General features: G+C 37.0%; 1 protein-coding gene across 1 annotated transcript; it reads left to right on the top strand.

The window, feature by feature from the left end:
- Positions 1-45,996: 45,996 nt before the first annotated feature.
- Positions 45,997-46,959, top strand: LOC149226901 (uncharacterized). The gene has a single exon (XM_089380344.1). The coding sequence runs from the start codon at positions 45,997-45,999 to the stop codon at positions 46,957-46,959; it is 963 nt and encodes a 320-aa protein (XP_089236470.1).
- The last annotated feature ends 25,130 nt before the right edge of the window (positions 46,960-72,089 follow it).

The raw sequence follows: 72,089 nt of genomic DNA, 5'->3' as shown, positions 1-72,089 counted from the left end.
AACACAAAATACACACACACACACACACACACACACACGCATAATGAAGTGTATATAGGAGTTAGAAAAGGGAATTCCATGTATGGTACATTGGTATACCCAAGGAGGCGGACTAGGTATACTTAAAATAAATTTTGTTAATAGTGAATAGAGATACAAAACATTTATAAGTACAAGACAATGTATAAATAGGAGCCAACTAAGGTTATATTGAGTGATTGGTAGAAATGGTTAGAATCATTTTTACCCATTAAGAATTGGTAAGTAAAATAAGAGATATTGACAGTGTTAGCAATACACATTGTAGGGATTACAAAACATGGTACTCATATGGTAACAATAGAAAATCTTATATAGAACCAAAAAAAATTAACTGTATGTCCATAGTATAATTAAGGTATAAAAAAGACCAACCTAGTAATATCCAACCAGTGCGAGTAAGATTGGAAATCAAGGTTGTTGGGAAAGTGTAAAATAATGAACCTATTTCCCTGAAAGTCTTTTCGTTAAAGAAGTCATCAAAAACAGGGTACAACAATAGAATAATTGGTGCAAACCATCAACATGGAGGTTTTCAAAAGGAAAATAATTGAGAATTATTTATTATTTAAAATAGGCTAAATGAAGGCAAGTTGTGGTAAGTTATCATAGTAACTTGTGTAGGGATAGAAGATTAGTCTTAGAATAATAAAGTGAGCATTATACCTGAAATTACCTCAAGGTACTAAATAAACATAGAAGCGACTCAAAATAGTGTTGCTAATACTTAGAAATATATCAACTTTATACCAAAATATAAAAAAGTATAAGTAAGCAATATTAGTGTCATTTTCAAGAATATGGGAATCATTTAGGAAAGGAGTTTAGATAGATTTCTAATTTCTTGCACCTGCTAGGTGTAGAGGGCTCAAGATTATTGTGAGTTACAGACTTATGATACCAAATTGTGGATGATTTTCTAATTGGTCTAATTTATAACTACCTCACTACTATAAATGTCAAATATGATCAAAGTCAAGATGACAAAAGAATAATGATTAACAAACTGTTAGTTATATTTTTGATAATTAGAGATTTGATCTGAGTTGGTATAATAGAATAAATCGAAATAGATGCAGGCTAGATTCCATGAAAAATCTAGCAAATATATATATATATAAGGAAAGAAATTTTAAGACCAAGTAATACAGTGGTAAGTTATGAATTTAAAAAAAATAAATCTTAATTTGGTGTTACGGAAGTTTTGAAGGATAACATCTGCTGGAAAAGGAAACATAGGAAATATGTTGGATATTATACACATGACAATGAATGTGAATATTAAATACTTTAAGTAATCTATCGTACTAATGGGAATTGAAGTAATGACGATGGTTGTATGTAAAAAAAATGATTACAAATAGGAAGATAACCGAGTAAGCTAACTAAGGAAACGTGGCGTGTAATTAAAAAAATAAAACTAAAACTATGGTTAAAATAATGTTTGAAGCATGTTGGCATAAGCTTTACTTATGCTTGTTGACGTGTGAAGTGCTAGCATGGAAATTGCAGTATACCACCAGACAAGGGTACCCTAGCTAAGTACTTTAAAGAACTTCAAAATGACTTTTATATACACAAATGTAATTTTGTTAAAAAAAATAATTAGAATGAGAAAATGCTTACATAGTCAATATGTTAAGATTACCAAAACTGACATGATGTGCTGAGGTAGCTAATAGGCACGAGAGTTACAAAGAGGAAATGACCCCATGAAATCTCTAGAAAGCTTAATTGATAAGTTGCATAAATAGAAAAGAATGTAACCCTTATAAGAGAGTTGAAAGAAACTCATGGGTGAGGTGTATCAGAGAAATATGTTGTAAGGTGGGTGGAGTATACTTTTCTTGTTACCTTTTATTGATTTTAAACATGCCTGTGTTATTCTTCAACATGTCCTTGTATTGTCAAGGTAGTTTCTTTAGAATTACATTGTGATTTTAAGCCTTGATGGTCTATTGGAGAAGAACAGAAGGAAGGGGATTATTGAGTGGATCGTACATTAGAGATATGGGCTATTCTCATGTTGGGCTAAAATTATTGTTATTAAGAAACACATGACCTTACAAGTCAGATGTATTAAGTAACCTATTGTTGAAAGAATAAATAACATGTTATGAGCCATATATAGAAAGGAACCATCCTATAGTAACATAACGAGTTGAGACAGTCAATACACCTGCAAGTGCGAAAGGGAGATATTTTGTGACTATGTGCAGAAGCTAAATTACATATAACTTTAATCAATGACCTGTAAGTAGGATGACAAGGGCCAGATTTGAGAGGATGCTGCTAAGTGGGCTCTTGTTTTGGCGCTAAATGAAAATAACCCAAAATGGGCCTAACTAAGCTTACCTGGATAACAATGTACTCGCCCTAAAACAAGACAGGAAAAAGGAAGTTATCTTAAACTTACACTTGACTAATGCACATGTAACTTTTCAAATTAAAATGGAAGCATAATCATGCTACGAAGTATGGCAATACACTAGTGGAAATCTATCATAAAAGGCAAGAACAATAAATGGTTTTGAATTATTACTACCTTTATGTAAATAGTGCAAATGGAAGTGGTACTTCCATGGTCTGGAATTTACAACAAAACCACATGGTGGGACTTGTGTCAAATAGTATACGCATAGGGTAAGTAAAAATTATTCACTGTTATTAATGGTAAATTTACAATAATACTACTAACTTTCATGGAGTGTAGGTTACTAACCCTTGTTGGGTTGTGATGCACGTTAATGACCCTAGCTAGGTACATAAACAACAACTGATGGTGCTCGTAATAAAGTGTGACATGACTATGTATATGCTTCTTAGATAATGATTGATGGATAAATAATGAGAGCATTTTGAAATTGTGAATGTAGGTCAAACCTCTATGCAATCTCGATCAGAGGAAAGTAATGTTATGGAAGCAAGTTATCATCCAAGTTGAGGTGTATTGGAAGCACTTTTAGCCAGAAGAGGCTACCTATGAGCACGAACATTTTATTTTGAAAGCATATCTTAGCCAGTTCGATAGGCTAGAACACACCAAGGATGGTGTTTCAATCAAGGTGGGGTGGGAGATGTAACACCCCTTGGTAAGCAGATAAATAATTGAATTACTTTGTTGAGTTACTTGGATCATGAAAAAGGGTCTAATTTTATTAATTAGTCAAACATAAAGTTACGGGGAAATAATGTTATAGTAAGTTTGATATTCCAAAATAATTGAAGATAGTTACGGGAAGAGGCAGTTTCCGGCCCAAACTCCTCTCCCTAGAGATAAAATATCTTAGATGGAAAAAGGAAGCCAAGAGGGAGAAGGAAATTACTTGAGGCAACCTTGCAGAGTGAGAATATAAGACTAAATCCTCTAGAGGGACACTGCAGAGGGAGGCAGGACACTTCCAAGATACAAATTTCTAGAGCTGGTTGGCTAGTCGAACTCCATCTAAAGCCTAAGTTCTTAGATTCAAGACCCTAGACTATAGTTGGTTGGGACCAGGTGGTCTTGGGTGAACCTGTGAGGGTTCTTGACCTGAAACTATTTTGGATACGAAACTGGCTAGGGGGGACAGTAGAAGTATTGATTCTCATAGGTTGGGTGGAGCATTTTACGCCCTATGGGTTTATGGTTGACAAGAGAAAGAAACATATAAGTATTGAGTAAATTTTATTTCTACTTATTATTATTTATAGAAATGAAAATATATTGTTTTTCTTTTTGTCTTTAAAGGATTGAAAATGCAGCTATATTGTTCAAATATTAGAACTATGATTATTCTGTTAAAGAATGAAATCAAGTTTATGCTAAGAAGCATGATTGAACCACTGTGATTACATTACGAATTACAAGTTCTCGGATTGAAATTGTAAAGTATGACTCAAAAGGTCAAAAATACTAAGAGAAAGAGGTTAAATAGAAAAGGAACTTCATCTTCTGAGGAATTTTGGGTTAGTTCCTCGGCTAAGCCAAGGCTATCAACAACCTAGGAACAATCCCTCATTCCTACTTATAATTTAATTAGAATTAAAAAAAAAATGAAAATAGATTATAAGAAGTGTGACAACAACTATTAACTTTCAATGTCAAATAGTTACGTCCCTATAATACTAGTGATTCCCCCATTACTATTCTCATTTTAATCCTTATTGTTATTGTTGTGCCCTTATTATCCCGATATTGTTATTATTGTGCCCCATAGAAGCCCACTATTGTTATTTTTGTGCCCTTATATTATCACTGTTATGTCAGATTGATTATATTGTGACCCCTTAGACTCCTATATATAGAAAGGAGGCTTTGTCATTTGTATCATCCAAGAATTGTTCATTTGTGTAATGTAAAGGAGGTTGCCCCCTCGAAGAGGCTGATTTCTAAGTCGTTGATCTATCTTTTCTTCTATTTTGAGAGTTGGTTGCATAACACAAATAACCATCATACTCCAAACAAAAGAAGAAATTTATGCATGTAAACCCTTGTAAGATTTCTGAACGAATATTACCAGTTATGAATATATACAAGAATACAAATAGTTTGAGAATCTATTGATTCCAGTAAAAGAATATTGTTATCAGTTACAAAAAAAGAGATCCTGAATAAACCATTTAAAACCACATTCTGTGGGAAAACAATAATCAACACAATATAATCGGAAAAGCTACATAAAAATTTTAAACAACATCTAGTAATTGCCAGTGGAAAGCATACAAAACCACAAAAGAATCTCAAAGAAGATTCTTTCAAGCAATAAGTTATGATTTCATTAAAAACTATATATGTATATAAACCTCGTTCCATTCAAAATGGATTTAGACTAGTACAACGATCTAGTGCTAGAAATATAAACTCTCTTTCACCTATAGTGAACCTTCAACACCTATACAACAACCTTACAACTATAGTAATGTCAAAATCCTGACAAGAGTATTGATTGTAGGCCATTCATATTGGAATACAAATGAAATCGCATGAGATTTCAATGACCCTGCCTGACTATGACAAGGAGTCAGTTATTCTAGTCCATTGTTGGAGGCAAAATTTCATTCATAAATTCTAAGATATCAGAAGAAATTTCAAATCCTAGTAGAGTAACCCTAGTTGAGTGAAATCATTATGACACCTGGAGAAAAATAAAGGAAATAATGTTAGAATGGAACCTAATTATGAGACCATTGAACCCACCTCAAATTAATTATGGAAAAACCCACAATGTTGAATCTCACCTACAAGCGGATAGAGACAAGAAAAACACGAAAGAGCACTAGGGTAAATATTTTTGAAATACATTCAGATAATCAATAGAGAAATCGAGAATCACACTTGACTTGAGTAGAGGACAGGAAGTGCTTCACCAGAGACTCTTGTCTAGGAGAATAGAAATTAGAAATAATATTTGAGATAAATCAGATGGAAATCGAATCAAAATGACTAGGAATAACAATAACTCCTCACCTTGGTGTTGGCTGATAACAGGTGTGCTTTAAAACCCCTAATTACCTCACATTAATCATCAACCCGGGAAAGTCCTTTTATTCCAAGAGTGTACACAATATGTGCATACTACAAATCCAGAGAGTAATATTTCTTTAAATGAAGTATAGACCTTTGATACAAGAGTAAATAAATGCATCTAATAAACTCAAATTGCAATCATTAAAGGAAATATGACATCTAGGCTTCAAGATTCAATCCTCTATTGAAATCATAATCAAATCTCACAGAAGCAATTCAATTAACAATAGCATTAGCCGAGAGCACAGTAGCAATAACTTATCCCTTCTTAGCTGATTCAATCTAAATCATACTAAATCTCTATGAAGCAATCCAAATGGAAATGATATCAATCTAAGAATTCAGTAACAATAACCAAACTCTTAAAGTTGATTAAATCAATACGATTCACTATCTAAATAATTTAATCTGAAATAAGTGTAAATCGAATCAAATGATAGTGTTGTAAAACATGTAAATAAAATGCACTACCTCAATACAGGAAAGTGATAAATAGCGAATAATATAAACTCACAGAAAACAAGAAAATTATCAAACCAATCAAACTTGCGAGAATTAGAAATATATAATAGAAGGAAGCAATTTAATCCACCAGAGGCCAGGCCCTTAGCCACTAGCGAACATTGCTGAGTTACTTCAGAGAATACGAATGAACAACAATTTCAATTATATATTAATCATTGAACTTAAATAGCATTACAATATGGTCGCATTCTCCAATAGCATGAGTCTATAAATTAAAATTACAATTTGAAATAACAGAGATCGATCCCTTTTCTTGCTACAGTCATTTGTTTTATATTCAAAAAGAGGTAAAAGATAAATGTGATCCCTCAGGATCGGGGTAAAAGATAAATGTGATTCCTCAGGATCTCCCGATCCTGAGTGATTCACAACTGATTGCTATCTTCAGACACCTTTCCTATTTCTCATTGATCCTCCTGATTCGTCCTCTGCCCTATCTGCAATCGATGTGTTCCATCCTTCATTTGTTGGTTTATGCTGTTCCATTGTTAGGGAACAACAACTGTTCCTTTCGTCGTTTTTCTACATAAAGAGGAGTAAGAGTTAGTTACAATGGTTAAATATTAACTGCGAGTATTTCATCTATTTCTTATCATGATCCATCAATATATTAGCATATTAAGATATGAAAAAGATAAGAAAAGAGGAAAAAGATGATGAAATTAAGAGTAAATACATACCCATTTCGTAACTCAACATACTCCCCTGCTTACCCTGTTTCATGTCCTCATAAAAAGTAAGTAATTCTTATGCAGTGCAGTTAAAGAGTAGGTTGGAGAAGGAGTGTCAAAAATTGGTCTAAACCATGATGTTGAGCCAGGAGCACAAAGGTGGGCCCTTCCTTTCCTTCAGGCAATTCGTAGACAACCCAATAACCTTCAGGAGGATACCAAATGATGGGGCTACGAAACCAACATCCTAACCAATAAGGTCCTTCTCTCAAAATAAGGTTGCTATAGGTGACAAAATGGCCTGTAGCTACTTTAAAATTTCTGTAATTAAATGGCTCCCTATCATGCACAATACTAGTGGAGACCATCCACCTAAGCTTGGATGTAGCCAGAGAGATTTCTTGAATGGAGAGGAAATATGATACTCCATTTTGTACAATCTCCTTATGAATGGGCCCCAAAATTTTAACCACCCCTTCCCTTGTCTTCAGACTCTTATGGTTGGCAAGCATTTGTAAAGGGTGTTTGGGTTCACTTCTTACCCAAAGATCCAATCCATGTCCCTGTTTTTGGAATGTGTTATGAGATTTAAACCATTTAAGTTAGTTACCTGCAAATGCAATAAAGGCCTAGAATTGAACATCTCCCAAAAAAGGGTTAGGCTTCTTTTCCACCTCGTTCTCTAATACAAAATTGTGTAGGTAAAATTCACAAAGAAGCCTTTGAACCTTTACACCATGTTGTGTGCAGTAATTTATAAAATCTTCAATTATTCTTAATTCAATTGGTTTTCCAGCTCTCACAGCTTTAATTTTCAACAACAAGTATCGTTCTAACAAAAACAAGGCATAATTGGTGGTGGGAGACCTGCATGCCAAGACATCTGTATATAGTGAGCAGATGGTGTCTATCTAACCTATGACCCTATCTAGTTTGAGCTTGATTTTCTCTATTTTCTCTTCTACCTTTCTGCATTTGTCGAAAGTCTTGCTCTCAGTTGCATTCATTTCCTGAAGTTGTCTCTGCAGCTCTTGATATTTCTGCTGGGAAACGGTTTCTTGTTCAAGCCATTCTAATGCGAGCCGAGCTTGTGCCAATTCTTCCTAAAGATTTAGTATAATGGGGTCATCGTGTGTCATGATTTCCTCAGCTTGTATGCCTGTCTGAGTGCTTATGTTATGGGAAAGGATGTTTTCTATCTAAATTTATTTATTATGGGAGGTCCAAACCTCTGTCTGAGTATCCATGCTATAAGAGGGTGCATCCTCTATCTGGGTAGCTACGCTACTAAAACTACATGTTTTTCCTCTTGAGTGATGACTGGTTGAGTAGGTATGGGCTTAGTTTGAGTTCCTGTAGCCCTACCTTCATATAACTATGTTTGTATGGCTGCATTTACTATCTCCAGGGTATTGTTTGGAACCTTTCCGGCTTTGATTTATTTTATTTTTCTTCTGAGCCTTTTGACCATTTTGCGAAGCTTCTACTGTTCTTTTCTTAGCTTCTTCAATTTAACTCTATACCTTTTCGGAGGAGTAACTGTTCTGCTGACAGTCGTTAATAGCTTATGCTTCTAAAGAGCCTGGTTGTTCACCCTGGCTCTGTTCTAATAAGACCGTGTCTCCAGATTGATTATCAGCTTCTCAAATAATCTATGTCTCTACTTCTTCTTCTTGGCCTATGTTTTATGTGTTTAGGCCTAGCTGGCTGTTTTCCACTGGGAGGATGTCACCAGATTGGTTCTCTACTTCCTGAATGGCCTCTGCATATGTTTTTGCTTTGCGGCTTGCATCTTTTGAGGGATATAGAATTCTAGTATAGCCAGAATTCCCAGGAGATTGCGTTTCTCCTCAGTTAATATTGAGCAATCCTTCAGGTTGCATGTATACATTCATGTTGGCCAGGACTTGGGCCATCTCGAAATCATGCAACATATCGCCTTGGGGACTCATATTTAGTTTTAAAGGAAGTCCCAATTCATTTCTTTGTTCATCTCCAGAATGCGCTGTTCCTTCCTCAGGTTCTGATTCAAGGTTATCTTGCCCTTCTGACTCTAGCTGCAAGTATTGTTCACTTACTGGGTTGGATAATTCTATGGGTTGGCTAGTGTTGCGTTGAGGATTTTTAGACATTCCCTATTTTGACCTCAACCTTGTGGGTCGTCTGTGTTTGTGAGGTATGCTTCTTGAAAGGGCAGTCCTCTTTCTTTTTGGAACAAGGTTAGGTGCTAGCAGGGATACACCTCCTTCGAGGGCCAATATTAGATCATCCCAGGTTGATTGTTGGCAAGGTTATAACTAACTATTAACCTAAGCAGGCAATGGTGGCTAACTACTATTTCTATGTGTTGGGACCATCTCAGCCTCTCGGCAGTGTCATGCAGTAATGAATTCAAAAGTGTAGGTAAATTAACAGAGAATTTTTGTTTTAAAACTGCTAAAAGTTTGAGTTGTCATGGCCTTACCACATCTTTACACCCGTCGCTGGTAATATAGTTCTAGATGATTTGTGCCAATTCTCCCCATGGCCCCTCAAGAGAAGATGGCCGAATGCCTTTTCCCTTCTTGATTAGCTCCTGTCCTTCATCCCTAAAAGCCTCTATAGCATCATGCATCTTTAATTGCTTGCCAACCCATACTGTTCCTTCTGCTAGCAATCTAGACACTTCTGCTATCACCACATCTGATACAGTGATTTGTCTACCTCTTACCACAAATTTTCCATTCTGTAGATCTGTGAAAATGCGATGGTGATTTTCTCATTATGGGGTTGAAATCTCGTAAAATATGCTATCCATCTTACGCAAGCTAGAATTTCCCTGGCTTCATCAGAGATAGCCAGTGTTAAAGGTTCTCGACGCACTATTCTTCCTCCCATGTGTTACCAGGAATAGTGTTTATGCAGAACTACTAATCCCACTAAGGCTGGTAGCTACCTTAGAAACAAACAAAGTAAAACTACTTTCGTTTTCCTTTATGAAAGATAGATGAGAGAAGAATAAAAGAGGCAAACCTATGTCTTGCGCTTAGTTCTTTGTTCGATTCCTCTCTCTTTTGGTAGTCCTTTGCTACTTGCTTTCTTGTATACCCAAGTTCACAGAGTACCTATAGAATCAAAGCAGCATAACACTATACGAGAACATATATCTATTATCATAAACAATTCAGGATCAGATGTAAATTGACCATACAAATGCATAAAACATAAATCACACAAGAGTATGGAGGAAAACTTGAATAGCTTTATTGATAATCAAGAAAGAGCCAAGAGAGTTACAACCAATTGTTCTGACCCAACATCATCCTCTCAGCAAGTAAGCCCTTCTTCACCTCATGAAAAGCTTAGATCACCCAACATTATGATGTTGCCTCAAGAAACCAACAGCAATTCCTTACAAGATGCAAAATTCCAGCCTCCGGATCTCTGGTATGAGGGATCCATATATAGATGTCTACAAGGGAGATGAGTCAGCTTGTGATTTGATTAGTGTCTTCCCTCTGATAGTTCTTGATTCCACTTGGAGATTGATGATCTCTTACTCATCCCTGGTCGAATTCAGAGAGGCAAGTGTCAAAGGAGAAGTTTCTGGAAGATTCCATGCTTCTCCACCTTGCGGATTGACCCTGCCATTTGTCCCTTCTCGCCCATCGCACCCCATAGAAGGGCTTTTTGAAATGCAACGCACCTACTATGTGTATTTAGGTGGGATGCAACGCACTTTGCCTATGGAGCAGGTGAAATGGTCCAGTTCTGAGTAGTTTTTCATGGAGAACTTCTGGGAGATGCTGTAATTAGTTGACCTTGTTCTTTTAGGGGTTGGAACAACACCTTTAGGGATTTAGGAGCCCTTGGTTTATGGACATTTTATGCTTGGGGTTGCAGTGCCCAAAAATGTCTATAACAGTGAATAGTGTCTATGCAGAACTGCTAATCCCACTAAGGCTGGTAGCTACCTTAGAAACAAACAAAGTAAAACTACTTTCGTTTTCCTTTATGAAAGATAGATGAGAGAAGAATAAAAGAGACCAACCTCTGTCTTGCGCTTAGTTCTTTGTTCGATTCCTCTCTCTTCTGATAGTCCTTTGCTACTTGCTTTCTCATATACCCAGCTTCACAGAGTATCTGTAGAATCAAAGCAGCATAACTATACGAGAACATAGATCTATTATCATAAACAATTTAGGATCAGATGTAAATTGACCATACAAATGCATAAAACATAAATCACACAAGAGTATGGAGGAAAACTTGAATAGCTTTATTGATAATCAATAAAGAGCCAAGAGAGTTACAACCAATTGTTCTGACCTAGAATCATCCTCTCAGCAAGTAAGCCCTTCTTCACCTCATGAAAAGCTTAGATCACCCAACACTATGATGTTGCCTCAAGAAACCAACAACAATTCCTTACAAGATGCAAAATTCCAGCCTCTAGATCTCTGGTATGAGGGATCCATATATAGATGTCTGCAAGGGAGATGAGTCAGCTTGTGATTTGATTAGTGTCTTCCCTCTGATAGTTCTTGATTCCACTTGGATATTGACGATCTCTTACTCATCCCTGGTCTAATTCAGAGAGGCAAGTGTCAGAGGAGAAGTTTCTGGAAGATTCCATGCTTCTCCACCTTGCGGATTGACCCTACCATTTGTCCCTTCTCGCCCATCGCACCCCATAGAAGGGATTTTTGAAATGCAACACACCTACTGTGTGTATTTAGGTGGGATGCAACGCACTTTGCCTATGGAGCAGGTGAAATGGTCCAGTTTTGACCAGTTCTGAGTAGTTTTTCATGGAGAACTTCTGGGAGATGCTGTAATCAGTTGACCTTGTTCTTTTAGGGGTTGGAACAACACCTTTAGGGACTTAGGAGCCCTTGGTTTATGGACATTTTATGCTTGGGGTTGCAGTGCCCAAAAATGTCTATAACAGTTGCCCCCTAAAGCATGAGGTCGTTAATCTTTTGATGTCGGGTGAAATGCTTTATCATGAGGATCCGAAGTTCTTTCAAGCTGGAAGGAGACCTGTAATAAGATACAATACAATACATTATCTTCATAATTTTTTCATGATCTAGCTGAGGTGGGCATTCCCATGCTCAGCTTTATAAATTCATTTTCCATGTACATGAGACAGACAATCGTCTGAGTGTAGACTGATGATTCTGGTAGAGCCATCATTCCTTAGATTTGATGATTATCTGTTCAGAAATGATTTACATTTGATGTCTTTATTTTCCTCAATATATATTGCAGCCCGGATGGATGAAACTAGATCCGGGGTCTGCAATCTCATTCAATCTTCACTCAAAGTACAAGTCGATCCATGTGAGAGATGTTCTGGAGTCGAACATGGAAAGACATCGCCTAATTACCAGCCAATGATGTAAGCTGTTAACAGGTGCGAGAGGAATCATCGATAATGATAATGACCCTCAAGGTACTGTAGTACAATTCACGTGGTGTGAATAAGGGACTTGGCGTCGAACACCACGTAAAATCTTTCGGTCGAAGGCCATTGATGTAAACCTGTCACCGGAAGTGAGAAACTTGCCATTGAGGCATGCAAGCTTCAAAGTACTGAAAGGGGTGTTCCTAGATCGACTTCTTGGATAATGAGCTGATGTCGACAATAAGCGATCCATCATAGGAGGGCCTTAATGAATCCCACATCAATGACATGAAACAGAGAAAATGATTTTAATGGAGGTGAAAACGATCTGGTGATATAAGGTTCAGGGTGGCAGTCATGAAAGAATGAAGCGTAAATGTATTGTAGTGGGTGAGACACAAGTGAATTCTCCGAGTGACTTATCTTGAACATACCGGCGACACTGACATGATGGATCGGTAGCATTAACCCCAAATGTGGATGGTGTGATGGGACCATGGTGATGTGACCAGTGAATGAAACAACCCAACCCGACTTGTATGCGGAGTGAAAGTGTCATGTTCAAGAGCGACTTGCTACCAACAAAGTTCTTTCAAGTTTTCTTCCCAATTTTTCCCCAGTCATTGCTGACCAGTACCTCTTTATTTTTGTTAATCTTGAGGAGGATAACATATGCTTGTTCTATAATTTTCCCTTCGGGCAAACCCATTGCTATGTTTTAACAAGCCTAGCGATAGTGAAACTCGTTCTTGTCTGTTATGGACCAGTTTGTCGCTATTAGGTTTTAACGAGTTTAACGAAAAAGATAACTCGGCCCTTTTCAATTTTAGAGAGTCTGAAAAGGGACGTAAAGGAAACTCCAAAAATCCTTTTTCGTCATCTAATCCCTTAGGTCCGAAAAAGTATAAAACAATACAGAAGGGATGAATTTTCGGTACTTTTAATGAGCCGAACAAAACAAGCGCTCCATCTTTTTGTGTAATAATCCCTCAGGTCCAAAAAAGATTAAAATCTAAGGGAGGGATAGCACTTCCGGTCACTTTAATGAGCTGGAGAGGCCAATGGCTCAGCAATCTTTTCATATTTTACGAGTCAGTTGAAAAGAGCTTAAAGGAGACTCATCTTTGAGGAACGAGTGATAAATTCGGGTAGCAGCTGATTCCAGGTAAGGTTTGGAATTTTCCAATCATGGCAGTGTCACAAGGATGGCTAACAAGATCACTCTTCACAGCTGTTCCTCAAAAGGGGTAAACAATCAAGTGGAGGTGAATGATCGGCCAATACAAAGTGGAGGTGATGATGAGAACATGACCAAGGCTTCAAAGGCTGAAGTACTACATTCACGGTGGTTATTTACCAGAAATTGGTTCATTTTTTAATGAGCTTAAATGCTGGGGGAAACATTTTCTCATTGCTTATGTTTATTTTTTAACGAGCATGAAGTCCACATTAAAACTGCTCGATCCAGTCGTATAATAAGAATGCCTCATTTTAAAACGGCATTTTCTCAAAGCTTTGCCCCACATCCTTTCTTTATGCAAGTTAGGAAACAACCAATACTACGAGTTTAAAGGGTTAGAGGACCTACAAATTTAAAAAATAAATGGTCGCTCTTCACTTGCATGCCAAAAGATTTGCATGCCCCCAGGTATAGAGACATAGAGTTTCAAGGTTACCCCGCAATTTCGCAGACAAAACATTTGTTTTGCCATAAAAGGCTTACCTCTTTCAGGTTACCAAAGGTTGTTCTATTTGTACCACAAACAAAACACTTCTTCAGCGATGTCTACCGAAATAGACAAAGGCGAGCGGCACAGATGCCTCCACTCACATAACTTTGACGAGGGAATCTTATTCCAGTCTAACCCCCTTTTCCAATTATGGATGGGAGTGTCAGACTAGTCATATATCTCTCGCGGAAACCTACCCTATACCTGAAGTTTTCCTGCCGAAGCAGACCAGGGTGCATGCCCCCTGGGTTTCAGTCATGTCCCCAAATCACTCACGCTCATCAAGAGGATGGACTAGGGATTGATGAGACATTCTTTGCGTGAAAAGACCATTCAGGGCTGGTGTATGACTATTTTCTATGTGTGAACTGGGAAATGAAAGCTGGTCTATGAGCTTGACCACTCTTCCTTCGTGCGGAAAACACATTACTCTAAACAGTGATGAGACAATGGCTCCCATGCAATAAATATAGTCTCGTCCAAGGAGTAGATTATAATCTAGGGGTCCTTGGACTACCATTACGTTCATGTGAACGATTTTCCCTCTCAATGTTATGGGCACATTGGGAAGGATCCCTAACGGTCGACTTGTTCCTTTGTCAAAGCCTGTTAGATTTCTCATCTCAGGCAAAAGCGATGGCGAACCAAGCGCTTTCCAAGCGTTTGAGGAAAGGATACTCACAAAAGCCCCTTCATCTATGATGGTACCGGCCATTACCATTCTATATATTTGAGTAATGATTCGAAATGGTACACTAGCTGGTAAACGGGGTCTGCCTAGTTGATTCCAGTCGAAGGAAACAACTAGGTTGCTTGGAGGTGGGACCGAATAGACGGCCGGATATGACTCTGATGAACTTCCTTCCTGCGGTAAAGGAACGGGTAGACTGCCCCCATGTTCTTCGGAGTCTGTGCTTACGAAAAGAATTTGGACGGTGTCATCCTTGTTCTCTTCGATGAGTGTATCATCTGAAGATGGAACCTCTGAAGGTAAGACCGGGTCAACTGCTGCCTCGACCTTTTGACTTTCGTCTGGCGTGGATTCAGATGGTTTTTCTTCAATGATAGATACTTCGGCCGACCACAAGGGCATGTCAGCCAGATTTTCAACTAGTGATGGACTCGACAAGAGTTTTTTATATCCAAGAGGAAGCCGTAACGGTGAAACCGGACGATCGTCCAAAACTATTTTAGCCTCGTCTAAGAAGGGACAACGGTGGACGGCATGATCGCCTTCACACAGTTTACAAGGAAATTTACATTTTCCTTTTTGTCCAGGGGCTTCACTTTCACTAGTTGACGGTGTACTTTCCACATGATCATCAGAGGTTGACGACACCGGATTGTGAAAATGAGGAGACGAGTCCCTTAAGATCCGAGGGATGTAAGGACAATCTCGATGAAAGTGGTCTCCCTTGCAAATGACACATGGCGATTTAGGCCTTGTCGGTGTAGTGTGTGGATTTTCGCTAGACGATGATTGGTTGCCCCTTTTCGCCTTTGGCTCCTTCTTCTTCTTTTCTTTCTTCTTCTTTTCCTTCTTCTTCTCAGGTACTTGATTTTTGGCTTTACCAGCTTCATCAAGCGAAGAGGAAGGAGGAGAGGAAGAATTGGATGAAGTAGAGGGTTGGGGGGTAACTCTGGAATCATTTAGTTGCTGACTCGATTGTTCAAGAATCACGATGTTCTGAACGACAGAGGTTGAGAAAAGCCATACGAGCAAGCCTATTGTCAATCCTGGAAGCGACAATGTGGCCATATGGGGCGCACCAACATCTCCCCAAGAGGAGAAGGGACTAGGATTTCCTCCAAGTGGAACTCCTTGGTTGGTGGACTCCATTTTCTCAACCTAAGACCAACGTAGGAAAGGTGATAATTATTCCGTTTAAAATAAATTTTAGACGCTTTGACACAACTTGTTTTTTCAATTTTTAAGAGTCGAGAAAAAACAAAAGATGACTTTAGTCACCTTCGATTTTTAATGAGCCTGAAGTGACAAGTGCTCAGATGGACCTTTTCCATTAAGGAGTCTGAAAAGGAACGAAAGGGACTGCTATGGAAATCTAGGCAGAGGGATTACCAAACCAATCGCAAAACTGCAGAATACTTTTTACGGTACGACAGTCAATCTTCCCGAATGTTGTGTTCAGTGCATTGCGATCGATAGGGCGGCAGACACGGCTTGCTATGGATAAAGGATAAAGCCTATTGTGGTCTCCCAAAATATACTCGAAGGTACGTGGGAGCACAAGTCTGTACTGGCACTTATCATCTCAAAGTGGAGGAATCACCCAACCAACAGTGAAAACAACAGTTACCAGGCTTTACGACACCGGAATACGTCTCTAGCCTAGATTTCTAGATGTTGTGCGTTAGGTTCCAAAGCGTTGTTAGATTCAAAATTTATTTTATAGTTGATCTTGCTTAAGAAATTTGCCTTTTAGGTTCACCGCATGATGTAGAGGTACAATTCCTAAAATGCAATCTAAGATGATAAACAGTCATTTTATCTTCTTTGTGCAATGAAAATCCTAGCTACTAAGGAAAGAGAGACAATATTCTTTCAACAAAGAGCAAAGAGCACACACTATATGCACTGTCCTAAATCAAACCAATCAAACAGTCTAAATGCAAATTCATATGCATGTATTTGTTTTCAGCCTTCTTAATATGTGAATGATAAAAAGAAAGCTAATGCGCAAATCTGAATTATTTTTCAAAGTGACTATTGCTAACAAGTTTCTTTTCAAAACAAAATGAGGACAATGACAACACTTTGCGATTTGGAATTGAAAACTTGCTTTCGACACTAGAAAAACTACAAATTCAGATCAAATACAATAGTAACAGGGTAATCGACTATCAAGAGCAATCAGACTCTCTTCTATGACTGAAAACGACACTTGCGACACTCTCAAATCAAGAAACGACAGTACAATTACGTTACTTCTTTGTAAAGGAGAACTGAAAATGACTCAAAAAATACATAAAAACATTTACAGTTCTTTGCACAATGGAGGCAAAATAAAAGCAAGGAAAGGGGTTTCAAACAGAGGTGTACTAACTACAGGCAACAAAACTCTTGAATAGATCTGAAAAGAGCGAACACAGAAACCAAAATTTAGGAACAATTCCTAGTCTGATAAGCGCACCTATAACATAGTGAAACTGAAATGCAACGCACCTACTACACTCGGGAAGTGCGCTGAATTTGAGATTCACAAAACAGACAGTGCACTGGACCAGGGACGAGACTTTGATTGGGTTCCAGGTCACAGTTTGCAGTTCAGTTCAGGGATTTTGGCCGAGCAAGTGGTAATCAGTAAATCAATCACAGGGGTAGATCTAAGCAAGTTACTAGAGCCACCACAAGGGAAATTAGAGAGTTTGTAAATCAGTTGTTTAAATCATAAAAAAAACCCGAAGATTGACTGAAGCAGCGTTGATCTACTTTTCACTTGCATAGCAAATGCAGTTCGAAGGCTAGCTGGCTTGACTTTAGGCTCCGTCTGTAAGTTTATAAAGTAAACAAATGTAGATGAACAAACAATCTACTCGCTCCCCAGTGGAGTCGCCATTTTTTTACCGGGAATAGTGTCTATGTAGAACTGCTAATCCCACTAAGGCTGGTAGCTACCTTAGAAACAAACAAAGTAAAACTACTTTCATTTTCCTTTATGAAATATAGATGAGAGAAGAATAAAAGAGACCAACCTCTGTCTTGCGCTTAGTTCTTTGTTCGATTCCTCTCTCCTCTGATAGTCCTTTGCTACTTGCTTTCTCATATACCCAGCTTCACAGAGTACCTATAGAATCAAAGCAGCATAACACTATACGAGAACATAGATCTATTATCATAAACAATTTAGGATCAGATGTAAATTGACCATACAAATGCATAAAACATAAATGACACAAGAGTATGGAGGAAAACTTGAATAGCTTTATTGATAATCAAGAAAGAGCCAAGAGAGTTACAACCAATTGTTCTGACCCAGCATCATCCTCTCAGCAAGTAAGCCCTTCTTCACCTCATGAAAAGCTTACATCACCCAACACTATGATGTTGCCTCAAGAAACCAACAACAATTCCTTACAAGATGCAAAATTCCAGCCTCCGGATCTCTGGTATGAGGGATCCATATATAGATGTTTACAAGGGAGATGAGTCAGCTTGTGATTTGATTAGTGTCTTCCCTCTGATAGTTCTTGATTCCACTTGGAGATTGATGATCTCTTACTCATCCCTGGTCGAATTCAGAGAGGCAAGTGTCACAGGAGAAGTTTCTGGAAGATTCCATGCTTCTCCACCTTGCGGATTGACCCTACCATTTGTCCCTTCTCGCCCATCGCACCCCATAGAAGGGCTTTTTGAAATGCAACGCACCTACTGTGTGTATTTAGGTGGGATGCAATGCACTTTGCCTATGGAGCAGGTGAAATGGTCCAGTTTTGACCAGTTCTGAGTAGTTTTTCATGGAGAACTTCTGGGAGATGCTGTAATCAGTTGACCTTGTTCTTTTAGGGGTCGGAACAACACCTTTAGGGACTTAGGAGCCCTTGGTTTATGGACATTTTATGCTTGGGGTTGCAGTGCCCAAAAATGTCTATAACACCATGATGCTTGAATTATGCAAACGATTAGTGTAGCCGAGAAAGCACAAGAACGAATAGAGCCGAGTGATGGAATAACAAATGGTTGTAATGGCTCTATCTGGTGATACCTTATAAACATAAATACCGTTATTAAGGACTGTTATAATGCCACATGCTCTATGATCATGGGATGTCATATTGTTCTACAAAATCAAATGAAAAGATGACAATGCATGCATAAGTATACTGGAGGTCCTCGCTCCCATTCAAAATAATAGGTCGCCTATGACCGAATGAATGAAAGGATAACACTCTAGCGGCAAAGTACAGGGGTGATGGATTGGGTAATTATAGTGGCAAGGTACGCATATTAATAGAAGGATCATAAAGGATATTGGAGTGATGAAAACAAGGTGTGTAACGAGAATTATCAATAAGTGATAAGATGTTGTGAGGTGATGCGATAAAGAAAAAGGACAGCATACGTAGGAAATAATACTTTACCACTGTTATTCCACTTAAAATTGTTGTGATTGATTTAAAAAGATTAACTCATGCATAAAGGTTCACAGTAAATTAGGGGCATAGTCTCTCCGTAGAAAGATGAAATCATAAGAAGAGGGAATTATAATAATTATTTATGTAAAATAAAACTTCAATACCATCAACAGAGCTTCTGTTGCCTACAGGTGTCTATAGCCTCAACAGAGTTGCTTTCTAGCCCTTGGGAACCATGGTCCTCTATGTATAATTGGGGAAGTGCATTATGATATCCATAGTAGAGACCAATGTGCTGGCATGGTAACTAGATGAACACATTGCCATTCACTGGTAAGTAGCAAAAAGTGCTCAGGTCGGCTCGTGATGAGACCTCATGTTCCAAGAACTTTATTTCTTGATGCATCCATTGGATCATATCCCTGGTGTGGTGGCCATAGTGGGAATGTCACTTCACTCCTTCCTTATGATCATGGTAGGCTAGCTCGTGATGAGACCCCCTATCCTCCATCTGTGAAAAAAAATCATACAATTGTTAGTGAATATATATATATATATATATATATATTTAAACACTTCCCATTTATATATAGAGGGTGGCTCAGCACTCCTTAAGAGTAGGGATGGCGGAAGAAGTTTGAACATATCAATAGAAAAAAATATGCCCATAATCTTATTGATAATAAACAGAGAGAGTTATACGGGACAGGGGAGAACTAGCATGGTACAGATAATCAATCAGTTTGATTTATAGTGGAAATGAGGATAGTGAAGTGATATAGATAATTGTGTCCTTTCTTTTTCGATCAATACAAAGCAATCTTGTTAAAGATGATAATATTCAAGACATTTTCCTGTTCTAGTAAACTCCATACTTGTTGTCCTTAAATATGTATTTGTACTTTTATGCCATAAAGAGGATCATAAAGAGTGAACTGGGATGGTCTAGGGATGATTATGCAAGGAAGAGAAAAAGGGTGTTCTCAAAAATACTCACAAGGTGTTGTTCCCTGCAGCGAACAGCAAAAGAAAGCTCACACAAAAAGTGTTGTTCCTTATAGGGAACAGCAGCTGTTCCCTATAGGGAACAATAAAGAAAAACACGCAAAAAAAGTGTTGTTCCTTATAGGGAACAATAGTTGTTCCCTGTAGGGAACATCAAAGGAAAAATATATGCCTAAGGTGATGTTCCTTAAGGGAACAATAGGTGTTCCTTGTAGGGAACAACAAAGAGAATATACGCAAAAAGGTGTTGTTCCCTGTAGGGAACAACAAAGAAAAATACACACGAAAAGTGTTGTTCTCAGTAGGGAACAATAGCTATTCCCTGTAGGGAAAAACAAAGAAGAATGCATGCAAAAAGTGTTGTTCCCTATAGGGAATAGCAGTTGTTCCCTGTAGGGAACAGAAAAGCAAAATACACACGAAAAGTGTTGTTCCCTGTAGGGAACAATTGCTGTTCCCTATAGGGAATAGCAAAGGAAAATGCTTACGAAAAGTGTTGTTCCCTATAGGGAACAACAGTTGTTCCCTGTAGGGAAAAGAAAAGAAAAATGCACATGAAAAAGTGTTGTTCCGTAGAGGGAACAACAGTTGTTCCCTGTAGGGAATAGCAAAGGAAAATACACATGAAAAAGTGTTGTTTCCTATAGGGAACAACAAGGGAAAATAGGAAAAAACTAATAAACAATCTATTTTTCTAAGAAAATCCAATCAAAATAGAAAGAAAACAGAAAAGAAATTTTATGTATAGGTTCAAAAAATAAATTCTTCACTCGACTAGTGCTATCGAAGAGTTGGCCTCTTCAGTGAGAATTTGTATCATAGAATCTTCATGTATTTGTTGGCAAAAGGATTCCCTTGTAAGCAGTTTATGGTAGAGGTGTATTCGATGTCCATTTGCTTTAAAAGAGTAGCCAGACCCATCAATGGTGGCTAATGTAATGGTGCCATTATCGTGCACCTCTCGTATCTTGTAGGGGCCTAACCATCTAGTCTAGAGTTTGCCTAGGAAATCCTAGAACCTAGAATCGTATAGAAGTGCCCAGTCACCTTCATGGAATATCTTTTTCTTGATGAGGGGATCATGCCATTTTGCTCTTTGTTGTTGAATCAGTGCAGTATGTTGAATAGCTGATAGCCAAATTTCATCCAATTCATTGATTTGATGTAGTTTGTTAACCTGTGCTTCATTCAAATCTAGCCCTACTTCTTGGGCTATCCTCAATGTCTGAATTTCAAATTCTATTGGGAAGATAGGTTCTTTGCCAAACACTAGCTGATATGGGGAGTATCCTATGGTATTCCTCCAAGTCGTGCGATATGCCCACAGGGCTTCTGGCAATCGGGTAGCCCAGTCACGTCTATGCGAGGCGACTGTCTTTGTTAGTATGGCCTCGATTACTTTGTTGGTACTTTCTACCTGGTTGTTTGCCTACGAGTGGTATGGAGATGTGATTCTGTGTAAAATGTGATGATTTTTTAATGTAGTAGCAATCTTATGGCCTATAAATTGTGGCCCTCCATTCGTAATTATTTCTCTAGGCAAGCCATACCACATGAAAATTTGGAAAAGAAAATGGATTATTGTGTCCTCTGTTGCCCTTGGTAATGCTTCTGCCTCCACCCATTTAGTCACATATTTCGTTGCAACCAGTATATATGTCTTTTGATTAGATGATGGGTTTATTAGGCCAATGAAATCTAACGCCCATCGTTCAAAAGGTTCGATGACTAATTGTGGATGTAGGGGCATCTCGTCAGACTGGCCAGGGCGACCCATTCTTTGGCAGCTATCGCATGCTTGGACAAATTTCTTGGCGTTTATGTCCAGTCCTGCAATCTATAAAGTGTCCACTTCAAGGTCCATCGTGGCAGGCTTTTAGGATATCATAGATTTGATCTTCTTGAACACACCTGCAGATATGCATATCAGCTCCTCTGTGAAATAGGTAACCTCCAATCCAGGAGAACCGAGTGTTGCATTGCACTATTAATTTTCTTTCTCTGGGCATCAGGTGCTTGGGAAATTTTTGCACTGCTAGGTAATCTGTGACGTCTGCGTACCACGATGTTTTCACAGTTACAGCAAATAGGTGCTCATCGGGGAACTGGTCTTCTACTGCCACTGTGTCGTCTGTTTTTGGCACACATGAGGGGAAGTCTGCCACCAAATTTTCCTTTCCTAGTCGAGCCTTGATTGTTATGTCAAATTCCTGCAAAAGGATTAACCATCGTGTCACTCTTCCATTCATAATAGGTTTATTAGCTAAATATTTTATAGCAGAGTGATCAATATACAAAACCACAGGGTATCCTGTGTGTCTCAATTTGTTAATAGCATAGATTACAGCTAGAAACTCTTTCTCGATCACAGTTTAATTTAACTTAGCAGGAGTTAATTTTTTGTTGATGTAGTATATCTCATAAGGTTTCTTATCTTCCTCTTCACCGAGAACTGCTCCAATGGTCGTATCTGATGCAACGAATGAAATCTGGAATGGTAAATCCTAGTTCGGGCCCCGTAATACTAGGGTTGTTGATACTAGCCGTTTTAATTCTTCAAAGACAATGTCACATTTTTCAGTCCATATAAAATCGATATTTCCTGTCAAATCATATAATGGTGCAGCAATTTGGGAGAAGTTCTTTATAAATCTTCAATAATATCCAGAAAATCCCAAAAAACTACGTACCTCAGTTTGAGTGCAGGGGGTAGGTATTAAGAGGATTATCTGAATTTTCGCTAGATCTACCTAAATTCTAGTTGTTGAGATGTAATGACCCAGCATGAGGTTTTTGATCATCATCATGTGGCATTTTTCATGGCTTAAGCAGAGCCTAGTAGCAATGCATCTTTGCAAGACTTTCTCCAACGTCTGTAATGCCAGCTCGAAGTCATCTCCATAGGGTGTAAAATCATCCATGTACACCTCGAGTCCCTCATTTATCAAGTCTGCAAAAATGCTGAGTATGGCTCTCTGGAATGTGGCAGGTGCATTGCATAGTCCAAAAGGTAATACCCTGTAAGAAAACGTCCCCCAGGGGTAGGTGAAGGTAGTCTTATCTTGGTCTTCAGGGGCAATTTGGATTTGGTTGTAGCCACTGAAGCCATCTAAGAAAGAGAAGAATTTTTTACTTGCCAATGTGTCTAGAACCTGGTCAATGAATGGGAGGGGAAAATGATCTTTTTGTGTTGCTTTATTAAGCTCTCTGTAATCGACACATATACGCCACTTCCCATTCTTTTTAGGAACCACAACTAATGGAGAAACCCATTTGCTATCAGATATAGGATAGATGAAATTTACATCTAATAGTTTCTGTAGTTTGTATTTAACAACATCCTTTAGGTGAGGGTTTAATCTTTGTTGACGTTGTCGAATGGGTTTTGCATCTTTCTCAATATAGATGTGGTGTATACATAATTGGGGGTCAATCCCTTTCATATATGGTTAATCCCAAGCGAAAGCCTCTTTATATTTTCTAAGGAGTTGGATAAGCCTCTGTTGTTGATCATCAGTCAGGTTTTTGCTAATGTTTAGGACCTTCCCTGCCTCAATTTCAATGGGTTTGCTGTTATAAATAGTTGTTGTTGGTATTGTTTGATCATTGATATCTTTTATGGGATCTTCCTCAATTTCATTATCCAGGGCCGCTTCAATCATGTGACATTTTAGGTTAGATATGGAAACTGGGTGGTTAGTGTAAGTGCTAATAATGTCATATTCTATTTGATTCTTAAATTCAAGAGCATCTGCTACAGTTAGTGGTGATCGAATATTTTCAGTTAAATATGTTACAGGTTGTTTCCTAGTTTTTATTATAGTTAGGCTTGGCTGAGCTGGAGGATATAAAGCTAGGTTCTTCACATTACTTCCTCTTGCTATAGTCATACTTCCTGTTCGACAGCTTATATAAGCATTTGTGGTCACTAGCCAAGGTCTTCCTAATATTAGAGGATGTCCATCTAGCCAGTTTCTAGGATTAATAATCAAGAAATCTGCTGGGTATTCCCAAGAATCTACAGACACCATTACATCCTGTAATGTCCCTTCTGGTTTGACAACTGATCGGTCAGCAAGTTCCAGCAAGGTCGTAGTTGGATCTAAGGTTGTGATGCCAAGTCTTTGATAGGTTGTTGTTGTGAGAATATTAATGGTTGCCCCTAGATCGACTAATGCATTGGGAAAGGAACATCCATTTATTTGTACTGTGACTATAGGGTTTCCTGGGTCCTCATATTTCACCGGTGTTTCTCTGCCTGACAATAAATCAGACAAAGTACCGACTATGTGGACAGTTGGTGTTGCTTTTATTTTCCTCGTAGGATTTTTGGTACACAATTCCTTAATGGTTTTTGCATAGATTGGAATGTCCTGAATAGCCTAGAGGAGGAGTATTTTTACACAAATATTTTTTAATTCTCCCAGGAGATCGAAATCGGGATATTCGATTGGGCGAGGTATAATCAATCTTTCTAGGAATGGTGGAGAAGGGGTAATAGTTTGATCGTGGCTTTTCTGTTTAACTATATTCTCTGTTTGAGGTATTTGTTCTAAGGCAGTGGTTCTTCTAATTGTGTATTTTTATCACCCTCTACCTCGATTATCCATCCAAACCTCAATTTGAGTTCATTACACTCTCTCAACTCAGTTTCCGGATCCATCCCTTCAATAATTTGTACCAACTGGACTGGTCTATTGTTGGGATTCGAGTTGGGCTGGGCTGGTATTTGTGGTCATAAATTGGGTTGAGGATTCTGTTGCAATGTGTAAGGTGCTGGTAGCAAAGGTTAACGCAGGGGGATTGTTCCTGTTGGCTGGTTTGTAGGTCTTTGCCAGCTTGACTACTAGTTTTGATTTTGTGAAGTGGAGGGGGGCCATTGAGATGGATATGGATTGTTCTGCCAGAATGGTGTAAAGTAAGAGTAATTTGGCTAACTAGTGTTTAGACTTGATTGATTGGACCAAGGTGGCATAGAAAATGCTCGTGGTGACCAATTAGGAAAAGGTGGCTGGTTCTACCATGTAGCTCCTGTATATTGCTGAGAATTATATTGTGAGGGCTGAAAGAATGAAGATGGGTTAGTAGGCATACTTGTTTGTTGTGCTTGCCATTGGCGATGCTAATTTAATAGGTAGACTGGTTCCGTTTCTTCCTCTGCCTCTTTGAAGACCGCTTTTAATCTTGGGAGCGATGGGAAATTTTCTGTGGCATGTTCTTTAGTGCATATGGCACAAGTCTGTACCATATCCAGTGGACATTATTTATGACTATGTTTCTTCCTACATCGAGGGCAAAAAATCACTAGGTTCTGTTCTGCTTCGGCCTGCTTCTGCTTGGCTTGCATGATGTCTAATTGTGTTGTCAAGGTTCCCAGGATATCCGTTTTGAAATCTTCTAGCAGGTTGCCGATTTCAGTACGAGTAATGCTTCCACCAGAGATTTTGTTGTCCCTGGTGATCATATCATGTTCAGCTGGTTTTAGTCTTGTACTGCCCCTCGAGCACCTGATACACAAATTAATAATGTTAGCATATTCTTCTTGATAGATATCACCTTTACCCATACTATTTAATGTCTCTATCCACTGGTCTTTCATCCCCTTAATCAGTGTGGTTTTTAACACATTATTAGGCAGAGGCAGATTTGTGTAAGGAGACCTTTGGAGGTTATATTAGAAACACTCCACATACTCTCCCAAAGTTTCACTAGGTCTTGCTACCATTTGGAATATCTCATCTTTTAGTTCTCTAGATCTACAATAATCTTGATATTTTTTAAGGAAAGCAGTTTTCATTTGGTCCCAATCATTTATGGTGCCCTCACCCAGTCCCATAAGCCAACGCAGGGCTGCTCCCTTTAAAGTGGAGGGAAATAGCTTCAGTTTCTGGGGATTGATGGTGTAATCATAACCCCGACATAGGACTTAAAATTCAAATAGGAACGCATCTAGATCTTCTGAAGTGATTCCATGAAAGGTAGTAATATTTTGTAGAGGGATAGCTTTCATGGGGGCATTGACAGCTGTGTCAACAACAGGATACTGTAATGTAGAGATCTGGGGTGCTTGTGGATTATTGGCCATTTGATAAAAAATATGCCAATACCCTTCTGGATCTCTAGAGCTAGAGAGTTATCTCTGGGTTGTCTAGAAGAGGTGGGAATGATCCTAACAGCACTCCCTTGATCTGGGACACTAGGTGTCCTCTGCTGAATTACTACCTGAGGGGATTTTGGTTCCTCTGTTTCCCCTGTTTCCCCTCCTCCTTCATGAATGTTGCAAGAATTCCCTTCTTGTAAGGGAATTGGCTGCAAATTTTCAATTTCTTGAAAACTTTGTTCAATCCCTTCAGTTTTACTGTGGACCTTAGTGTAGGCTACAGATGGTGAGCCTATGGCCTGAAGGGAGACAGTAGGTTGTCTGGAAGCAATGGTTCAGGGACCTACTAATGGCTGAGATTCAACTTTTCTTAAGATGTCGTCAATAAAAGTTGATCTTCCAAGGGTCACCGGTCCCTTAGATTTTTCAAGTTTGGGATGTGGAATTGTATTGTTTTCTAGTCTTTTCTTATTAGTCATTCATGAAAAAATTCAAATTTTTATTTCTACCTTAAGTTCCTAGCAATTCTGCTGGAAAGCGGGTAGGGGAGCAGGCATTTTACTTGCTCCGTATGTAGTTTCTTACCTTCCGTTTTTAATACCCAGTTCTCTCTCAACAGACAAACATCAAACACCTACTTCACTTTTCTATAATTGTGCTAAAATGCGGGTGGAGGAGAAAGCACTTTACTTGCTCATTACGTAGGTTCTTACCTTTTGTTTTCAATACCCAATTCTTTCCCAGCAACAATTATCAGGTATACATCACTCTTTGTAAGATGGCGACACTCTCCTTGGAAACAGTGCCAAAATGTTGGCTGTTAATAGGTGTCCTTTAAAATCCGTTATTACCCCACATTAATCATCAACCCAGGCAAGTCCTTTTATTCCAAGAGTGTACACAATATGTGCATGCTATAAATCCAGAGAGTAATATTTCTTAAAATGAAGTATATACCTTTGATACAAGAGTAAATATATGCATCTAATAAACTCAAATTGCAATCATTAAAGGAAATATGACATCTAGGCTTCAAGACTCAATCCTCTACTGAAATCGTAATTAAATCTCACACAAGCAATTCAATTAACAATAGCATCAGCCGAGAGCACAGTAGCAATAACTCATCTCTTCTTAGCTGATTCAATCTAAATCATACTCAATCTTTACGAAGCAATCCAAATGGAAATGATATCAATCTGAGAGTTCAGTAACAATAACCAAACTCTTACAGCTAATTAAATCAATACGATTCACTATATAAATAATTTAATCTGAAATAAGCATAAACCAAATCAAAGGGCAGTGCTGTAAAACATGTAAAGAAAATGCACTACCTCAATACAGGAAAATGATAAATAGCAAATAAGATAAACTCATAGAAAACAGCAAAATTATCAAACCAATCAAACATGTGAGAATCAGAAATATATAACACAAGGAAGCAGTTTAATCCACCAGAGGTCAGGCCTTTAGCCACCAACGAACACTGCTGAGCTACTTCAAAGAATACGAATGAACAAAAATTTCAATTATATATTAATCATTGAATGTAGCATTACAATATGGTCATGTTCTCCAACAACACGAGTCTGTAAATTAAAATTACAATTTGAAATAACAGAGATCGATCCCCTTTCTTCCTACAGTAATTTGCTTTTATAGTCAGAAAGAGGTAAAAGATAAATGCGATCTCTTAGGATCTCCCAATCCTTAGGGATTCACAACTAATAGCTATCTTGAGACACCTTTCCTATTTTGTGCTAATCCTCCTAATTCATCCTCTGCCCTGTTCGCAACCGACGCATTCCATCCTTCGTTTATTGGTTTATGTTGTTCCATCGCTAGGGAACAACAACTGTTCCTTTCGTTGTTTTTCTGCGTTAAGAGGAGTAAAAGTTAGTTACAATGGCTAAATGATAAATCTTAACTGCAAGTAGTTCAGTCGTTTCTTATCATGATCCATCAATATATTAGCATATTAAGATATGAAAAAGATAAGAAAAGAGGAAAAAGATGATGAAATTAAGAGTAAATACATAACCATTTTGTAACTCAACCCTTGGCATGATTAATAACCAAACTAGACTTGTGGCCTCTCAAGTAAAGGAGGTCCCCACGAAAGCCCCAACAACATGAATGAGAGACAGTTAGGAGTTTGACAGTTAAAAAAAGTTATAAGCTTAAAAAAAAATCAATGTACTTTTATACTTTAACCAATTAACCTAAGACAGAGAAGAACGGTTGAACAAGTCACCTATGTCGTGGAACTCTTGGTGCTCGAATAGAAGAGGACATTGTTGTAGAGGTAAAACACTTCTCTAGAATCTGGTAACTATGCTGACGAAGCCAATAAACCAAAATGGAAGAGGAAAAAGCTCCTGTATATAGACTTGATGAAAATTAGCATACATTAATCAATATAGCAAGTAAGTGGCTATCTAGCTTTACAAGTGTAGAATATACATCAAAGGAAACAAATGAATGAATAGGAACTCTTACCTCTAGGAGAAGTAAATTAAGGGAAAAGTGAGAATTTCCGATCATAAATCAGTCCATTTAATAGTAGGAAATCATCTAATTTGTGTCATAGAGTTCCAAAGCTCCACTAGGGTAAGAGAGGAGTAGAATGAGCTTAAGATTGAGTGCGATGGGGGAGGGTTAGTTCCATCAACTAACCCAAACCATTTCTCACCATTGATTGCAATCATGATTTTGATCTATGATGAGTCAAATGACATGCCAAACCTGTGGATGGGACACATTTCCATGTGGAAGAAATCCTGATGCGTGACAACTCAATTTATCGAAAGTTCAGGTGTAAGTAAACTGAATATTGGCAAGGTTTCAAAACATTTGTAATATTGCAATATATATTTCACTATGACCTTAAATATTCTAGTATGAACACCATAATACACCGTCATATGGTTTATCATCAACCATATAACCTACATAAAGTTATTTCCTTCCACATGAGACAAGGGAAATTTAAATTTGGATGAATAGTTGGTAATATGAACAACCATACATAGAGAGGTAAAGGAAGCGTTGATGAATTACTCGTGGGTTAAGGGGGATTAATAACCTTCAACTTTAAAGAAAAAAAAACAATCAACTTATGACATGTATCCGTGATGCCAAATAACAAAAAAAAATAAAAAATTCTAGGGAGATGTTACAAGTTGCCTTGGGCCGAAATAACTCTTGGAGCATTGATGAATGCTGGTGCTTTAGGCTGGGTACCGGATCTAGAATTTGAGTCACATACCATGATGTCATCTAGATTGTATAGAGTACGTTTAATTACCTCTTGTCTTACTTTTTGTCGGGTAAATAAGTGATAATTAATTATGTAAAGAATCAAATTCTCTATTGTTTTGATGGCAATTTATTCCAGATTTTGTCAAAATTTTACCAGAAATTCTATTGTTTTTGGGGCAAATTTGAAGCCTAGGTTATTTAGACGGAGTTGTCTTTAAAGTGAGATTTTTTAGAGTTTATAATGGATTTGTGACTGGAATTTGGTGAAAAAAATTGTGTTAAATCTTGATTTGTGTTGTTTAAACTGATTTTTTAACTCCATATATAAATTCATCACTCTGAAAATCTTTAAGACACTTTTATTGTGAAAAATTCAATAATCAAACTTATAATTTCAATAAATAACTACTAAATTTAAAAAAAATTAAATAAAAAAATATATAAAAAAAAACTTTTCAAAAAATCTCACTTACAAACCATTTCTATTTAAACCACACTAAAAAAATCTCTCTTATAAACCATTCCTATTTAGACCACACTTATAAATTACGAAGTACCATTCCTATTTAGACCACACTTATAAATTACGAAGTACGCTTTACCATTTCAACCAATTTTATATTTAGACCAGACTTGTAAAGTACGAAGTACATGTGTGAAATGGTGTGAGTATCATGAACCACCCATTGAGAAAAATTAGGTGCGAAGGGTAGGGCTGGGCATATAACCTTTGTCGGTAACTTGGTAAGGATACTGCACCTTATGACACAACGTTCGTTTTGTATTATTTGCACCGGCGTCGCATGTCTCCATAACTTCAGGCAACTTGACGTGTCTCCAATTTTTCGATACATGAAAAACATGTTACATCTTCAATACAACACCTCGTGTACTACGTCAATGTCTTCAAATCTGCCTTGCTTTTGCTTTCGCCTCTACTTTCACGTGATTTAATGCACACCAATCACATCGCTTATCGACAGCATGATCGAAAGTCAAAATAGACTGTATAAATGGCAGCGAGTTACCAACCTTACTTGCACTGTCGCCTGCAGCACTCTGAAGAATTTCGAAACCATATGCTCTTTCTTTCCATCTGTAGCTATGAATACTTTATCGGACAACGATAATGGAAAGCAACCCTTGGAAGAATCGTCGGAAAATCTCGCAGCAGCCGCAGAGCAAAACAGTATCACAGGTACTGTTCGATTCTACTCAATGGGATTTTGAAGAAAATTAATGATTTTCTAGTAGGAATTGTTTTCCAAATTTAGTAGCGGAAGGATAATTCCACACCTTTTAGATTTTGGAATCACAGTTGCCTGTAACTTCGATGGGAACATTTGTAACATTAAACTTATGAACCAATTTTGTTGCAATGGAATTTGAGTATCTAAAATTAAGGTTAAATGATTGATTTTTGGGTGGAGAGTGATCCGATGGGTTGTTAAGGTGTTTCTAGATGTTAAGTCATTTTAGTTAGATATTATTGTTAAATTATTGATTTCTGGGTAGAGAGTAATCAGATGTGGTGTTTAATTTCTAAATGTTAAATCTTTTAATTTTAATTAGATATTTAAGTCTTCTAATCCTAATTAGATATTATTCTTGAATTTAACTATGTTAAGTTTTCTAGTCCTAATCAGATATTATTCTTGAACTTAACTATAATGTAGCCTCACCGTTATCAAACTTACCATTATTGATTCACTCTCATTACAGTGTTTCTAGAGGTTAAATCTTCTAGCCCTAATTAAATATTATTCTTGAACTTAACTATGATGTAGCTTCACCATTACTAAACTTAACTACTCCCAAACTTTCTATTCAGCGGTTTTTAGAGAAGAGAAAGGAGAGGCTCCACCGAGGAATGGCTCCTTCTTCTCCTCGTGCCAAAACTGATTAATGTTTAGTCTGTAGGTTGTCAGATCAATATTATCAAATACCATATTCTTTTTCTTTAATTACTATGTTCCGGAAGTTGGGCTTTAATAGTTATGTGTTGAGATTTAATTTCCACAAATTCTGTGGTCTAATCCTAAATAAAATTAAAATTATGTATATCTGAAAACTATTCTAAATTAGAATTCTTCAGTTGGGCAAAATAATTACAAACTGCCAAAACACCACGCCTTAACCGGTGGGTGTTAAGTTTACAAGTTTTGATGTTTGAAATTATAATAGGAAATTCTTTTATTGATCGGGGCTGCTCACATTTAATTGATTTGGGTGCATAAGTGAAAAAATATGAAAAGAGCATTTGATGATCCAAACAAGTCTTCCTCATTCTTTGATTGGAAGAAGTCTTTCTCAGCTGTCCAAAATTTCACGACGATCTATTAAAAATGAAAATGATTTTAAATTTTTTCATGGCGTTAATAATTTGGTAGAAATATTGGATCGTTTCAAATTTAAAGAAATATAAGTTACACCATCTCGTTATTAAATTGAGGATTTCTTCCAACCAGATTCTGTCACTTACCTAACGGGAAAGGGATGAAGAAAGTTTTCTCTGTCCAATCTAAATGTTTTTTTTGTAAATGGAAGTCAGTTATATTATATTTACAAGCGGAATTTCAAGAAAGGAGGTTCTTCTTCCTTTTCTAGTACTTATTGTCCGGAATTTGCAAAAGAGGTTATAAATTTATTTTAAATATTACTTTCGATTATCTAAACCTATCATGTTTTAAAAGATCAATTTTTTTGAGATATAAATTTTTGATTGAAATTTTAAATTAAAGTTATTAAATTTATTAATAATAATAATTTTAATAATGTTAAGTTTTATTAATACAAGGGGTTGAGGATGGGCCTTGTTTGCAAGGAGACCAAGATCAAACTTCGCGGGAGTGGTTGTGCTTGATTGAGGATGGACCTCCTTTGCAAGGAGACCCAGGATCAAATTTCACAGGGTAGTTGTGCTTTGTTTTAGGGGGACGAGACATGCTAAAAAATCCAGTCAACTTAGGGTTAGTGTGTCCCAAGCAGGGTGTGATCCTCGGGTGACTTTGACAGATTAGATGCCCTTGGGTCATGGCTCTTCAGGCCACAAGTCAAGCCTCGAGGATCACAAACAAGTTGACAAACAAAAAACAAATATTAAATTTAATAATATTTTTACATTGCATGAAAACAAAATTTATAATAAAGCTATATCAAATTAATATTTTCAAATATTACAACTTTCACATGGAAATATTTTTCTTTAAAGATTTTAATATATTCTTTTTTTTTAGATTTAGTTTACAAATATTTAGTTAAAAAAAATATTAAAAGTTTTGTATTATTATGGTTATTTTCATTTTTGTTTTGGGCCAACATTAATTTTATTATTATTATTATTTTATTGGAGACATGACATTCTTACACTTCTCCCTCAGTTCCGGAATGCACCTCTTTATTTTTATTATTATTTTATTGGAGATATGCCATATTTACACCTCCCTCATAAGGTGCTTCTTTATTTTTTTTATTATTTTATTGGATACTTGACATACCTACACATCACCTCATAATGGTTGATGTCACTACTAGCCTAGATCCATCTAACTCCACATACCTACACATCCCCTCATAATGGTTGATGTCACTACCAGCCTAGATCCATTAACTCCACATAGCTACACATCCCCTCACAATGGTTGATGTCACTACCAGCCTAGATCCCTCTACTCCAGATCGAGAGATCAAATCCCTCGAAATGCAAACCTTTCATCAAATTATTAATCCAAAGTTATTAAATCTAATAATATTAGTTAATGATATTTTTTACATAACATGATAAAAAAAATTATAATAAAATGATATTAAATTAATATTTTTAAATATTACAATTTCGACTTAGAAATATTTATGTCTTGAAGATCTTAATATATTCATGGCATGTGGTTTTTCCTTTTAAATATTCATTTTACAAATAATTAATTAAAAAAATATATCAAAAGATTTTGGTGTAGAATTACTATTATGTCTTGAATTGTGTTGTAGTAATTTTTATCTATATAATTATTTTCATTTTTCTTTATATAATTGCGTTGTAGTAATTTTTATCTATATAATTATGTCCATTTTTGTTTAGTATGGCTTTCCTGAGCCAATCTCGCTCTTCTTGTTGAAGAGTGTTATAGTCTGTTGGTGTTGCTCACTTGATGTTGAGGATTTCAGAAGTTAATCCCCAAGTTTTTGAGAGGGTCTTCCTTATTCTTGGAGTTTGATTTTTGAAGATGCACTTGTTTCGTGTCAACCAAATTTTCCAACAAAGAACTACTGGAATGCATTTCCATATCCTCTGAATTGAGACTTTCTTCTTTTCTATATATGGATAGGTTTGAAGAAAATTTGCAAAGGCTTTTCAAAATTTATACTTATTTCCAGAGGGCTTATGAGCTACTGCCAACATTCTTTGGTGAAAATGCATTCTTGAAATAAATGTTGAATGTTTTCTTCGACCTGCAGGCATAATGGGCATCGTGATGAGCCTTGAAAGCCTTTTTTTTTAAGTTTTCATTAGTCAAGATCTTCCCTTTTAAAAGAGTCCAAATGAACATTTTGATCTTAGACAAGATTTCTGATTTCCAGACTATCTTCCAAGAATCCCAATCTTGTTGGTTTGGTTGTTCTTGTAGGATTTTGTATCCAGTCTCGACTGTGTATTTTCCACCACTTGGATCCCAGAGTAAATCGTCTTCCTCATCATAGTTGATTGGTGTCGCCCCATTTAGAATCTGCCTAATTTTGCTCCATTGCACTTCCAGATTTGCAGGGATTGTTGAAATTTTCCAATCTTGCCATTCCCTTTGGTTCCATATAGAAATTGAGTGTAGAGTATTTTGCCCTTTTCCTTTCATCCACTCTTGGATACCTTCAATTTCTAGGTGAGTATTCAGTGGTTCTTTTCCCATAATTCTATCCTCCGAAATCAATATTTTTTTCCATTGCCTGGGATTTTAGAGATGTAGCTGCTCATTAAAGGAATTGTCTTTTTGACTAGCTTCCATGATTGAGTACATTGTCTTATTGGGATATTTCCATTGAGCAGTCTTTTCTTGGAGCCATCCATGTATTTTGAGATGACAGTTTTTTTCCACCAACTCTCTTTTCCTGTGATCAGTCTCCATACTATTTTCATTCCCAGGGTTGCATTCATGAGCCCAGGTAACCAGATTGATAAGCTTCCTTGTTCATATGGTAGCACTACTTGCTCCCACCTAACCAAGCTGAATTTTTTGTTTTCTTGCTTCCCCCTTGCCATAAAAAGCTTCTTAAGGTTAACTCCATTTGTTTGTGGGCACTTGTTGGGGCCATGATTATTGCATATTGGTAGATAGGTAGTGGTTTTAGGAGTGCTTTGATTAATATTACCCTTCCTGCCATATTTAGCCACATCATTCCCCATATTTGTATTTTATTTTTCATTTTTTCAATCTGTTTGGTCCGTATTTTTGCCTTCATTTTCTCTTTTGAGATAGGGAGTCCCAAGTAAAAGAAGTGAGTCCATTTTTCCTATATGGGGATTTCTAAGATTTGCAAAATCCTTTGCATGATTCTGGAAGGGGTGTTCCATCCATATATTTTGCATTTTGTGTTGTTTAATAGCCCACCTGAAACCTGTAAGAAATCATCCAAAATTCTTTTGAACCTTCTTGTTGTTATTGTTGATGCCCCTCCCAACAGCAATGTATCATCAACAAAAAGTGAGTGGTTTATTGTCTTTACTCCTTTTGCTATTCTGAGCCCTGTAATGTTTCTTTCTTTTCTTTGTTTTTCCAAGTCTCTTCTTAAAGTTTCTGCCATTATAATATATAGGAAGGGAGAGAGAGGAAATCCTTTCCTGAGGCCTCTTGTGCTTTGAAAAAATTCACTGGGTCTTCCATTTACGAGGGGGGTAATCCATGGGGTAGAAATGCACTCCTGAATGACTTCTATTATTTCTCTTGAGAATCCAAGTTTCTTGAAGACTGCCATTAGATATGGAAGGCTGACCCTGTCAAATGCATTTGCCATATCTAATTTGATTATGATGCCTTTTTCTTTCCTTAGTATACTAGAATGTACAGCTTCCTGTACAATAATTACATTATCTATGATTTGCCTGTTGGGCACAAATCCTCCTTGATTTTCAGATATGATTATTGGAAGCACTTCCTTCATTCTATTTGCAATTATTTTTGTTATGATCTTATAAGAGGAATTACAAATAGAGATTGGACGAAACCTATTGAAAGTGGAGGGACTTGACTCTTTTGGGACTAGAGCAAGGTAGGAGGATTTTGTATTGCTTCCTATTTTTTTTTTTTTGAAGACATTCTTCATCATTCTTAAGAAATCCTTTTTAATTGTATACCAATGGAATATGTAGAATGCTATTGTAAAACCATCTAGCCCTGGGGCTTTGTTCGAATTAGGCTCCATATAGCCGCCAATACCTCTTCTTCTATGATTTCTTTACACATTTCTGCGTTTTGGTCTCTTTTGATTTTTTTTTTGTGTGCTATAGGAAATTTTCATATTCAACTGTTTCTTCTTTTGCTGAAAGTAAATTTTTAAAGTGCTTGTGGGCTGCTTTTTTTAAGTCCTCTACACCTTTGACCTCTTGACCTTCGGCTTGTATTTTTTCTATCTGGTTTCTTGCTCTTCTTATCTTCATAGTATTGTGGAAACATGATGTATTTTTATCCCCTGCCTTGAGCCACAGGCTTCTAGATTTTAGTCCAGCCTCTTCTTCTTCTTTCCTATTTTCCCTATATATTTCCCAAAATATTTACTTCTCTCTCAGATAGTCTTGCTTGCCTTCTTCTTTGCTTTCTTTTTCAATTTGCATGTTGTCCATTTTCTATTGTAGCTATTTTTTTTTGGTTTGCTCTTGCCCATTCCTTTAGCTTGGCTCTTAAGTTTTTTAATTTTGTCTCCCAAATCTACTGTGGTGATCCTAATACTCTTGGCTCCCATGCTTCCTTGATTAATTCACTAATTTCTGTATTGTTGTCCCATATTGGGCTGTATCTAAATGGGAGCGGTCCTTGATTTTCCATTTTACCTAAAACTATTGCCATCAGTTTATGTTCAGGTGCCGTGGTGTGTAATATTTTTTATTTGATGGAGTTGTGCATTGCTGCTATGTTTTATTGGATCAGGATTCTATCCAAACATCCTTTAATGTTTCTTTTTCCTGTAGAATTTTGTAGAATTTTTCCTACAAATTAGCTAGCTTTGATACCATGTAGAACTTTTTCTACAAATCAGCTAGCTCTGATACCATGTAGAAATTTCCCACCTATAGATCAACCTGGTAATGCAATGTACTAAAGCAAAACACTTGATCTACTTCTACAAACAATTTAGCGGAAGCTTAATCAACCATGAGCAACATCAATAAGAACACATATAACTGATAAGAAGGAATCAATCACACATAACACAGAAGAATTTACCCAGGGAAAGCACCTGCCTAAAACCCCATCTCTATATTATCATACAAGTGGAAATATAGTCTGGATTACACAAAGCCTTAGCTCAGAAGCTATCCAGCTCTCAGTACAATCCCTCTGCTACTCATAGACAATCAAAGGCTTCTCACAAACCTTCTCCTCTACCCTCCAAGCCTCCTATTTCCTTGTGCAGTTTCCTTGGGGTCCAATGCTACCACCTATGTGAATTGGCTTCTTCACACACTCACTAACCTCTGATCTAACTGCACAAACTTGAAGGAGATAAATCCTCATCATGGATGAGCTTCCTTTATAGGAAAAATATTCATCCATAGTTGAATTGAGGCTTCTGTGATCCATAATAGTTGAAAGAATAACTTCGGAGTAAATCACATGTAGACAAACATTTGTTGACGCGTTTCGAACCAACTAGTGTGGTTCATCGTTAGGACAAGTTGAAGAAACAGATCCAGCTTAGCATGATAAATAGTCTGAGCAGAGTCTCCAACGGCTAAATAGACTAACGACTAATTTTGACCTTAGGACCCAGGTCTAATTATTTTAATATTATTTATCTTAATATTATTTATGGAAATAAGTTAAATTAGGTAAAAATACATAACTAAATTAATATTAATGGTTGGTTTAAAAAGAAATTTAATTATTTATTTAAATTAATTATATATATATATATATATATATATATATATATATATATATATATATATTAAAGTTATAATATTAGGTTAATAAGATAAAGGTTAGGATTAATAAGTAAAATAATTTCAATGGTTAGTTAAAAAAAAAAAAAAAAAATAAATAAATAAAATAAATAAAATAAATAAATAAATAATAATAATAATAATATTAATAATTTATTTATTTATTTAAATTAATTCATAATTATTATATATATATATATATATATTAATTAAAATCATAATATTAGGTTGTTAAGTGACGAGTAACTTAATGGTTAGTTTATTTTAATTATTATTATTTATGGAAATTAGTTAAAAATATATAAAATAATTTTAATGGTTGGTTAAAGAAGTAATTTATTTTTATTTAAATTATATATATATATATTTTCTAATTAAAGCTATAATATTAGGTTATTAAGATCAAAGTTAGAATTAATAAAATAATTTTAATGGTTAGATTAAAAAGATAATTTATTTATTTACTTAAATTATTTAATAATTATTATTATATATATATATATATTAAAATCATAATAATAGGTTGAGAATCTTCATTTATTAATTTAATAATAATTTATAATGGTTAGTTTAAAAAAGTGATTTAATAGTTATTTATTAATAATCATATATATATATATATATATAATAAAAATTATAAAGTTAGGATAAAATACTATATAAATAAATAGAATAATTCAAAGGTTAGCTTAAAAAGGTAATTTATTTATTTAATTAAATTATTTATTAAATATTGTAAATGTTGCATATATGTATATATGTATATATATATATATATATATATATATATATATATATATTCTTAAAAAAAAAAAGAAAAAAGGAGGGGGCAGAAAAACCGACTAAGAAGAGAGTGCTGGAATCCAGCACCTATTGATTTTCCAGCCATCATCTCTATTGAGATTGCTCGGCTTCTTTTCAATCTCAATAGCTTCCCTCAATTTACGATGGTGGAACTGAGCAACTTTGGCAACAACCTTGGCCTCCTCAATACACACCTGATGCTTGGTCTTTTCCACATGCTCAGCTAATGCTGAAGACTTGGATCTCCCATGTCTCAGGTCGGCCGCATGTTCGCAGATCCTTTGACGGATGGAGCGCCCTTTAATAAGTTAAATAATTAAATTTCTTTTTAAACCAACCATTAAAATTAATTTAGTTATGTATTTTTACCTAATTTAACTTATTTCCATAAATAATATTAAGATAAATAATAAAAAATAATAATAATATTAAAATAATTAGACCTGGGTCCTAAGGTCAAAATTAGCCATTAGTCTATTTAGCCGTTGGAGACTTTGCTCAGACTATTTATCATGCTAAGCTGGATCTGTTTCTTCAACTTGTCCTGACGATGAACCACACTAGTTTGTTCGAAACGCGTCGACAAATGTTTGTCTACGTGTGATTTACGCCGAAGTTATTCTTTCAAATATTCATCCAACTGATAGTACATTGTCCCTTCTCTTATCTCAACTGGGTCTCTGTCTGAACTTCTATGCATCAGTTATCCATGAGAGAATACTCAGTTATCTGAAAATAACAGTTGTCACATGCATGCAAGCATTAACAAACAATATCTCATTAATTTAACAACTTGTTAAATTAATCTAACTGAACTTGACTAAGTTAAACTAAGTCAACTGATCCTCTCAATATATAACTCATCCTTAATTCCTCAATTAGTGGAGCAAATCAAGGAAACATTCCCCAATCAGTGGAGAAATTATTGCATGTTCTCAAAAAGACTTCAAGTTTGATTTTCCTTAACTAATTAACTCATGGAGAATTAACTAATTAATATTCAAACTACTGGTAAGACCAAATTCGAATTTTACTTCATATTTTAGACCAGGGACTGTCTAAAAATAGGAATCCAAATTGAACTGCTAAAAATAGAACTTCTATTTTTAGCACTTCCATTTTTCATTCCCTGTTGCCCAATCCAACATTGATGCCCAAACTGCTATTTTTAGCACTTATATTTTTAGCAATTTCTTATTGCCAATTTTCAACACTCCATCTCAACAAGAAAGGCTTCCTCTCAAACCCGATCTTGTACCTCTAGAATGTTCTGCATGCAACACATCTACCAAGTGTGGTTGCTCTAGCAACTCTCGGAACAAAAAAACTCCCAACTGACCACTCTGTTGGGCTAGAAGCATACTCTAATGCTGAAGCTCTACCTGCTGCTGACAAGTGCTTCCTCTCTGACCTCTACACTACTGAAACATCTACATGCATCTCGCACTATTGCACCCTTCTCTGTGCTACCCTGCACAGTGCAACACACTTGTGCCTCTCGCATTGCTGCAACCTGCATGCTCTACGTTGTCCTGGGATTCCCTACACTGTAGATCTCTTTGCCGCTCCATCCACATCCGTCTCTACCCAATTAGTCAGTTCCTGCTACTCCACATCGGGGCTGCCGTAGCAAGGTCTCATCCAAGAGGTTGGGTACCTCAAGGATCCTGCCCCTCCCACCTAGCTCGAAGTTTCTCCCTACTGGAGGTCTCTGCATGAGTAGATGTCTCCACTCGATCTCCTCTCAGCTTCCCCTATTGTGGTTGCTCCACAACCTCCTGAAGCTACTGCACCAATCGTGGCTCCTCCACAATTGTCTGAGACTTCTTCTAGCGCTACATGTTGAGAGGTAATATACTCTCCCTCTCAACCACCAAGTCTCTATCCTTTGCCTTTCTCCTCAAGGCTTTGCATGCATCTTGTACCTCAAGTGCATATAGGTTCTTGGCTAGCACACCAATCTATTTCCACTTTCCTACCGTGACGAAATTTTCTAGAAAAAGCGCTGATTTTAAATCAGTGATATCTCCCTCATCCGAACTCCGATTCAGCCAATTATTTTTTTTTTTTGATTTTGGGTATTTTTCCGCAAGGAATCCAAATATGCTATTTATTTCTGAAAATTTTGTACATAAATTTTCAGATCTGCTCTGCAAACTTTCGGACCAAAACTCAAAACTTTGAAATCTCCTCTCAGTATACTGTTCTCTCCTTGATCACATGTGCTCCAATACCATGTAGAATATTGTAGAATTTTTCCTACAAATCAGCTAGCTTTGATACCATGTAGAAATTTCCCACTTGTAGATCAACCTGGGAATGCAATGTACTAAAGAAAAACACTTGATCTACTTCAACAAACAATTTAGCGGAAGCTTAATCAACCATGAGCAACATCAATAAGAACACATATAACTGATAAGAATGAATCAATCACACATAACACAGAAGAATTTACCCGGGGAAAGCACCTGCCTAAAACCCCATCTCTGTATTATCATACAAGTGGAAATATAGTTTGGATTACACAAAGCCTTAGCTCGGAAGCTATCCAGCTCTCAGTACAATCGCTCTACTACTCATAGACAGTCAAAGGCTTCTCACAAACCTTCTCCTTTGCCCTCCAAGCCTCCTATTTCCTTATGTAGTTTCCTTGGGGTCCAGTGCTGCCACTTATGTGAATTGGCCTCTTCGCACACTCACTAACCTCTGATCTAACTGCACAAATTTGAAGGAGATAAATCCTCATCATGGATGAGCTTCCTTTATAGGAAAAATATCCATCCAAGTGATAGTACATTGTCCCTTCTCTAATCTTAATTGGGTCTCTGTCTGAACTTCCATGCATCAGTTATCCATGAGAGAATACTCAGTTATCTGAAAATAGTAGTTGTCACATGCATGCAAGAATTAACAAACTGTATCTCATTAATTTAACAACTTGTCAAATTAATCTAACTGAACTTGACTAAGTTAAACTAAGTCAACTAATCTTCTCAATATAGAACTCATTCTTAATTCTTCAATCAGTGGAGCAAATCAAGGACACATTCCCCAATCAATGGAGAAATTATTGCATGTTCTCACAAAGACTTCAAGTTTGATTTTCCTTAACTAATTAACTCATGGAGAATTAATTAATTAATATTCAAACTACTGTTAAGACCAAATTTGAATTTTACTTCCTATTTTAGACCAGGGACAGTCTAAAAATAGGAATCCAACTTGAACTGGTAAAAATAGAACTTCTATTTTTACCACTTTCATTTTTCATTCCCTATTGCCCAATCCAGCATTGATGCCCAAACTGCTATTTTTAGCAAATATTTTTAGCACTTCTATTTTTAGCAATTTCTTGTTGACAATTTTCAACATTTCCCACTCTTTTGTTGCTCCAGGTGTATTTTCCGTTGTTTGGGGGGATGTCTATTAAGTTTTGTTGTTCCATTATTTCTTCTAGAGCGTCCTTGGATGGGTCTGTGTCATATATCCCTCCAAACTTTTATTCTATACTTGTTACCAAATTTAAATCTCCTCCTAGGATTATTTTCCCAACTTGTGTTTCTTTTAGTGCTTCCTTTATGGTGGCCCAGCCTTGCTCTTTTTCCTTGTAATGATTGGGGGCATATATGTTTATGACATTGTACTTCTCTTTTGTACTTATTTGCATTAGATCCGTTTGTATCCAGTGTTGGTCCTTTTTTTGTTGTATCAATTCTCAGATTCCTTTCCTCCATATTGTGCAGATTCCTCCTGATGATCCTGTTCCCTATATTGCTTCCCCTTCATAATTTTTTATTTATTTTTTTATATTTTTAGTTTCTTGGCTATTTGTTTTGGTCTCCTGAATCATAAGAATATCTAGGTTTTCTTTTGCCAGAATGTATCTTGTGGCATTTTCTTTGAAGGATGATCTCATTCCTCAGCAATTCTAGGGGACCACTATCATTATTTGCTTGTTGGGTGGTGTAAGGGTCCTTTTCCTCCTTGCTAGCTTTTTTCGTTGTTTCCTGTGCTCCTTCCTAAGAAGGTTTCCATAGGTTGCTGCATTCCTAATGCCATTTCCTTTACTGCTACTTCGTCCCTCAGCGCTTTGTTTGACTTTCTTCCTGCTTTTTTTTGGTATTCTACATTTGGGAGTGCTTCCTTTGACTGATTTCTTGTTAGAATTCTGTCTACTGAGGGAGGGGGTGGAGTATGGGTGTTTGAGATCAGAGGGGATGAAGGGGGGTTGAGAGTATGGTGGGGGGATCTGGATCTGGATCTAGATTTGGGTCTAGGGGATGGGGAGGCTGAGGGATCTAGTGGCTCAAAAGGATTTACGCTAGTAAGAGGATTGTTGTCTACTTTTGGTGATAGAGGGAGGAGATCAAGGGATATGGTGGGTTGCGAAGAAGAATGAGTGGGTTGTTTATTGGCTGTCTTCTTTCTTTTAACCTGTTCCCATTTGTTTTTTGGATCTTCAATTTTTTCATTTTCATTTTCTTTTTCCTTTTTGTACATCTATTAGCAAAGTAGCCATATTCATGACATACCTTGCATTTGAAGGGGATTTATTCATAATCTAGTTGTTGTATATGCATCTATTGATCCACTTTGATTTTGATTGCTTCAGGAAGCCCTTTCCCTAGATCCACTTCTACACAGATTCTGGCGCATGCATGCATATTTTCCTTTGGCTCACACCTGTCTATGTATTTCCCAACTGCATTTCCTATGGCTTTAACTGAATCATCTCCCCAGCAATGGAGGGGAAGATGCAGCAACCTGACCCAAACTGGGACGACACTGGGTACATCCATTTCTGGATCAAAGTCCAACGTCCATCTGTTTAAATACAACCCCTTTGTATCCATAAAGTATGGGCCGTACCTAAATATCAGATCTTGATCCTCCTTAATTTCAAAGTGAAAGGTGTAGTACCCTCTTCCACAGAACCTGATTGAAATTTTCCCATTTATTGATGCAGTCCAGTTCCTTTCTACCCATTTTTGGATGGTTTTGGATGATGGCCATAACCTAGTAAACTGGCCAACTAATCCACGCTCCGAAAGGGACAGTGCTGCTTTACGAGGAAGGGTAGGAGGGAGTGAGATTTCAGGGATGTCTTCCAATCTTTTAACAAACTTAGTGACTGATGGTCGATTCTTTGCCGGACCCATTGTAGAAATGAGAGAGGCGAAAGCTTTTGTTGTTCCTTCATTTTCTTATTGGTGATCAGAGAGAGGATCTCCGTCCTCTGGTGAGTTCATGTTACTTGATCCCTAGCAGCAGGAGGCCCTGAGGGTTAGCTACGTGCTGCATTCTCTAGCTAGGGCTATGCAGCTCCTTAGTGGCTATAGCAACGTGATTTTTCAGATGTTTTGGTATTAATAATAACAATTAATTAATTTAGATTGTTTTTTAAATATAATTTGTTTATAATTAATTTATTTAGACAATGTTTAATTTATTTATTTTTTATGTTTTTTGTATGAAAAATATTGATGTTGCATTTCAAAATTTATATATTTTTAATTTTTAATAATTTTTTTACATAATAATACTTTAATTTTAAGAGATATAAATATCATATTATATTTGAATTCAAGCTTATGTGATCCATAATTTGTTATTCATGAAATTTTTTATAGAAAATCGCATAGAGAATATTTGGTCAACGCATTTGGAACCAACCAGCGTGGTTCATCTTTAAGACAAGATGAAAAGACAGATCTTAGAGGAAGGTTAAATAAGAAGATAGGTCAATCTAGCTATTAGAGGAAAACGACTATATTTGACTAGGGAGGGAAAATTATATATATAATATAATAAACCAACTAAACGACTATATATGATTAGTGAAGGGGATTACTTTAAAATATTTAAATAATAATAAATAATAATTTAATTTATTTAAATAATAATTTAGTATATTAATAAACTTATTATTATTAATTAATATTATCCATTTATTATCTGAATTTGTAAAGGGGCGGAGAGAGGCGAACTAGGGTTTCTGCAACCCGTCCTAGGGTTTCTGCAGCCCCTGCTACGGCAGGCTCCACTGACATAGCTCAGTATTGACGGAAACAGGGCGGATCGGAGGTTTCGTGGTCCTGCCATAAGTGCGAAGGAACATGCAGCCCCCTCAGGGGGAGGGCGATGCACCTCCCCCAAAAAATGATAGCCAAAAGCAGCAGATCGAAAACACTGACAAGGAAGACAGACAGAATGAGGACAATACAAACAGCAGCAAGCAACAGGATAATGAACAAGATCAAAAAGACAAAAATAAAGCAAGTTCCTCCACATGTAGACCGGTGGCCACTCACAGGCCAAAAGTGGAATTTCCCAGTCACCGAATCAATGCCAAAATACAATTTATGAGGGATCATGTGTTGATTGGCAAGTTTATTGGAATGTGGCCAACTGAGAGAGCGTTAAGGAGCTGGATAAATACCAAATGGAACCCAAAGGGCCACATCACTTTGCATCTAGGACCGAAGGGGTTTTTTACGGCCATTTTTAACTGCTTGGAAGATCGTAACAGGATTCTGGATGGGGGTCCTTACTTCTTCAATTCTGCAGGTCTATATCTCAAAGGGTGGGTTGAACGATTCAATCCAGACAAGGAAGACCTCAGTTATGCTCCTGTCTGGATAAGGTTGTACTCGCTTCCTTGGGAATATTGGGAAGAAAGCTCCCTCCAGGAGATTGGAAATGCTCTGGGCGAATTCGTCAAGGTTGCAGAGGAAACAAAATTATGCAGATACACATCATATGCCCGGATCTGCATTTATATGGACCTCAAGCAAGCCCTGCCAGATACAGTAAGTCTCTTCCATGAAGATGTTGAATGGATTCAACTAATAGATTATGAGCATGTACCGTTTAGATGCAGGAAATGCCATGACCTAGGACACCTCTACAGAGATTGTCCTCTGAACAGGAAACCCCCTCCTCAAATGGACTCAGACAATCAAGCGTCTGACGGTTTTACCAAAGTGGTAAACCGCAGAAGAGGGAACAAGAAATCGACAGCCAATACCAAGACCAATCAAGTTAATATGTCAAAACCCTCAACGAGTAACAGCTTTGCGGCTCTGGCCAGTAATGATGTGCCAGATTCTGATAATGTACCTCAAAATGACAAAGAAACCAGCAAAGAGCAGTCGGATGGGACTACACAGCAACCAGGGGAAATCTTATTCAATAAATCAACCCTTCAATCCCAAACCAAAACTCAGGCCTGGAGTTTTCAAGGAATGGAAGTTGATAATCCTGAACCCAGTACAAAGGTGCTGAAGGAAAGAGAGGAAGACTCTCAAGAACCCCAGATCATGGAGGAAGACCCTGAGAATATTGATATTGGTGAACTGGATATTCTAGGACTCGAGCAAGCATGCAAGACAGGGAACTTTGACAAAATACCAGACCGACAAGTGGACAACCTGGTGGAGGTCCTCAATTGCGCACAAAAGAAGTACTCTCTAGGAGTCCAGATAGGCAGTCAATGGGATGGAAAGTTCATCACCAAAGACAGCAAGAAGCGTGGAAGAAAAACAACCCTCGAAAGAACCATCAAGATAGGCGAAGTGCTAGTTGAGTCAGGTAGATACGCCAAGCTGACCAAGTACTTCAATGTCAATCCCAACCCTTCTCAATGAAGCTGATATCATGGAACATTAGGGGGCTCAATAGCCCTAGGAAAGGTAGACTATTAAAAAATATGCTCATGCAGGAAAAACCAAATATACTCTTTTTGCAAGAAACAAAATGTAACTCGATAGTCTTGGAAAAAATAGCAGCGAAAGCCTGGCCAGGAGGGCTAGTAACAGCTGTTGATGTTCAAGGGGCGTCGAGAGGACTGGAAATTCTCTGGGATGCACGAGTAATTCAACTCAAAAATATACATGCAAACAAGAACTTCATCCAGGCAATATTTCATATAATTGGCACCAATACCCATGGCCATATGACTAATGTATATTTCCCTCGGGAAACCATACACAAAGCTGAAATCTTGGATACCTTATCGGAGCTTAACTCAAATAGGCTATACCCGCTTTGGATATCTGGAGGTGATTTTAACATGATAGCAAGAATGGAGGAAAAGCAGGGAGGCAGAAGCAGAAGGAACAGAGATGGGAATCTACTAAAGGACTTTATTCAAAACAACTGGCTGGTAGATCTACCTTCAAATAACGGCATGTTCACTTGGAACAATAAAAGAGAGGGACTGCAACAAATAGCTTCACATCTCGATAGATTTCTAATATCAGACAATGCAACTCACCTGGGTGGGGAATTCATTGCTTCCATCCTTCCAGTATTAGGTTCAGATCACTGGCCCATAGCTCTCCAATGGAACCATCCAGGCAACAGTATTAGGCGTCCCTTCCGGTTTGAGGCCTTTTGGTTAACTCATCCGGATTTCAATGAATTTGTTAGATCAACTTGGCTCAAGTTCAATCCCACTAGTGGCAAGATGTCTATATTACAGCAGAAACTAAAGCACCTTAAAGGAGAAATCAAACACTGGAATCATACCACTTTTGGAAATATTTTCAAGGCACAGGCAGCCCTCAATCAAGAAATGAAGAATGTCCAGCAAAGGATCATTATAGAAGGACGCTCCGAGGAACTCATAAAGCAGGAACAAGCTATCGAATCCCAAATCCTAGATAGAGCACAATAGGAGGAAACTCTTTGGAGGAAGAAATCGAGGATCAGATGGCTTAAGGATGGGGAAAAGAATACAAAATTTTTTCACAAAACCACAGTGCAGCGCAGAATGAATAATTACATTTCCCACATCAAAAATGAGCAGGGAGATAGAATTGAGACGCATGAAGGCATTGAAGATGAGTTTCTCAGATACTTTAAAAAAGCTCATCAAGAACCCAGCATAGATAGAACGTCTACTATAAACAAAGTTCTAAGGAACATTCCAAAACTAATTACAGAGGAGCATAATCTTCTCCTCCTTAAGCCCACAAGTCTGCAGGAAGTCGAAAATGTTGTGCATCAGTTGAAAGCAGGGAAAGCACCGGGTCCGGATGGATTCACCTCCAACTTTTTTCATAACTTTTGGGATCTTATCAAAGTGGAGGTCTGGCAAGTTGTTGAAGAATCTCGCACTTTACGATGGATGTACCCAGGGCTGAATGCCACCTTCATTGCTTTAATCCCCAAGGCAGAGGAATCCAATACTCCAGACAAGTACAGACCGATTGCTCTATGCAACATCATCTACAAGATTGTCTCAAAAGTGATAGCTACCAGACTGAAACCGCTGCTCCCTCTCATTATCTCGCCCGAGCAATCTGGTTATGTAGAAGGTCGGCAGATAATGGATGGTATTATTTTAACTCATGAAATAATCCACTCTTTGAAGCAAACAAAAAAACCAGGTATGTTGCTTAAAATCGATTTGTCTAAAGCTTTTGATAGTATCAGCTGGGTTTACATTCAAAAAATCCTAACTGCCTTTGGCTTTGCCCCTTCCTGGGTTAGATGGATTGCCAATCTTTTGTCTTCCTCATTCTTTTCTGTGCTTATCAATGGTATCTCTTCGCCTACGTTTCGTCCTTCCAGGGGTATCACGCAGGGAGATCCCCTTTCACCTTTTATTTTTGTTATTATGGCAGAAGGACAAGGTCGAAGTCTAAAATCCACTCTACTTTCCCAGCGTCTCAAAGGCCTATCTTTTTGCAATTCTCCTACCTATTCCCACCAGCAATTCGTGGATGATAACATGCTTTTTGGTCATCCCTCGGTCCAAGAAGCTCGCCTCCTCAAAGCCCTCCTAGCGAACTTCTCTGAAGCTTCAGGAGCCCTTATCAATCGTGTCAAATCTCAAATCTTTTTCTTTAATACCCCAACTCCCACTCAAAGAGCCATAGCCCGTATTCTTAGTTTTACCATTGCTTCCCTTCCCTCCAAATACCTAGGAGCTCCCTTAATAGCCTCGGTCCTCAAGCACTCCTCTTGGAAAGACCTGTTAGAAAAGCTAGAAGCGAGGCTCTTCCTCTGGACTCATAGAGCTCTTAACATGGCCAGCAGACTTGTTCTCATTAAAGCTGTTCTCCATTCCATGCCCTTGTATCTTTTCTCTATTCTAGCAGCTCCTAAATGGGTTCTCAAGGATATAAAGAATCTCCAGCGCAACTTCTTATGGGGCAGTTCAGGCCCTAATTGGAAGTGGGCTCTAGTCAAATGGGACAATGTGTGTCTTCCGAAAAAGGCTGGGGGTATTGGAATAAGAGATCCAGGGCATAGTAATAAGGTAATGGGAGCTAAAATTTGGTGGAGGTGGCTCGCAAATCCTAACACCCCCTGGGCCTCCCTTTGGACAGCAAAATATGCGAACAATAGCCCTATTGAAGAAAGAATTCGAATGTCAGAAGTAAGCACAGGGTCTGTAATTTGGAATTCGGCCATTCAACATAGGGATCTAATACAACAACATAGTTTCTGGGAAGTTAAGAGCGGTAACACAGCAAGATTCTGGGAAGACTCCTGGCAGCAGCTCCCAAAGATAAAGGACACTCTCTCTAACCTTCCCTTACCAGAGCAAGATATAAATCAGCTAGCAAAGGTTAATCAGTTCTGGGACCCTTCTTCCACACAGGGATACAGACAATGGATGGATGCCAAACAAATTATGGTGCACGGCTCTGAGCAAACTCAGCTCTCTCTCTCCTCAGAATTACAAAAACGACAAATCCTCTTCTCAGAAGGATCGGACATTCTCAGATGGGGATATGAAGAGAAAGGTACTTTCACCACAAGGGAAGCATATAAGATAATTATCAAAGAAAGGATAATCAAAGACACTTTATGGGATAAAATCTGGCATTCCTCAAACTGGGCGAAGGTGTCTAGTTTTTTATGGCGCCTATGTCACAATAAAATTCTCACATGGGATAATCTCAGAAAAAGAAGCTTCTCTGGCCCATTTATATGTATCAACTGTAAGCAAGAAGAAGAATCAGCCATACATCTAATGCAAACCTGTCAAATAGGACGGAAGCTGTGGGAAAAGGTTACCTTCCGATGCCAAAAAGAGGGCAGAGTGCAAGGGGATATCAGAGCTACTATTCGTAATTGGAGTCAAGAGCCATATCAAAGCAAACTCCTAAACACACTATGGCAACTTATTCCTGGTCTACTGGTGTGGAACATCTGGAAGGAGCGGAACCGAAGAGTTTTTAAGGATCAATCCATGTCTATAGAGCAGATATGGACCAAATTACATCAGAACATTAAAGAGACACTATCTATTAAAGCCTGGTCCCAAGAAGATTTTCCATCACTGCCGCAGGAACAATCAGTCTGGGCCAATTGGAAGATACATTTAAATCAAAAGCCTACTCTTAAAGACAATCCTACTAAGAATAAACAAAGGCCAACAAAATGGACTCCGCCGCCTAGCAACATGTTCCAACTCAACTTCGACGGAGCTTCAAAGGGTAATCCGGGAAAAGCAGGTTACGGGGGAGTCTTCAGGGATCATTATGGCACTCCTCAACTCATCTTTCTCGGCTCAAAAGGTTGGGACTCCAATAACTCAGCGGAATTGGAAGGACTATGGCGAGGTCTCACCCTGGCTCAGGACAAAAGCTTTTTTCCGCTTATCATAGAAGGGGATTCGCAAATCATCATAAACATGGTCACAAAACTAATGCAGGGCTCCCCCATACATAAGGTCAGTAGCAGTTGGAGAATGGCTCAAAGGCTCGAGCTAATAGACAAATGGCTTTCTCAACATCAAGCAATTTCTTTCAAACACACTAAGCAGGAAGGAAATAAGCTTGCTGATTTTCTTGCTAATATAGGAGTGGAAATTGGGGTAGATCTCTTTGTAGGCTCAATCTCCAGCATAGCCTCCGAGGATCAACTCTCTGAGTTCTAGAATATTATGAAGGATGATATGCTTCAGGAGGATGATACACACCCGGATGCAGGTGTTAATGCAGCACATTAATGAGGGTTCTTTCATTGCAGGCAGCTGTCCCTACACCTGGCTCGCAGAGGAGGATTGCATATCTCAATGGCATGCGATATCAATTGGACAGAGGATGGAATGATGGTCGCACAGATCGTCTTCAATGTGCACTTGGTTCGAGAGTTTACGCTCAAGGTTTTATTCATGGCCTGGTGTCTGGTTCACGCCATTGCCCTTGGCTCTCTTCACCTCTACCTGATTTTCTTCCCGCACCCCTGTTTCGTTCAGGTAGTCTGGAAGCATGCTTGGGTTTTAAGTATTGCCTGGTTCCTCTGTGCTCAGTCCTTCCCCCTTCAACTCTGCCATTTTCCCTTACTTGGTTGCTCAGATAATTCGAAGATGCCTCGCCGTGGAGGCCATACTGGTAATAGAGGTAGGGCCTCTCATTCTGCTCCTCAGAACGTAATCCCCATTGCTTCAGCCTCCCCATCCTCTCCGCCCTCCGGCCATGCTGGACCTCTCCCGCACAACTCCTTTCAAACAACCCGCTTCACCTTCCATAGCAGGTTCAACAGGCCAGTGTTGTCAGCCAGTATCACTGTTATTCTTGCTGAGGAGGAGGATAAACCCAGTAGCTCGGCCCATACCACCACCTCTCAGTCTCAAGATGACAGTGTCCTTCAGGGGGAGATGGTTGGGGTCATGTTTAATGAAGAAAACATGCAGGAAGATAGCACTATTCCTGAGGCACCTCAGCATCTGGCAGAATCGAGTCAGCGCGAGGTCCTTGCTTGTGGGTCGGTTCATCATCCAGGTAGCATCTTGAATCTGGTAATTCCTCCAGATGGTGGTATCGATGGGAATGAAGACAATGATTTCGTCACTTGGATTGCCTCATCCAGCCAGGTGGACAAGGATGCGCCCGACTCTCCGCAACATGCCGAATGATGCTGGTTCATTGCCTACGGGTGGCACTCTTGCCTTTGCTCTGTTTTATTTTATGCTATGTGTCTATGTTTTGGGTCTCTGGTTACGGGTCTGGTCTCAGTTCTCGTCTTGTATCGGTGCGAGCCAACTTGATCTGATGTGCAGCAACAATTCTTGGTTCGGCAAGCTTTGTTTTTGCCTCAATTTTGTCCATGGCGGGTATGACAGAATGTTTACCAGTAAAGCCATTGTAGGCGATAGTAATGTTGTGTTAGACTCAGAACAGGATTATTTTTTTGTATGTCAGGGTCTAACAAATCATGTTTTGAAGTCTCTTAATCCTGAAAGGGCAGATAGCAGGATATGTATGTCTCAGAATCTCTGGCTGAGGGCTGGCTTCTGCCCCCTCTGAGGTCTCGACCTCCATGTACATATTTTTCTCTTTTTTAATAGAATTAGTCTTTACGCAGACAGAAAAAAAAAAAAAAAAAAAAAAAAAAAAAAATTATCCATTTATTTATTATGCGATTAAAAATAAGTCCATAAATTGAATAAAAATATATAAAAAACTAACAAAATAAACTAAACTAAAAAAAAAAAACTACACTAAATTTTTTCAAAATATATAAAAATAAAAAGCGAGGAGTTCTAAAAAAAAATATTTAAAATAAATAGATGAAAAAAAATAAAAATATAACTACTTATTAAATAAACTAAAAATAAATAAAAGTAAAAATGAATAAATAATAAAAGGGGTAAATAAATAATAATACAATGAAAATTATTTAAAAATATAAAAAAATAAAAAGAGGGTGTACTTAATAAATAAATAATAACATTAGATAATAATACTAGTAATAAAGGGAACTGATCTCGAATACCTAATATTACTAAAAAACAATAAAAATAAATAAAAAGAGAGGGTAATCCTATATAAAAGAAGGGAATAGAGCATAAAAAAAAAAAAAATAAGAAAGAGAGGAGAAATACTAAGAAGAGAGGGTGGGAATCGAACAACTACTAATTTTCCAGTCGTCATCCCTATTAATGTTATTAGAAGACTGCTCAATTTCAATGGCTTCCCTAAACTTGCGGTGATGAGAATGAGAAATTTTTGCGACGACCTTAGCTTCTTCAATGCATATATGATGCTTGGTCTTCACTGCATGCTCCGCTAAAGTAGAGGATTTGGTCCTCCCATGTCTGATATCGGCCGCATGTTCCTTAATCCTTTGGTTAATAGACCAACCCATTTCACCGATGTATGAGGTCCCACACGAACATGGGATGACATAAAAACCTTTCAAATCCATAGGAATCACCTAGTCTTTAACTGACTTTAGGGAGCCTCTAATGGTGTTGAGGGGTCTAAAGGTTGAGGGAACATTATGTTTCTTTAGGATTCTCGCAATCTTGTTTGTCGTCCCTTGGATGAAGGGGAGGTGAACTCCTGAACTTCGATCAATCATGTCAGTCTTAACCTTAGGACCCTTACCATCTTTGAGGAAAACTTTAATGTCCTCCTGCCTACTATAACCATTCTGAAAAAGGACATTAAGTAGACGGGAATTTTCTTTAGAAAACTGGTCTTCATATGAAATCCTTATAGCATGGGTGGCTAACATGCTGAGAACACCTATCTTCTGAGCAAGAAAATGATGGGAACATGCATGAAGATATTTCTCAGTATGAGTCTTTTTTTGATACACCTGATGTGAGAAAGATCCATCAGCCTTTCTAGAAATGAGGACATCAAGGAAAGGAAGGAAACCATCAAGTTATCGCTCCATGGTGAACTTTATGGAGTTAGACTAACTATTAAGATGATCAAAAAAGCTATCTAACTTATCTAGCTCATGTTGCCAAATGGAGCAGGTGTCATCAACAAATCCTTTTCAAAGTTCAGGTTTAAAGGCAGCTGAGGATAAGGCCTTGGATTCAAAGTCTTCCATGAACAAGTTTGCAACAATACGGGATAGTGAGGTACCCATGGCCACCCCACAGGTTTGTTCATAGAACTCACCTTCAAAACAGGAAAAAAAAAACATTTAAATTAATCTAAATTATCTATCAATTACATGCTTTTGAAGGTTTTGAGCTCTAAACATTTAAATTAATTTAAATTAGCTAAAGGTTTTGAACTCTAAACATTTAAATTAATTTAAATTAGCTATCAATTACTTTTTACGTAAGAAGCAAGTATTAAGCAGCAACGCTCCATATTACACTTGTTTATTTTGCAAAACTATATTATGAATAAATGTTTTAACTACTTACCATTTTATTTGAAATATAATAAAAAAATGTTTTTAATTGTAAATATTAAATATTAATATTGAATGAATTTGGAAGGTTAAATTTTTTTTTTATAATAAAAAAGTATTAATTTAAAATTATAATTATAATGAAATTTATTTAATTTTTTGTTTGTTTGTTATGTAATGTGAATTTTGAGATGCCCACGGGGCTTTGGATTGACGGTGAATGGGTGTTCTGTTAAGGCACTCCTTGCGATAGGTCACTGGTTCAAATCCCCCGTGGGTACTTAGATAGTCTTACCGAGAAAAAAAAAAAAAAAAAAAAAAAAGTGAATTTTGAGATGACTAGAACACCTACCATATGGCTTGAGTAGTCCCAACCTAGGGGCTTTTAAGCCATCAAAATCACTTAGGATCACAAGGCCAACCCACCAGCCCTTAGTACGGTTGGACACCAACCCATAACATGGCTGGATTTTTGCCCACAAAGTTTAGAACTAGTGACATTTATCACCCTAACCCCAATATACTATAATTTATTTAACTTTACTTTTAAATATATATTAAATAAAATTATTATATATTTATAATTTTTTTATGAAATTAAATTAAAAAAACTTATAAAATGTAAAAAAATATAATTAAACTACTTCTTCAAGTTTAATAAGTAATTTAATTTCAATGATGGTTTTAGATTGTACTCTATTAATACACTTAAACTTATCTCAATTGCATATTTGTGTAGTTATTAGATATGGATTAGTCATTGCTTTAATACTCCATATCTATTTATTAAAAATAAAACTTAAAACCATATTTGACATTTTCCATGTAGCATATCTTTTTTATATGAGTTTTTGTTGGTGAAGTTGTCATTCATGGCAAAGGGTGATGAAGGTATGTTTGTTGAAGGTCCCCTAGCGAGTATGAGTATGTCAAATTGCTAGTATGGGTCTAGTATGAGTATGTTGATGTCATGTATTAACTTTGTGTTTGTATTGTTGTCAGTACCCCTATGCAAAACTACAAGTAAGTCTGATGCTTAGAGGAATGATTGCTTCAAGTGCAAATACTGTGATGTGAATCCTTGCATATGTTATGATGTTAAGGTTTCGATGTTAAGGTATGTGCAGAGGTTAATGATGTATGTTGTTGAGCATGTGTTGCTTGTCAAAGTTATGGCCACCATTGTTGGCAAATGTTGGGATGTATTGCTTGCATATATGTTGTGATGTGTAAGGTTGATTTGTGCATTATATGTGTAACAGTGATTAAATTTGATTACAATGGTTTGAAAGGTTGATTACAGTGGAAATATTATAGTGACTTGTTACAACTGTTGGTAAACACGATTGCATAGATTTAAGAAGATATGTGATTTACTCTAATAAAGAAGTGGCAGTGACTTGATAGCAGAAACAAGGTGATATAGAGGTGCACAAAAATGTTGTGATGTAAGAGGATGCAAGACTGGATGACATTTTTTTAATTTTTCCCTAATTCAGGGGACAAACATAGATTACAGTCTGGTTACCAGCATCTGTAGCCCAAATTGATAATGGATTAGTAGTGCTTGCAACCTAGATTTACAGTAGGTAACCAACGTCCATGTTGTGTAGCATGGATAAAGAAAATCTCATGTTATCCCTATAAAGTTACATGGTATTAGAATTAGTTTAGTTTATGGATTCATTAAAGTTGGTTCATATCACTCTTTGAAATAATATTTAATGGACCATTATTCTTGTTTTGATATTCAAAATCTGCAAAAGTGTGAAACCAATAGGTGGAATGCAAAGAGGTAAGCATTTCATTTCATATTCTTGCATGGAATTCTAACAATGAGGAAATGTTTTTTTATAAAATTATGTGCTTTCGGATAGCGAAATTGTTGGTTATCTTATTAGCTAAAAGAGTTGTTGTGACACCTTGTTTGTGCATTGTCTCATAAAGAGAGAAAGAAGAAGAGAAGATGTGAAGTAGATTTGAGGAAGAGAAGGTAGAGACAAAGAGATGGAGGTATGTAGAGTTAAAGCTAGGTGAGCTAGCATGTTATAACCTTTATGTACAAGGGGATTGTTGTCTCCTTTTAGGTAGTAGCCTGAAAAAGAGCAGGTTGGAGCATGTTGAAGTGGGAGTAGGAAGTTCCTAGAAAGTAGTAGCTTGTAGAAGAAATTCGAGATAGAAGCCTCCTGTAGGTAGAAGCCTACAAAAAAATAATGTAAAAGAGGGAGTAGGAGCTCCCCAACAAGTTGTGGCTTGCAAAATAGAAGAGAGGTCGTATCCTCCAAAAGCTAATGTAATAGAGGAAATTAGAGCTTGATTTTACATCAAAACAACAACAAATCCATGGTTTTCTCTTTTATTGGTTTGACCTTATATCCAATGTCCAAATGTGTTACTTTAATTGTTTTTTACATATTAAATTTGTTATTCATATCATGTTCAACTGGTTATTTAATAGTTTAGATAACTATTAAAATGAAAAGTAAAAATACAATTTAATGTCCATGAATGCACTATATTGATTCACACACCCCCCCCCCCCCTTCTATAATCAAGTTTCCAACAATTGATATTAGGGTTGGCTCCTTCTTTATTAACCTAACAATTAGAATACAGACCTGGTTGAATCATGGATTATCAAAATGTACCTATACTTAGTACTACAAACTTTTAAGAATGGAAAGAGAAGGTAAAAGATTAATTGATAGCCTATGTACCTAATGTCTAAAAGTTAGTATACAATGGATATAGTAAAGATTCCCCCTAAACAAAACAACAATATTGGAATGCTTAGGCTAAATGTGCAATTTTGAAACAATCTTCACGATTTGGATCTTGAGATAGTAATAGAGCTCAAATTTCAAAAATAAATTGGGATAGGTTGTAGGTCATGCATGAAGGAGAAAGTAGTAATAGTAGTGTAGAAAAGGAAAAGAAGACAAAGAAGAAGAAGAAGAAAAAGGCCTCTCAGAAAGAATGTGTTCTTTCAAATGAGACCTGTTTAGCTAGTGTGAAAGTTCCTTATTGTCATGAGGAGAAGGAAGATGAAACCCAAGCTAAGATTCACTCAACCTTGGTTGAAATAGAAATACTTGCAAATTAAAACAAATATCAAAAGAAATTATTGCAGATATGTGATGAGAAGGAGCATTACTTCAAGGAATAAATCATTATTCAAAGGACATAGTTGGAAGAAGCGAGAAGAGTTGAAGAGGTGACCAAACCTAGATTGAAGGAAAGAGAGGAACAATGTGAAAGATTAGAAATTGAGGTTGTTTTAGCAATAAATGAGCTAAACAAAAAGAAGAGACAATATGAAAAGTTAGAAGAGGAGGTTTTCTCCATGAGAAAGAAGTTAGAAAAGAACCATAGACTATAGTTCAAAGGAAGCCACAAAAGATAATAAATCAACTCTAAAAAGGCTTGTAGGAGAAGATTTCAACAACAAAATTAGTAAGGAAAAAAACAAGAATAAGTAGCAGAATCAATAGTAGAAGAATGAGTCAAAGAAAGTGCATTTTGCAAAAATTCAATATTTTCATAGAGATGAGTTTAGAAAGCCTGCAATATTTCAAAGGAGGAACAACAACTCCTTTTCTCCCCTATTGGATGATGTTAAGTGTTTTTCTTGCCATAAACTTGGACATGAAACAATTGACTATACGAGTAATCAAATCAAGGTTCATCGATCAAAGATGCAACAAACAATGAAGTTACCTCAAGAAAGAAATCAAAGGAGATTGTTTCCTACAAGAATATCATCAACCACTAGGTACACAAACTCCTTCTATGGCTACTCTTGTTTATGTAATTCTTTTAATCATAATTATATTTGATTTCAATGTATAAAATTGAATATTTTAAACTATTTGCAAGTTAAATTTATATGTGTTTTGGGTAGACGATCAGTTTACTAAACACATACACAAGTAAGTTTTAACCAAAATTTACATCCAAACATAGAGAAATAAGCACATATGAAACACATAACGCAAAGCATGATAAAGGAGTTCACCCCTCTCTTAGGCTACATCTCCTGGTCCAGCTTCCAATGAAGGGCACCTTTCATTAAAAATGCTCAGAAGTGTGTTTACATGATTTACAAAGCTCAAATAAAAGAAATGATGTCTCCAATGGATCCAGATCCGTTAAAAACCCCTATTTTGGTTCTTTCTGCAACTCATTTGGCCAAAACCTGAGAAAGTTATGCTTGTTTATTCATTTCCCTAATTCTACAACTAACCATCCTCCAATTTAGCCTCAACCTGGCTTGAGCACCCCAATCGCAGAACCTACACACTAAAACTGAAAAAATTCCCTCTCGATGACTGAATTTGTAAGACTATTAAGGGTGCCACAAAGCCCCCAGTCCCAAATTTACTGGACGCTTGACTGTCATATGACCGCAAAAGGTGCCAGAGTTTGGGGGCTTTGTTTAGCCCCTGTCTCCGTACGCCCCTGGTCTCATGGCTTGTTGTGACCATGGGTTGTCCCCCTTCTACGTATGTTGCTGGATACATGAGGGGTCATATGACTAGAGGCTAGCTCCCTTACTCCTTTGCACTACGGTTCTTGGTTGTGGGCATATGGTTGTGTTAAGGGATGTGAGGGCTAGGCTAGGCCCCCCGCCCGTAGTCTTGTGGTGCAAGGGTGGAAAGGGCATAGGGCTTATCCCGACCCCTCCCCCAAATGTGTCTTTAAAACATGTTAAATATAACCTTTCAATGTTGCTTAAATAAGAAACATGTTGGCGTGATGTTGTAGGCCTTAGTTTCTTAGTACGTGGTCTCGATTTCAGACCCTCGGGTGATGTTCGGCCTCCAAGAAAATTTTAATGTACCACTTGGAGGCCATGTGGCCACCTCTTGTTGGCCCACGTGGCCTTCCACCATTGGCTACAAAAAAAACCAATGAATTAAAAATGTTTATTAAAAAGTTGACCTTAGCGCAAAATTGGAGAAATTCTGCAAACCTAGTTTTTTTAACTTTTCGACGAATCAGATGAGTTTATGTGGTAGCTTTCCATTGTTCCAAAAATACCCAACCACCTATTGATTTGCCAAAATTTTACCTGTTTGACAATTCGATCAGAACGTGTTTATGGGAGCATTCAATGTTGGATTTGAGTGAAATGAGTTGCATTGGATTCAAATCGCTGAGATCTATCCAATTGTTCAGGTTTTGAGCTCCGTCACGCACCTTCAATTTTGAGCATTATTTTGATCCACTAGATCAATCCTTTCCATTGGAATATTTTGGATCTCCAAAATCTCTTTATCAATCAATAAATATATGAGGGTACATGTCCCTCACCCTTCTAGTCTCAATCCACTGAATTTTGCTTGAATTTGTCATTTTGAGCTTTTCATGAAAATACATCATTTTCCCTAATTTTGGAGTCCTTGTCCTGTTGTCATAGATGAAATCTTGCTGCAATTTCCTATAATATGCAGAACAACAAAATATCTTTGAAGGAATAAATAAATTCCCTCTTTGGTCTCCAATCAATGGAAACTTAAACAATGTCAAATTCTTCTCATCTTGAACATTGTCGTCATGGCGATGCTTACCATCTCTAGCCTTGTACTTTGTTCGACCCTTGACCAAATGTGATCACCGTCACCATGCACCATCCCTTTTCAAAGGCAACACATTATGAAACCGACAAGAATAAGTTTTGGAACCAATGTCCTCTTTCTCAATTTTCTTTTGCATTTTCACTTTGACCTTTGCACTCTCTAACATTGGCATCTTGTTCACACCAATGTTCAATAATGATGCATGCTACTGCAAATTTATTTCATTTCATTTACCTATTTTAGGAAGAAACATGTTAGACTCCTGAAACATCTTATCACATGAATTAGAAACATCAATGAAATCAAATTCAAACTTTATTCATATCCTTGAAAGGCTTTAGATTCTTCAACACCTTCATGTTTGATTATTAGCAATGTAAAGTTCTGACTAGCATTAATAATCCTCTTCATTTGTCCTGCATTTACAAGAGATGCATTCAACTTCTTGTTGTGCGCTCTAACAATGTACTCAATCCCATTCTTGGACAAATGAGATTTGTTCTCATGGGGATGAAAAATATCTCTCCTGTCATTATAGATATGGGATTCCCAAAACAACACCACATATATCAATTTGAATTACATCAAGCTATACCTCATCTAAAAAGTTTGCAGTGGTTGCAAATTTCAGTTTACATCTTTTTGTCACATGCAATTTTTCATTGTCACATACCCAACCTAAATGATATGGTTTAGTATGAGAAATGGTTTCTAAATTCAACTTCTTGACAATGTCTTCTGAGATAATATTTTCTAGTGAACCACTATCAAATAGTGTATCTATATTGGTATGTTTTGAAATAACTCTAATATGGAAAAGCTCTATTCTTGTTTTTCATCTTGAGTTTCATTGAGACAATTTGAAGAACTAGTACTTGCAATGTCCTTACCTTTCAAACCCATGGCTGTGATCTTTGTTTCATCTCCAGAATATGAACCTAAATCATGTTATGTAGTTACAATTGTCTTCTCCTTCTCCTTATTCTTAAAAATTTTGGGTCTCATTTCTGGATGATGTTTCCAACAATGATCATCACCATGGCCTTCTTTGGAATAGTGTTTAGATGTAATTTTTTTTTCTCAATATTAATGGAAGGATTCTTCTTCCATTTTCCTTTGAACTTACCCTTTCCTTTTTCTCGAGACTCAAAGGAATGCCCACTAGTTTCTTTAGAAACATTTCTCCCTCTTGCCTCTAAATGAGTTTCCTGAACACAAACTTCATCTAGTTTTGTAGCGTTAAACATAAGAATGCTATGTCTCAGATAACTATTTAATCATCCAATTTATTTGAGAAAAGTATCTTGTGAGGAAAAATATATACGCAAAATCAAAGTTGTTTTCCTAAATTCTTGAGTATAATATTGCACATTTTGCCCTTTAGATTGCCTAAAGTTCTGCCAATCCATAATAGTTTTTTGCATGTATACTAATGGATAAAATTTTCTTCTTATTGCAACAATAAAGTAATTCCAAGAGGGTAAAACCTTACCATGTTTCTTCATGTCCTCTTCAGTTTTGGCTTCCCACCAAATTAGTGTTGTACCTTCCAATCTAAGAGAAGCAAGTTGAATCTTGGTTTCATCATCTTTGATTCTTTGTATCCTACAATACAATTCAATCTGACGAATCCAATTATCTAATCTCTCTGCATTTACCTCTCCATTGTACATAGGCAATTCAAACTTAATGTCAAGCTTAAGAAAAGGAGTTTTACCATGACCCCTTGGGGAACTTGGAGGTGTTTTTGAAAGGGTAGTAGCAGTAGAAGAAGATGAGGTTAAAGATGAAGATGAGGATGATGATGATGGAGGTGAAGGTGGTGACTTATCACCATTCCTCCATTCCCTTTTGGAGGTTTTTCTCCTTTTCCTCCATGAGGTTTTGATATTTCTCCATACATCTATAATTCCTCTCCTCATATAGAACCTTAACCATCTCTAACATCTCAAAGAATGTTTTTTCTGAAAGTCTTCTCATCTTCAAAACATCCCCTCAAGACCCTCTTCATGTGCCATGACTATTGAAGCTTTAGGTGTGGTTTTTCTCCTTGAAACAATTTGAAATCTTGGATCTACAAGTTCCCCTTCTCCTCTTTTGAGCTTCAACCTTGTAAGAATAAAAAAAACACTTGCAAATAAATCAAATCTTCACAACAAACCTATTGCTCTGATACCAAAATGATTTGAATGTATAAACTTGAAGATTTTAAACAATTTGCAAGTTAAATTTATATGTGTTTTAGGTAGAGGATTATGTTACTAAACACATACATAAGTAAATTTTAACCAAATTTTAAAGTCAAACAGAAAAAATAAGAATATCTTAAACACATAACATAAAGCATGATAAAGGAGTTGACCCCTCTCTTGGGCTACATCTCCTGGTCCAGCTTCCAATGTAGGGCCTCTTTCATTAAAAATTCTCAAAAGTGTGTTTACATGCTTTACACATCTCAAATAGAAGAATGGATGTCTCCAACACTATCAAAAACCCCTATTTTGGTTATTTCTAAAGTCCATTTGGCCAAAACCAGTGAAAGGTATGCTTATTTCTTCATTTTCCCCAATTTTGTAGCTAACCATCCTCCAATTCAGCCTCAACCTAGCTTGAGTGCCCCAAACGAGGAATTGGTGCACTAAAACTGACACAATTCCCACTCGTCAGGTGAATTTGTAGGTTCGTTAAGGGTGCCATCAAGCCCCCAGTCCCACATTTCCTGGACGCATGACTGCCATATGACTGTGAAAGGTGCCAAAGTTTTTGGGCTCTGTTTAGCCCATGTTTCTATGTGCCCCTAGTGTTGTAGCTTATTCTGACAGTGGGTTGAACCCCTTGTGGCTGGCCCCCTTTCGCGTGTGTTTTTGGACACATGAGGGGTCATACAACCCGGGGCTGGCCCCCTTCCACGCATGTTGTTGGACACATGAGGGGTCATATGACCTGGGCTAGCCCCCCTACTCCTTTGAATTATGATTCTTTGTTATTAGCATATGGTTGTGTTAAGGGCCATTAAGGCTAGGCTAGGTCCTATCCCTTGGTCCTCCACGCCCACGATCTTGTGGCGCAGGGGTGGTCAGGGTCTAGGGCTTATCCTGACCCCTCCCCCAAATGGGCATTTAACAAACATTAAATAAAACCTTTCAACGTTGTTTACATAAGAAACATTTTGGTACGGCGGTGTAGGCCTTGGTTGCTTGGTACGTGGTATCAGTTTTGAACCCCGGGGGTACTGTTCAGCCTCCAAGAAAATTTTAATGTGCCACTTAGAGGCCACATGGCCACCTCTGGTTGGCCCATGTGGCATTCCACCATTGGCCACAAAAAAAAACCAGTCAATCAAAATTGTTTAAAATTCAACCTTAGAGCAAAATTGGAGAAATTCTGCAAACCCACTTTTCTTTTAACTTTCCTACCAATCAGGTGAGGCCATGTGGCAGCCTGCCACTAGTCCCCAATCAACTGTCCATTTGCCAAAATTTTACCTGTTTAACAATTCGATCAGAACACATTTCTAGGAGCATCCGATGTCAGATTTGAGTGAAACGAGTTGCGTTGGATTCAGATTACCGAAATTTATCCAGTCATTTGGGTATCGAGATCTATCACACACTTTCAATTTTGGGTATTATTTTGATCCACCAGATCACTAATAATTACAAACTATATTCAAAGAAAAATAAGAATGTATTGGGAAAGTTCTATGTGGATAATAACATAAGAAGGCATAAGTTTCTTCCTCCCTTTCTAAGTCAAATAAGGTGCTATATATGTGATAACCTTGACCACGTGGCCAAATATTGCAAGATTCCATGTACCTTAAAGAAATATAGACAGAAGAATGAGGTAATTGAAGCAATTCATACAATAAGCTAGAAGGAGATTCGGTGAGTAGAAGGTATCCCACAAAAATTTGGAAAAAGAAGAAAGAGCAACATGTGACTTCAATGAAAATTTGAGGTCAACATGGCCTCAAGGGGAGCTATGCAAGGAAATGAAAACGACCATGAGAAAAGAAGAATATGATCAGTGATAGAACAATAACACCTTGGGGGGGGGGGGGGGGGGCATCCCCAATAGTGTTCCTTGAAGACTATGACAATTGAGTTTGTTGAGTTTCAGTAAAAGTTACAAAAATTATCTAAGGCTACCATGGAAATTGATGTCTTGTATATGCAATAAAATTGTTTATGAAAGCCAATATGTCAATGAGTCAGTTTGTCCTCCTCAACCATGCCATTACACTATTAAACAAGTGTTTGGCTCATATTGATGAAGAGAGGAAAGGAGAAGATCATTGCACACAAGCATCTGTAATTTGAGAAGTTGTGAAAAAACAATAAGTCACAATTTCATTGGGATCACTACAATTTATAATGTCAAAGACTTGTTAAAGTACTGAAAACTTTGAAAGAATCATGCAAAATCACAAAAGTAAGAAATTCACCTGAAGACATAAAACAAATATGGAGACAAAAGTTACTAAAGAAAAACTTCTCATTGATCATGGACCTGATCAATAATGTGTGCTTGAAATAAAGAATCTTGTGGGTGAAAATGTGAAGTTGGGTTACACTTTTGTGAGAAATGCCTTCGAAAAATTCACAATCTCAATTTTTCGGCCGAACAAAATTTTTTTTCGGCCAAACTTTTGTCTATTTAGACTAACGCCGAACGTTAAACATAATTTTTATTGGATTTAAAAAATGACAAAAAAATAGTTCAGCTGAATAAATAGTTTGGTTGAATAAATGATTCACCCGAATAAATGATTCGCCCGAATAAAAGATTCAGACAAACTATTTGTTTGGCTGAACTATTATTTTTGGACGCATTATTTATTTGACTGAATTTTTTAATATAAATACGATGGGCCAGACTCTTTGCGAATTTTTCTGCATTGTTGATATTTGTGAGGTTCGTTCATTCATTCATTGATTTTTTGCTTTGTTAATTCTTCTGCTCTGTTGATTTTTGTGAGGTTCATTCATTCATTCGTTATTTAATTTTTGTTTTCTATTGAGCATGGTTGGTTTGAGCAGAAGCCCTTCCTAAGCCGAGCGTTGTGAGGTCTGTAATTTTAATTTTTTATCTTAAGTAACTTTTTAATTTGGAATTTTTATTATGTTTTTTGTTTTTTGTAGCTTGGCGCCAGAGGAATTTTGGTTGGTTTCACTCGTCGCTGGTAGCTTTCTCATCCTCCTTGTCCGGACCAAATACGCTGCCCAAGCCTCCTAAGTTTAAAAAAGTAAATACCATTACAACTTTGTCAATGCTAAGTTTAAATCTTATCGACTACTAATCACTAGAAGACATGATTAGATATCACTATTTTCACCAAAAGGCATGATTAGATATCTTTGTTTTCAAATGTAGCACACTGCTTGGTTGCTTTTGATGGCCAGATCATTGCCCATCAATGGGAAGCAAGTCCAACTCTGTTATCTCTAGTTCTATTAAGGAAACTTAATGCACCTCTGTTGCTTGATGTTCAAACCAACTCACTAATTTTGTTAAGTCATTTTCAATATATATACTCCGCCTTATAATCAAAGTCATATCCAACTTATAAACCAGTCACAAATTTTCCCATTCATAGATCCAACTTATATACTCCGTCTTATAATCAAAGTCATATCCCCAATAGTGTTCCTTGAAGACTATAACAATTGAGTTTGTTGAGTTTCAGTAAAAGTTACAAAAATTATCTAAGGCTACCATGGAAATTGATGTCTTGTATATGCAATAAAATTATTTATGAAAGCCAATATGTCAATGAGTCAGTTTGTCCTCCTCAACCATGCCATTACACTATTGAACAAGTGTTTGGCTCATATTGATGAAGAGAGGAAAGGAGAAGATCACTGCACACAAGCATCTGTAATTTGAGAAGTTGTGAAAAAACAATAAGTCACAATTTCATTGGGATCACTACAATTTACAATGGCAAAGACTTGTTCAAGTGCTGAAAACTTTGAAAGAATCATGCAAAATCACAAAAGTAAGAAATTCACCTGAAGACATAAAACAGATATGGAGACAAAAGTTACTAAAGAAAAACTTCTCATTGATCATTGACCTGATCAATAATCTGTGCTTGAAATAGAGAATCTTATGGGTGAAAATGTGAAGTTGGGTTACACTTTTGTGAGAAATGCCTTCAAAAAATTCACAATCTCAATTTTTCAGCCGAACAAAATTTTTTTTCGGCCAAACTTTTGTCTGTTTAGACTAACGCCGAATGTTAAACATAATTTTTATTGGAGTTAAAAAATGACAAAAAAATAGTTCAGCTGAATAAATAGTTTGGTTGAATAAATGATTCACCCGAATAAATGATTCGCCCGAATAAAAGATTCAGACAAACTATTTGTTTGGCTGAACTATTATTTTTGGACGCATTATTTATTTGACTGAATTTTTTTATATAAATACGATGGGCCAGACTCTTTGCAAATTTTTCTGCATTGTTGATATTTGTGAGGTTCGTTCATTCATTCATTGATTTTTTGCTTTGTTAATTCTTCTGCTCTGTTGATTTTTGTGAGGTTCATTCGTTCGTTCATTATTTAATTTTTGTTTTCTATTGAGCGTGGTTGGTTTGAGTAGAAGCCCTTCCTAAGCCGAGCGTTGTGAGGTTTGTAATTTTAATTTTTTATCTTAAGTAATTTTTTAATTTGGAATTTTTATAATGTTTTTTGTCTTTTTGTAGCTTGGTGCGAGAGGAATTTTGGTTGGTTTCACTCGTCGCTGGTAGCTTTCTTATCCTCCTCGTCCAGACCAGATACGCTGCCCAAGCCTCCTAAGTTTAAAAAATTAAATACCATTACAACTTTGTCAATGCTAAGTTTAAATCTTATCGACTACTAATCACTAGAAGACATGATTAGATATCACTATTTTCACCAAAAGGCATGATTAGATATCTTTGTTTTCAAATGTAGCACACTGCTTGGTTGCTTTTGATGGCCAGATCATTGCCCATCAATGGGAAGCAAGTCCAACTCTGTTATCTCTAGTTCTATTAAGAAAACTTATTGCACCTCTGTTGCTTGATGTTCAAACCAACTCACTAATTTTGTTAAGTCATTTTCAATATATATACTCCGTCTTATAATCAAAGTCATATCCAACTTATAAACCAACGACAAATTTTCCCATTCATAGATCCTTGTATTGATAGTCATAACACAAATCCTATGATATATGGTTTCTCTATTTATTGGTGCATTAGGATCTAATATACCAAGAGACTACTATAGCATGTGGTTTTCACAGTGCTGTATGATTATGTTACCCACTGATTCTCAAAGTAGGGAAAATTTCATGTTATGTCGTGTAAAAACAATGCAATTTGTGGTTTTGAATGTGAAATCACATCAATTGTATATCTATCCATAATTTCATACATTTGTTTATTCCATCAGCTGAGATGCCTGACACTTTGTTATGATGTAGTCTCATTCTTCATTTTGGTGCATTTTTGGATAAATTTTCTAGTTAATTTAGCCTAAATTATTGGAGGGATTTGTTGAAAACACAAATTTGAGTTAGTAAATTTGCATAATTTGAATGTTTCATGTTTTTTTAGGAATCTAAATCTATTTTATCATTTAAAAACACATTTTAAACCAAAAATGTCTATAATTTCACTTTAAATTGTCTCACTAAATTTAAAATAAGAAAACCAAAACTTAAAATAGTTAAACGGGCACCTTTGTTCTGGCCATGTTTTACTGCCTATGGAATATTAAACAAATGGGCATTCATATGTTAGAGGAAGAATTTCATATACCATTTGTATTTAAATAATTCCAACCCAATGTTGAATTCACATCTCCTCAAGAGATGAGAGAGTGTGGCTCAGACATGGAATTTGATTTTCAATAGATGTATTGATCCAATGCATTCCTCATTTCCACAATTTATTTCTAGTCTTGATCTTCAATTTTTAGTTTCTCTATTAATAATTTTGGAAATCTCATCATTGCTCAACCTTTCGTTCTCATTCATCATGGTCATTGCCTTCTTTATTCCACTTGACTTATGCTCTGCTGACACCTTCAGAATTCTGTTAGCATCGATCTCCATACCCATGATAATTTTGACATCTCCTCTAGGTGCACATGGAAGTCCCTCCAAAACAAATTCGCCCAAAGGATAATTGTCTTCGATATTGGACCTTTCCCCTTCATAGATGTCTATTAGAACTGAATCTTGATTGTCAGCTATAGTTAATTATTTGCAGTATAGTAACGTCTATTGGCTAAAAACATTACCATGTAAGATATAACGTGTAACCAATATATACAGAACTCTATTGAGATTTATGCAATTTAGTTTGAGATTTAGAAAGAAATACAATGCATATAATTGAAATGATGATTTATAAATATCAAATTTACTCGATATAATCTATCATGGTGTTGGTTAAGAAGCGATAGTTGAATTTTATATTTCATTCAATGTATCATTTTTCATTTTGAGCTTTCTAGATCTCTGTTTTTACTTTTAAATAAAATAAGTATTTAAAAAAATGTTGTAAATGACCCATTTAATGAGGTCACTCGACAATAATAAATTCAAAGGACAATAATATTATAAATTCATATTCCCTCAATGTTATCTCCAGCTCAGATTACCCAAAATTTGTAGAAATTTCACCATAGATTAAACTAATTATGCAATGTACTAAAGCAAAATACTTAAACTACTTCTACAATCAAACTTGCGGAAGCTTAATTGATTTTGAGCAAGATCAAACAGAACACATATAACAGAGAAGAAGATTCAATCACACATGAAACACAGAAGAATACTCTAGGGAAAGCCTCAGTTAAAAACCCCGGTATCTATATTATCTGGAAATATCTCAGGATTACACAAACCTTTAGCTCACAAGCTATCCATATCTCAGTACAATATCTCACTGCTCCTCATAGATAGAATAGACAACACATATGCCTTCCTTCATTCCTCCAAGCCTCTTATTTCCTTGCGCAGTTTCTCCTAGGTCCTCTAGCTGCAACCTGTATGATTCTCACCTCACACACAACACTGACCTCTAAAATAACTGCGCAATCCTGAAGGAGTTAATTCCTTCTGCATGGATGAGTTTCCTTTATAGGAAAATTCCTCCAATTGATAGTATAATGTCCCGGTCTTTAATCTCAACAGGGTCTTTCTCTGAACTGGCATGCATGAGTTATTTATGAGAGAATATTCAGTTATTTGGAGAACACTAGTTGAATGCATGCATGCATTAACTGACTAAGCTCACAATTAGTTCCTCCAACTGTTTGGAACTAATTTAACTGGACTCAACTTAGTTAACTAAGCTAACACATTACAACTCATCCTTATCTCCTTAATTAAGGGATAACTTCCTCAATCAAAGGGATAACTGTTGCATGTCTTCACAAAGACTTCATGTTTGATTTTCTCCAACTAATTAACTCAAGATGAATTAATTAATTATTTTTCAAATAGTTGCTGAGACCAAATTCGAATTTTAATTTTCAATTTTGATTCAAGGACAAATCAAAATTGGAATATATCTTGAAATGCTATCTATAGCAATGTTATTTTTAACATTTTTTTTTTGGCATTCCTTGTTGCTATTTTCCACACTGGTACCTAAAATGCTATCTATAGCAATGCTATTTATAAAATTTCTATTTTTATCATTTCTTGTTGCTATTTTCAACACTCCCTCTCAACAAAAAAGGCATTCAACTCGAACCCGATCTTGAACCTTTGGAATGTTCGACATGCAACACTTCTCTCAAGTTTTGTTGCTTCAACAACTCCAGAAACAAAAAAAATATCCAACCTGGATCAGAATGATGTCTTTGTCATCAAAGTCTCTAACTTATATTGCCTCTGTCGACTGAAAACTCTGCACCTTTGTGCCCTTCAATATCTGACTGCTCTAGCCTCTATCACTTTGATCTCTAACTGCATTAATCACACTGATTCCTCCTGTTGCATCCGTGTTGTTGCTGGTCCTATCTCCCAGCACTGCATTTGCACTGCACCTCCTCTCATCATGTTGCACTGTGTTTCCCACTGCTGCACTGCAACTCAGTTACTGAGAAGTAAGTAACTGATCTCCCAACTAACCTCCTTGTTGGTCTAGAAACAACCTCTGATGCTAAAGATTCCTCTGCCACTGACAAGTGCTCCCTCTCTGACCTCTGTGCTACCGCAACAACTCCTTACATCTCACACCATTGTACACCTCTTTGTGCCATACTACAGTGGTGCAACACTCCTATGCCTCTCGCATTATTGCAGCCTGCTAGCTCTGCACTATCTTGGGACTCCTGCACTATAGCTCTCTCTGTCGCTCCATCCACATCTCTCTCTACCCACTCAGCCAGTGCTGCTACTCCTTGTCGGGGCTCCTGTAGCAAAGTCTAATCAAAGAGGCTGGGTACCTCAAGGATCCTACCCCTATTTTAGTCTTTTTGAGACAATCACTTCACATCGCCCCACCTCACATCGGGAGGTATGGCTACATGTGATCCCTCTGCCCATTTGGCTCAAAATTTCCCCCTAGTAGAGGTCTCTCCATGAGTGGATGCCTCCACTGGGTCTCCTCTCGGCTTCTCTAGTTGTGGCTACTCCACAACCTCCTGAAGTTGCTTCACCAATTGTGGCTCTTCGACAATTGTCTAAGACTTCTTTTGACGCTGCATGTTGAGAGGTAATGTACTTTCCCTCTCAACCACCAAGTCTCCAGCATTTGCCTTGCTCCTCAAGGCTTTTCATGCATCTTGAACCTCAAGAGCATACAAGTTCTTGACTCGTGAACCGATCTGCTTCACTTACCTCGTGGTGATGTGTCTAAGGAAAACCTTTCCCTTATTGAATACTACATCATAGCCTTTGTCCTCCAACATCGTGATCGATACCAAGTGTATTTTGTCCTCCTTGGATGAAGAACCATCTCTAGTGCTCCTCCTCATCTCCTCCTGCATCAGATCTGACTACAGTCATTCCCAATATGGTAGTTTCTCTCTTTCGTTCACTGAGTCCTTGTAGCTATGCCAGCTCTTAGGAAGACCGAGAAGAGCAAGGCTCACCATATCATGATCGGCTGTCGTGATTCCTACACTTCCAAGCTCATCTTTGCAGGTTGTGAGCTTGTTCAGATATGTAGAGATCGTGTCACCCTTTTCACACTTGATTTTCCGAAGCTTGTCCTTTAGCACCAACTTCCTCTAGTCGATGTTGTTCTGATATAGATCCTTCAATGTCTTCCACATTGAAAATGGAGTCTCCTTCCCATGGAGACTCGAGACAATATGGTCTCGAACTCCCTCCAAAAGAATCCTCCTCGCTCTTGCCACACATTTCTTCCATCCCGCCAATTATTGGGCATTAACTGTTGTTGGCTTTGGGACTTCTTGATCAATGAAGTCCTTCAAACCATTGTCCTCTAATACCGCCTCCATGTGATCCTTCCATGCTATGTAATTCGAGCTGCCATCTAGGGCATAATCGAGTCTCAAGCCATTGAATGCCATTGGTGAACTTTGAGATGTGATAAGAAATCAATTTTGTACCTACAATCAAGAACTTCAAACTTCAAACTTCTCTCTTATTTGTATACTGTTCTTTGCTTTGATCACCTTTGTTCTGATACCATTAGAAATTTCACCATAGATGAAACTGATTATGCAATGTACTAAAGAAAAATACTTAATGTACTTCTACAATCAAACTTGCGGAAGCTTAATCAATTTTGAGCAAGATCAAATAGAACACATATGACAGAGAAGAAGATTCAATCACACATGAAACACAGAAGAATACTCTGGGGAAAGCCTCAACTAAAAACCCTGCTATCTGTATTATCATACAAGTGGAAATATCTCAAGATTACACAAAGCTTTAGCTCACAAGCTATCCAGCTCTCAGTACAATCCCTCACTGCTGCTCATAGACAAAGTAGAAAACACATATTCCTTCTTTCGGTCCTCCAAACCTCCTATTTATTTGCGCAGTTTCTCTTAGGTCCTCCAGCTGCAACCTGTGTGATTCTCACCTCACACACAACACTAACCTCTAAAATAACTGCGCAATCCTAAAGGATTTAATTCCTTCTGCATGGATGAGTTTCCTTTACAGGAAAATTCCTCCAACTGATAGGACACTGTCCTTGTCTTTAATCTCAACTGGGTCTTTCTCTGAACTGACATGCATGAGTTATTTATGAGAGAATATTCAGTTATCTGGAGAACACTAGTTGCATGCATGCATGCATTAACTGACTGAACTCACAATTATTTCCTCCAACTGTTTGGAACTAATTTAACTGGACTTAACTCAGTTAACTGAGCTAACTAATTACAACTCCATTACAACTCATCCTTATCTCCTTAATTAAGGGATAACTTCCTCAATCAAAGGGATAACTGTTGCATGTCTTCACAAAGACTTCATGTTTGATTTTCTCCAACTAATTAACTCAAAAAGAATTAATTAATTATTTTTCAAACAACCGCTGAGACAAAATTTGAATTTTAATTCTCAATTTTGATTTAAGGACAAATCAAAATTGGAATATATCCTGAAATGCTATCTATAGCAATGCTATTTTTAGCATTTTTATTTTTAACATTCCTTGTTGCTATTTTCCACACTAGTAGCTGAAATGCTATCTATAGCAATGCTATTTATAGCATTTCTTGTTGCTATTTTCAACAAAATCATTGTTGTTAGATTATCAATTTCAATCCTCCACATTATCAATTTGTTCCAGATCACTTTTTCTTCCCTTTACAACATGACTACTTCATTTATGTTTTTTCTTTCTCATTATGTGTAACTCACTTCAAGCTTCCCTATTTTCTTGGAACATGGGTCTTATTAGCTTCATAAGATAAGCAAGAATACACTTAATTGAAGGTTCTTGTACTTTCCCTTTTCAAGTAGTATTTTCTTTTTTAGATACATCCTTTTCATTTCTATTTTGTTGGGTGATTGAGATTGAGACTAATTAGAATGTTGGCATTTCTTTTTCATCTAATTTTGGTGTTTTAATTTTAATGTTATTGGGTTGACTTGTTCTACCTTGATTTATCTCGTAGAACAACCTTGA

The sequence above is a fragment of the Pinus tabuliformis genome, chromosome J (assembly GCF_031772625.1).
Source record: "Pinus tabuliformis cultivar Carrire ecotype Pingquan chromosome J, CPIR1, whole genome shotgun sequence".
Classification (NCBI taxonomy): Eukaryota; Viridiplantae; Streptophyta; class Pinopsida; order Pinales; family Pinaceae; genus Pinus; species Pinus tabuliformis.
This window is presented reverse-complemented; position numbering and strand designations above follow the sequence as displayed.

Excerpts from the sequence above, each read along its gene's own strand:
- LOC149226901 (XM_089380344.1), top strand. The coding sequence starts at position 45,997 with ATGCAGGAAAAACCAAATATACTCTTTTTGCAAGAAACAAAATGTAAC.